The 64,670-nt window shown below is 40.2% G+C and overlaps 2 protein-coding genes across 3 annotated transcripts; one reads left to right on the forward strand and one right to left on the reverse strand.

Annotated features, from left to right (window-relative positions):
- The first annotated feature begins 13,006 nt into the window (after window positions 1-13,006).
- LOC118587542 (acrosomal protein SP-10-like) lies at window positions 13,007-18,805 on the forward strand. The gene is made up of 4 exons (XM_036193583.1): window positions 13,007-13,055; window positions 14,019-14,519; window positions 16,235-16,354; window positions 18,681-18,805. Exons 1-4 carry the CDS (start codon window positions 13,007-13,009, stop codon window positions 18,803-18,805), a joined length of 795 nt encoding a protein of 264 aa, XP_036049476.1.
- Window positions 18,806-32,849: 14,044 nt separating this feature from the next.
- On the reverse strand, window positions 32,850-58,853 carry Chek1 (checkpoint kinase 1). Of its 2 annotated transcripts, XM_036193077.1 has the most exons (13): window positions 58,798-58,853; window positions 58,115-58,196; window positions 55,746-55,969; window positions 54,472-54,536; window positions 54,317-54,386; window positions 43,985-44,173; window positions 42,591-42,695; window positions 40,692-40,787; window positions 38,556-38,664; window positions 37,829-38,009; window positions 37,465-37,596; window positions 36,270-36,371; window positions 32,850-34,393 (listed from the first exon to the last, which is right to left on the reverse strand). In XM_036193077.1, exons 2-13 carry the CDS (start codon window positions 58,177-58,179, stop codon window positions 34,298-34,300), a joined length of 1,434 nt encoding a protein of 477 aa, XP_036048970.1. In that variant the 5' UTR covers window positions 58,180-58,196; window positions 58,798-58,853; the 3' UTR covers window positions 32,850-34,297. The 2 variants fall into 2 exon arrangements, with proteins under 2 accessions (XP_036048970.1, XP_036048969.1); XM_036193076.1 differs by lacking the exon at window positions 58,798-58,853 and having other exon boundaries at window positions 58,115-58,600.
- Window positions 58,854-64,670: the final 5,817 nt, after the last annotated feature.

Below are 64,670 nucleotides of genomic sequence, written 5' to 3' on the forward strand. Positions count from 1 at the left end.
AGAGGGATGAGAGATAGATCTGTGGTTGGTATATAAAATGATTTCTTAATAAAAAAAAGTGAAACACCTGATACATACATACCTGGGCACTCTGAACATCTTAAAATCTATTAGAGTGGTGTCTTTGGTTCTACTAACTAGTCCATAAAGATCTTAAAATGCTAATTGTTTATATAAGCAATATTCATTAGTCATAAGATAAAGATTTTTATTAAGCTATACAATTTTGTGTTTTACATGTTTTATATCTTTAAATGTATATATATATATATATATATGTAAAGATTTCCTTCTAAAACAGGTTCTAAATAAGCATATTAATTATATTATTTCACTTGTATAATAGTCATGGGAAACATAAAAATCATGTGATTTCATTGACAAAATATTCCAGCTCATGAAAATGCCAATTTATTTGAAAGGGGAGAACTTTAGCAGAGAATGCCACTGACAAGGTTCTGATCAAAACCAGCCACTGCTTAAGAAACTATTTGCCTGGGTTCACCACACCTAAGTTGATGCAACTGTGGTCCAAGGAGCCAGTCCAGACTTCATCCTGAGCTGGCAGCACAATGTGGCAGTGCCATCCACGTGGGGCTGGTTCTGCAGGCACAAATGAAAGACTGAGGGGGTTGTGCAGCCTTGCACCACAGTTCCAGATGGCCATCAAGACTAGGTAATGCGCGATAGGTTCAAAGCTCCTGCAAAGAGGCCCTGAGAGGATACTATGTGGAGCTGTGAAGGTAAAGCCTAAATTTCAATGGAGACCCCAGTTTGTTTGAGGTTCCAGACCATGTGACAGCTGCTGAGGAAATCTGCAGATATGTAGTGCAGTTGGCCCAAGAACACATAAAGAGCTGTGTGCTCCGGGTACCAGAGTTAAGTCCTTTGCAGTCCAGAATTCCATCATGAGTCCCAGATGCCAGACACAACAGCTGCCGGAGTTGGTTTTTCCCATGCTGGGTTTCAGTTTTGCTTTGATCAGATGTCTTCTTGCTGTGACCACATTCCTGCTTTCTGCCATGAAAATGTTGACACCGTGGTATGTTTGAGGAATGTAACTTGCTTTTTAATGTTATAGGGGCTCGCAGTGAAAAGACTGCCTAAGTCTCAAAAGAGATTGCATTTGCTCTTTTGAAGTATTGGAACCATTCAAGACTATGAGGACTTTGAAGTTTAACTGAACACATTCTGATTTTGTGAAATGGCCAGGAGTTTACAGCAACAAGGGGTGGAAGGTTGTGACTTTAAAAAGTGATGTTTGCATGTCAAACTGACAAGGGATAGCCTTGTCATGGCTAATACTGATTGTTAACATGGTAGGATCTAGAATCAAATAGGAAATATTTGGGCATGTCTTTGAGGGAGTTTCGGAAATTTTTTGAAGTGGGAAGACCCAACCCTAAAAATGGGTGGTACCATCCTATGAGCTAGGTACCTAGACTGAGTAAAAAGGAGGAAACAAGCATTCATCTGTTTCTTGACAGTGGATGCAATATGAAGAACAATTTCACGTTTTTGCAGCCATGCTTCCCCTGCAATGAAAGACTGAATGGTCAAAGTGTGAACCCAAACAAAACCTTCCTTAAATCGTTTTTTATTTATCACAAGAAAAGAAACTGATACACTTAGATTCCTTCAGATACATGCTCAGGAGTTGTAGTAAAGCTTATCATATGGTAATTCTATGTGTTATTAACACAGTACAGGTTTTCATAGTGAGTATGTTGATTTATATTCACACCAAGAATGTATGAGGATTCCCTGGGCCCGGCTACTTACTGGTCAGTGTTCACTGTTGCTTGTTTCCTTGGTGACCACCACTTTGACTTAAGTGAGATGGAATTTCAACACACTTTTAATCAGTATTTCCACTATGGCCAAAGATAATGGACTTTTTTTTCATGTACTTCTGGAAATCTGTTCAATAAATTTCCTCACTTATTGATTGGAAAATTTGTTGTTTTGGTGGTTACTATTTTGAGCTCTTTATAGGTTCTAGACTTTAATCCCTGATCAGATGAATAGCTAGCCCAGACTTTCTCCCATTCTGTCAGTTGTCTCTTTGCTGTTGTTTCCTTTGCTGTATAAAAAGTTTTTTATTTCATGTCATAATTCTACTTGTCAATTAAGTGCTACTGTTTTCTGAGTTTCCTAGAAAGTTTTTGTTGTTCTTAAACCTTGAGATATTTTCCATATTCTTCTCTAGGAGTTTTAAAATTTCAGGTTGTTGACTCATTTGTAGTTGATTTTTCTACAGGATGGTAGGGATCTAGTTTAATCTCTCTACATGTGTATATCCAGCCTTCCCAGAAACGGGTGATGGTGGCACAAGCCTTTAATCCCAGCACTTGGAACAAAAGCAGGAGGATCTCTGAGTTTGAGGCCAGCCTGGTCTACACAGCAAGTGTGTGTGTGTGTGTGTGTGTGTGTGTGTGTGTGTGTGTGTGTGTGTGTGTGTTTATGCGTGCATGGGTATGTGTGCCACAGCCCATGTATGGAAGTCAGAAGACAATTTGTAGGAATCAATGCCTGCAATCTGTGTACCACATGCATGCAGTGCCCATGGATGCCATAAGAGGGCATAGAGGGCATTAGATCCCATGGAACTGGAGTTACAGATAGTAGTTAGCTATCCGGTGTTGAATTCAAACAGTTGGGTCATCTGCAAGAACAGCAAATATTCTTAACTGCTGAGCCATCTCTCCAACACCCTGAAATTCCTTTTGTCAGAATATTGTTTTTATTACAGCAACAGGAAAAGAAATTAAAACAATGACCTCTATTTCTTTTGACTGATTTTGTCTTGAAGTCCACTTTGACTGATAGAAATATCCTGCTTGTTTAGATTTCAACTATTTGATGTATCATTTTCCATCCTTTCACTTTGTGTCAGGAGGTCAGTTTCTTGCAGATGGTTTACATCTTGAGACCATTTTAAACTTAGGATTATTGCTGAGATGTATTTGCTGATTCTGTAATTCTTTTCCTTGTTGAGTTTAGTATTTCTTTCTTTACTCATCTTAAGAGTTTGCTGGTTTAATGAGTTGAACGTGTTAGATTGTACTGACTGGTTTTGTGTCAACTTGACACAAGCTAGAGTCATCAGAGAAGAAGAAGCCTTCATTGAGGAAATGCCTCCATGAGATCCAGCTGTAAGCCATTTTCTCAATTAGTGATCAATGGAGGAGAACCCAGCCTATTGTCAGTGGTACTGGTGGTTCCGGGTTCTATAAGAAAGTAGACTGAAGGCCAGGCGGTAGTGGCGTCCGCCTTTAATCCCAGCACTTGGGAGGCAGAGGCAGGCAGATCTCTGTGAGTTTGAGGCCAGCCTGGTCTACAGAGTGAGATCCAGAACAGGCTCCAAAGCTACAGAGAAACCCTGTCTCGAGAAAAAAAAAAAAAAAAGAAAGAAAGAGAGAGAGAGAGAGAGAGAGAGAGAGAGAAAGAAAGAAAGAAAGAAAGAAAGAAAGAAAGAAAGAAAGAAAGAAAAAGAAAACAGACTGAGCAAGCGAGGGGAAGTAATTCAGCCCAAGGGGCCAGCTCCCAGAACTGCTCCAGAGTAGCAAGAAGAAATGCCAGCAGAGTAGAGGGACTTAGGAGGACTCATCTATCCAAGGGTCTTTAGGAAAAAACTCACACATTCTGAAGATAACTTTCCTTATTACTACATCTTGAAAAAAAAAATCCTTTCACAGGAAAACTCTAGACAATATATTGAAGGTCATAGTGTATTTCCTGAGTAAATAATAGAGACAGAGCCATTCTATTAACACATAAGAAATCACACGTTTTTTTTCTCTCAGGCTTGAAAAAGGTCACATCAACTGTAACCATAGCAATACTTGGCTGTCAGCCAGGTTCCCTGATGTACAGTCTGCAAAGCAAGAAGGAAGGCCCATAGCAAGAGACAGTGACCTAGAAAGTGTCCCAAATCTTAAGATATATTCTTCTATCCTGCATAAACAGTTAGTTGGTTGAACCTTGAATTTTGTAACATAAAAATGAGGTTAGAAGTACATGCAATGAGCTGGCTTTTTGGAGCCCACTACCTATGGTGGGACACCTTGCACAGCCTTGATGCAGGAAGAGGGGCTTGGATCTGCCTCAACTGAATGTACCATGCTCTGCTGACTCCCCATGGGAGTCCTTACCTTGTTGGAAGAGGGGATGGGGGATGGGTTGGGGAGACAAGGCCAGGGAGTGGGAGGAGGGAAGAGAGGGGGATCTGTGTTTGGCATGCAAAATGAAAAAATTTTCTTAATAAAAAAATAACACACACACAAAGAAGTACATGCAGAAAGTCGGTTAGTGCAGGGGGTTGTGTCTTTAATGTTATCAACCAGGCTTTTGGGAAAAACTGGCACTAAAACTCATGCCTGACCTTGGGTCTACAAAAAAAAACACCTGGGAACTTGTCCTAGAGCAAGTCATCTCCAGGGGCAACTAGTCTATTTTGGATTTGCTCTGAGGTCTGTAATTGTCTTGAAGCCATGAAATAAAGACCTGGCTAAGAAAGTATATTTTATTCACCAAAATTACACAGTATGAGAAGTCATCCTTCTGACAAATCATAGACATAATTATGCCCCAAAAGGGCAAAACACGCCACCTGCCTGTGGAAAGAAGCCCACAGCCTGTTCTTTTTAGGGAGGAATTGTGGAAGCACATGAGAGAATTACAGAGAGAAACAATCAGTTTCCACAGCCAGTGACCCCACGGACTTTGCCTAGTGGGGCTTCCCATCAGAGAGTTATTCGTCTGCTGGGTCAACCTGTTGAATATTAGCTGTCATCTGCTGTATCTTGTTAGTGGCCTCTGGGAGGGAAGCAGGCCAGTAAGCAGCACCCCTCCATGGCCCCTGCATCAGCTCCTGCCCTGTTTGAGGTCCAATCCAGACTTCCTTCCACTTGAAAACCAATGTTGAAGTGTAAGCCAAATAAACCCTTTCCTCCCCAACTTGCTTTTTGGTCATGGTGTTGGTTACAGCAATAGAAATCCTAACTAAGACGTAGATTATTTCTAATTTTTATTTATCTATTTTTCTCATGAAATGTACTCCTTCCTGAGCTTGCAGTTGTCTTCCTCCCTCCAAGTAGGATTCCTGTACACGGCTCCTTTAATGCTGGTGCAGTAGGCAGGAATTGCTGTTGGTGAAAGTTTATCAATTCTCCAATTGTAAATGATAGCTCTGCTGGACACAGTGACCTTGGTTGGCACTTATTTATTCTCAAGGACTTAATCCATGTTTTCCCTGGCTTTAGGATTTCTGCAGAAAGGTCAGCTATAGTTCCAGTGAGCTTGCTTTTTTCTAAGCTATATTTTTCTCTTGCAGCTTTCAATGTCCCTTGGGTCTGTACCCTTGGCATCTGAACTATGATGTAGCATGGAGAGGCTTTTTGTATGGTCATGTCTATCTGGAGTTCTGAAAGCTTCAAGCATTTACCTGTTCATATTCTTTCTTGTGTTGGGAAATTTCCTGCTATAATTTCATTAAGTATGTCTTTGATGCCTTTTTGTATCCCACGTCCTTCCACTCCATGATTCTTAGGTTTGGTTTCTTGATCATGTCTCACAGTTGTGGAATTTGCTTATGATTGCTTTTCTTTATTATCATTAGTATTAGTACTAAGCAGGGTCTTTAGACCAGGATGGTCTCCATCTCCCTATGTACCAGAGGATGACCTTGTACTTCTGATCCTCCTGTCTCCACTTCTCAAGTGCATGTGATTACAGGCATGCTTTATTGCTGTCTGAATGCAACATTTCCTTAACCCTGCCTTCAATATCCAGCATAGTCTTTCTTCTGAGATAAACTACTAGTGATGATTTCCACTGTACTTTTAATTGACTTACTGAATTTTCACTTGTATTTCTATTTGGGTTTTTGTTGTTATTTCCCCAGAATCTCAGTTTGCTTAGTGAATTTCTCATTTATTTCCTGATTTTTTTTTTTTTTAATCCAGGACTTGAACCAAGTTCTTTACTTCATATGTGTGCTTGCTTAAGTCCTCACTGAGGTTGCTATTCACTTTTAAAACTAGACTTTTAAATTCTACTTTGTTTTTGAGACAGTGAATTATGTATCTCAGGCTGGTGCTGAGGATGACTTGGCTCTGACCCTATTGTGCCTACCTATACTCATTGCTGGGATTAGAGGTATATGACGACATGCTCAGTTTTTATGTGGTCCTGGGATTGAACCCAAAGCTTTGTGCATGCTAGACAAGCACTTACCAACTAAGCTTCACCCCCAGTCTGTCTCATGGTTCTCCACAAATTGTAAAATGGTCAAAGGCATAAGATGCCAGAAAATGAACTCCCTCCCCAACCATCCTCTCCTTTAGCCAAACTGTAAATAAATCCATTTTCTTTACCAGTTTCTATTTCCTAACTCCTTAAGAATATAGGAAAGCCAAGGCTGTGAGCTTTTGAACCTAAGTGCTCAATAACAAGGGGACCACAACTGGGTGCCCACTCATGCCAGCAGTGCTCTGCCCAAGCAACTGCTTTCCACCAACTTCACCTGGCCTGCTGATAGCATACAAAGCAGGTAAACCAAAGCAATCTGCAGCAGCAGGTCAAGGCACAGGGCTTTTGATAATCCTGTGTGTCCTGACCATGCAGCCCTCTGTTATAGTATCTGCATTTGTATGCAAATAGTTTCTCTCCTTTCACAGAGCTGGGGCTGCAACTCCCTAAGTGAGCTTCTTCTGAAATGGAACTTACATTTCCCACATAAGAAGTTCAGTCTCTATAAATGTGAATTCAAGTGACACACATCCTGATTCCCAAATTCAGTGATTTTTGGGTGATAGCTCACTAAGCCATTGAAGAATTGGAGGCCTTTTAGGGTTTAGGAACATAATAATGTTAACAGAACAAAAAACTTACAAAGAGAAACAAAAAAGAATTATAAAGAAACATCCAGGAATAACCAGGATGGGAAAACCCCTTTCCTTTCCTGGGCTCTGTAAACAAAGGCAAACTCTTCTTCCTCCTGTCTGCCTCATCTTCTATAAAAACCCATCCTTTCCCATGGTTCCCCACCTTCCAAGGAGACGTTCAGTGACACTCCTTCCTCCTTTTATCAACCACTTTTTCAGTTGCAAAATTGACAGTGTTTATGGGGACCAAACGTGAGGATTTTAAAGGAAGGAGACCAGACTTTAGAAGACAGTCTACAGTTGAGTCAACACGTAGAATGACACAGGGTCCCTTCGGCAATGGCCCATTGTCACAATGTTTTCCTTAGCAAGAGTTCTAAGTCATTGTCCCACTCTCATCTCTTGAGGCTACCTCACTCTGGGCTCTGACACATTCTTTACAAAACTACGTTCTGTATGATTTGTCTGAATCCACTTGTCGGAGACCACAGGGGCGGCAAGAGCAAAATCTCAGTAACATTGAGGAGCACACAGGGCTTAACTAAAAAAGAAATAAAAACAAGAAAATACCTTAGGCCCTGATTTTGTATATAGTTTCACAGCTATCCCTCATTCACTTTGTAATTCTGGACAGGATAACTAATCTCTTATCCTTCATTTACTAAAGGGGAATAAAATATTAAAATGAAGATAAGTAATCAATCACTTAGAACATCATCCTATAGAAACTGATAAATGAACAGGGCTTGAACATCAAGGCCTCCTCATGCTCCAGGAAGATGTTACTCATCCCTGAGATCTCTTCTGAAACCAAAGCTTGTGAGGGACGGGTGTGTGGCCTCAGGCAGTTAATTTTCTGGTCATTTGCCCAGGTGCTGTGTCCCTGGACATCTTCATCTTGGCTTCACAGCCAGTAAGCAGAAAATCTAGTCAAGCTTGATGACCTGCAGAGCTGTGAGATAACTGGGCATTATCTGAAGTGGGTAAATTTGTGATTCATGATTACACAGCAATAGAAAACCTGGACTCCTGTGGATGTGATGTCTGAGGCCATGCTGCCACCTGTTGACTACAAACAAGAACATGAATTTCACACTCTTGCTTTTAGACATTCAGGCTTGACAGTAACTGCCTATCCTCAGGCTAGCTAGATGAGTAAACAAACCCTATCCTTTGAAAGCAAGCAGGCTGTGTCTCTCTTAAAACACAAACCCATTTGTTTTGAGACTGTTTTTCTAAAAAGATCACTATTCTCTTTTCCAATGAAATTGACTAAAGAAACTTGGTTTAAAATTTTCCCAAACATTTCTAAAAGCTATTCCCTGCCTATTTTCCTATGTTGCTTTTGAGAAGTGTAATGCTATTACTCCACCACCACCACCACCCCCAGCTGAGGATCGAACCCAGGGCTTTGTGCTTGCTAGGCAGGCGCTCTACCACTGAGCTAAATCCCTAACCCCTCCTTCGCCCACCCCTGATCTTTTCTGTAAACTTTTCAGGGCCTCTTTTAGTCTCTTGTGGTTAGAAATCATGCTGAGAACTTAGTATTTGAAGACCTTTTCACCTGTTTGTCATGATTCTGTGTTTTGCATTCTTTTATGTTGGAGAATCTTAATTATGTATTGATCCTCAGCTGGGGGTGGGATGGGGTGGTGATCAAGCTTCATATTAGGCTAACAAGCAGAATGGGCAAATGACTCATTCTAGAGTTTAGTCATACATATATCAAATTCTAAAGGATTTTTCCTCTGGAACAACTCAATCTCTCAAAAGATGTGCGTTGGTATGGCTGACCCATTAGTATTCAAGAAGTTGGGAAGTGAAGAAAACTGGAATGGTCCCAATTCAATATTAAAATACATGCAATCTTCCAGATGTCAATATGTTTCATATTACTTCTGACCCCATCCTAGTGCTCCTGCGTGACAAACCTCTCTTTTAAGGGAGAGGGGTCAGGTCATTAGCTAGATGCAGGAAATGGGAGGAATTGCAGGAAATACCTAATAACAGTTGTTTGGGTCTGATGGGTAGGCTGAGAAGTCACACTTTTAAGCAGTGTTTTGTTTGTAGAAACCCACATATTCTGATTAGCTATAGGGTACATCTGCTTGATTTGTCACTTATGCCCAAGCACAGAGATTTGACCTACATGCTAAATCAGACTGCTCTCACTTACTCCTTTCATGCATCACACTGGAGAGTTGAGGAGCTTGGGGCTCAGGGGTAGACTACTTGTTAGGTATGCTCAAGGCTCTGGGCTTTAACCTCAAGACCAGGAAAAAAATGAATAAATGTAGCTTCACAACACTACTAAATGTATATCCAGTCTGTTCTTCCCTTCCTAAGATTGATTTTATATTGATGTCTGTAACCCCAGCATTAGAGTGGCTGAGGCAAATAAAAAGTGAGTTTGAGGCCATCTTGAGCTATATGAGACAGTATCTCAAAAATACTGAAAAACAAAAGCACACCAAAAATAAATTATAGCTAATCCACAACACAGGGTAAATCAATATCTATTCATTTCTATAGATACTTATCACATGCCAGTCTGTGTGAATAATTGTGAGCATGCATTTATCTGTTTCTCCTTCAAGACCATTGCAAGCTTTGGTCTTTCATTTACCAGTCAGATCAACCACTGAGAAGCAGCATTAGATTCACTTTCAACCACAAAGGACTCCAGTGTCCTCTGTGTACAAAATTTTCTTTTTTTTTTTTAATTAATTTGTTTATTATATATACAGTGTTCTGCCTGCATGTGTCCCTGCAGGCCAGAAGAGGGCACCAGATCTCATTACAGTTGGTAGTGAGCCATGTGGTTGCTGGGAACCAGCCCCAAAATATTCTTTTGTTTTGTTTTTTGATACAGGTTTTCTGTGTAACATGTTGTTTCTTACAAGATTCTGAGGCTTCTAGCACATTTCCAACCAATAGTTGATCAATTTCATCATTACCTTGTGCTAAAGGGCCTGGTAGACCTGTTTGGGATTTGATATGTGTTATATACAAGTGATTTCTATTTCTGATTACTTGTTGTAGTTGAATAATTAACAAAGTTAATTCTAAATCACCTGGATTAAGTTCAGCATTTTCAATACGTAAAACAACTCTTTTTACATATTGAGAGTCAGTAACTATATTAAGAAGTTCTGGAAAATCTAATAATACCCTGACAATAGCATATAACTTTGACTTTTGAACAGAATCATAAGGGCTTTGAGCCACTTTACTTTCCTGACTTATATAACCTGCCTTTCCTGATTTGTTTGCATCAGTATAGAATGTAGGGGCTCCGGAAATTGGTGTTCCTCGGACAAAATTATAGGTATTAGAACAGCTGGTACAGGAGCACCTAAATGCTCAACATAATGAAGAATTGACCAGTCCTTGGAATTTTCCTATATACTGCCATTAAAAAGAAATCTGGAAAATGGAGAACAGTAACAGATCTAAGAGTTATTAATACGGTATCCAGTCAATGGGCTCTTTATAGCCTGGATCCAATTAGTTCTCTTTATAAACTGAAGTCTTTTGCTTTGGGGATATTTGTTGCTAATCTCTCCCAAAAAATTACTGCAAGCTCTTTGTCAAGGTTTATTTCCTATCTTGGAACCCTTTGTAGACCAAGCTGACATCGATCTCACAGAGATCTTGCTGTCTCTGCCAACCAAGTGCTGGGATCAAAGGTGTGCACTGGCAAAACACTCATACATAAATAAATTTTAGTTTTGTAAACACTTTCAGCAGCAGCAATAAATAAATAAATGTTCTGATGAGAAAAACTATTGTTACCAAGGGGAAAGAAGAAAGATGGAAACGTGAACCTGAATGGTGTTGGTGAAAGAGGGGAGCTACAGTCTGTCATCATTACAAGAACACAAATGGCTGATCTATTATTTTTCACCCATTTAGGGACATTAGAAACTAGAACATCAGCTTATCTGCTGTGGGATGTTGTTCTCTATGCTATGCATATGTTTTATTGCCACTGGTTAATAAAGTTGCTTTGGCTTATAGCAAGGCAGGATATGGCCAGGCAGAAAATCCAAGCAGAGGTACAGGAAGAAGAGGGTAGAGTTGGGGAGGCACCAGCAAGCTGCCCAAGAAGCAAGATGTGAAAGCAGCAGTAAGCCACTGGCTGCAGGGTGATACATAAATAGAAATAGGTTAATTTAAGATGTAAGAACTAACTAATAATAAGCCTGAGCCATAAGCCAAACAGTTTGTAATTAATATCACACCTCTGAATGATAATTTTTAAGCTGCTGAGGGACAAAGAAAGGGCTCAGGCTACACTTATCAGTATGAAATGGGGCTGGTGAGGGAAGGAGTCAGGACCTAGAACACCTCTGGATGTCTAAGTTGAAACTTCAAAGTGAATTCTTCATCATGATGTGTCTTCCCTTATACACAGTATGCCCAGATACTCAGGTTTGGTTCTAAAGCACCAGGCTGCTAGGCACAGGGAAAAACTGTCCAAGGTGGAGGCTAGGGAAAACCAATCTGAAGGACATTGACATTGGTCAATCAGGAAAGGGTGAGGTAAAGGATGTCCTAGAGATTCTGATAACTACCAAAGAGCAGTGCTGACAATTTTAAACTGATGGATATAGTGCTAACAGCACCCTTCACTAATTTCTAGTTTCTATTAATAAAAGTGGCCTATCCCCATGAAGTAATGAAGCTATTGATACCTTCTTTCTCACCTTTCTCTAAAAGAGTCCAGTCTGAAGGTCAAAAACCCTAATTTAGACTTCCAGCTCAAGTGAGGTAGGGCATGGTAAGCCTAAATGGCCATTCCACTCAACTCTCCATATGTCATTACTTCCATAGAGTTGGAACAAAGACAAATGATGAGATAGAACATGCCTCCTTGGTTTACCTTAGAAATGGTTTGACCCCAGAATGATCATTTTCTTCAGATGATCCAGGTATGAACTGCCTATCTAGGAGTTCTCTGGAGATTGTCCTCTGTGAAGCAAAGGATGATCCAGAAAAGCTAAGTCATTCATTCTTCCACTCAGAAAATGTACTATTATGTAACAAGCATGCTGCCAGGTACTAGGACAACAATGTTGAAGGAGACAGACAGATCCCTACTTTCAGAGGGCTTAAAGTCCAGTGGGGAAAAGAAAATTGTAACAGAAATAGACAGACCCACTTTTAGGTCCAACATTCAGTGGTACCTGGAACAAAGTGGCTCCAAAAAGTGAAGCAGCGAAGGGCATGAAATAGTGAACAGAGGATCTCTGCCACCCTGAGTTGTAATTTTACAGCAAAGAGATGTCTCACCACATCCCTTCAGCTTGACTAGATCCTGGATAAAGTCACAGGTCAAGGTACCACTCTCAATGATCCCTTGATTATTACACTCTTCTGTATAAACTCATGTTACCATTTGAATTGGCCATGTAATGCCTATAAACATATGAGAAGACTATTCTCAGAAGTATACGGTATGACAGAACATTTAAAAAGGACAGTTGGTGTAGATTTTAGAAGCTGGAAGTCATTATTATCCCTAAATTGAAAAAAGAAAGAAAACATGTTACTATGGCCTAGTCAAAGTTGGGGGTCACAGAAGAAAGGATACCCAAGACCTCTAAGGTGTAAAGACTCAGCCTGTGGCAACTTCTGCCCTCCAATCTTATGACTAACCTCAGTCAGAAGTCAAACCCACCGATACTCAGCTAATCTCAGCAGAGATCAGTCTTCCAGAATATAGACCAGAGCCATGAAATGCTTAGAGAGCCAAACAGAAACTGACCAGGTCACTACAATTCATTGATGACAACACTCTAAAAGTGCTACCTTTTAAACTAGCTTTACTAAGAGAGCATTGTGTATTCTGGTAACATTTTTTTGTTTGTTTTTTAAGCTATCACTAACACTATCCTCCACATAGAAAATACTTATTACCCTTCACTAGTGGCATCACCATGGGTTACAGACCAGCCTACCTGAATAGGACATAAGACTAACAACCCATTGTGAGGACACATGAGTTGTTGTTTCTCAAGTTCTAGAATTCTCAAGGGTTCTGATTCAACACTCTGTCAGTTTCTTCTCAGCTCTTGAGTGTGCCACACTAGAGATCTCTCTTTTCCTAAATCAAAATGAAGGAATTAATCTTCCTGAGTCTTTATCTACTTGTATCTGCCAGAGGTAAGTGTTCTCTTTAAACACAAACCCTGGGTGGATATCAAAGGGGGGCTTCTTTTGAGGTATTTCTGACTCCTTCAAGAAAGACCAGACCAACATGCCTTGGAATCAAGAGTTAACTGAGTAAGAGCAATTCTGAGCACTCCTATTCCAACTGATCTCTCTTGGTTACGGATGTACAGGTAAAAGAGCCCACTGGCCTAATGTGTTCCTACTTCAACATTTGTGACTGGCGAGGTAACACTTTACCAATACAACTCAAATCCCATCTGGTAATTTTTGTAGATTAATTCTGTGCTATCATCTCCTAAAGTTTGCCCTACCCAAAGATTAAAGTTCTCTACTGTTGAGTGAAACACTGAGTCCTAGCACCAGCACCACAAACAGACCTAACCTCAATTTAGGGTGAACTCACTCAGCCTTGAAAGCTACTGGTGTCAGCCAGCAGTGGCACCTATAACTCCAGCACTTGAGAAGCAGAATTGAGAGAATCTCTGCAGTTTGAAGCCAGTGAGGATCTCACCCAGACACTGTTGTGGGGGAAAAGGACTATTTGCCTTCTCAATCCCTCTCTATTTCTAGTCTTCTTGTCTTTCACCCCCCAGAGGAGTTGGAGGAAGAGTTGGTGGCTGACTTCTGATGACATGAGGGAGGGTTCTTTGATTTTTGATTCCGGTTTGTTAGGTAGGGACATTCATTTCCATTCAGATGCTTTTCATGCTTAGGTGAGCGGATCCCACATGTACTTCCTTTGTCTTTAAGTCTCAGAAGTGATCTCCAAACTTTTATTTAAACACTTTTGTCTTTCCTGGTCTCCTGGAGTAGTTAGATGACTCCCCCCAACATCTAAACTATCTTTGGGTCTCATCTAGACCTGCGGAAACCTAGCAGTCCCACTTGTCTGGCTCCACAGGAAATCAGTCTTGACCCCATGCTTTCATCTTCACCATTCTATTTCTTCTCTAGGAGCACCCCCAGGTCAGCCTGATGAGCTTCTGAACTCTGTAGACCACCAAGCTTCTGTTCAGCAACTTTCCAGTGAGTACTTCTCACTGGCAAACCCTTCGGATGTCGAGGCTTTGTATGAAACTCCTTCAGGTGAGAAAGGTCTGACTGATCATAGTTCAAGTGAACATGAATCAAGTGAGCATGCTGCAAGCGAACACGTTTCAGGTGAACATACTTCAGAAGAACACTCTTCAGAACACAGCGCAGGTGAGCATATCACAGGAGAGCACATTACGGGAGAGCACACTTCGGGTGAGCACACTTCAGTAGAGCACACTTCAAGTGATCACACTTCAGGCGAACCTGCAGATCAGTCAAGTGAACAGACTTCAGAAGTGGCTTCAGCTGAACAAGTTACAGGTGAAAAGGCTGAAGAGTCGGGCGAACAGACTTCTGAGGTAACTTCAAGTGAAAAAAATGAACAAATTATAAGTACGCCATTTCCAAGCACATCTGCAGGTAAGCCACAATGGAAGGCTATTAGTCTTTGACTAGAGGTTGAGGCCAACCTGGGCTATGGAGTTCAATGAAAGCCTAAGCAACCAAGCAACACTCTGTCCCCATAGGAAAGAGGAGAGAGATGGACAGAGGAAGGGGAGGAAGAGTAAGGTAGCTGAGAGGTAGAACACATTAGGAACTCAATTTTAGAGAAGCAATGTAAAAGAATAATATGTCACAAACGGCTCTGTCGAAGTCTGCTTCTTCACAATATCAGGAAGCATTTCCCAGGTTCCATGGGGCCCTAAATTTAACACAATTTGGAGAACGCTCTTTTAAGAAAAATATCACCAATATAAAATGCTACTAGACTCTCCAACTCCACTGTTCATAAGAACTTACGAAGGAAGGATCAGCAAGATGGCTCATTGGTAGCATCTATGGTCAAGCTTGACAACCTGAATTCAAGAGCCATTGTGGAAGAAGGGACCTGACTCCCACTTGTCCTCTGACCTCCATACATGCCCCATTCACAGTAGAAAAATAAGAAAAATCTAAAGTTTGATGTCTCAAATTACTATCAGATGCAAGTATTTCATTTCACCCAATTAACATTAATTATTCTAAATTTTTAGATGAGTAACGTAAGGTGAAACTATTAGACCAATGTCAGTCACAATTCTAGAAAGTAGTAAATTAAACTTAGGTCTGCTTAAAGCTCCTGCTTTGTCTTTGCTCTGCTTCTTCATGCTTTTTGCTAGGGGCTTAGCACTAGAAATAGCATAAGGATGCAGAAACAATAAGGATCAGAACGTTGACAATGATCTTCAAGCTAAATCTGAAAACAGAAACTGCCTGATGTGGCTCTTGTCTTATTTCAGTACTTGGGAAGCTCAGGCAGGACTTTGAGGTCAGACTGGGCTAAATACTCAAACCTCCCTTCCCCTTCCTCTCCCCTCCCCCCTCCCCTCTCTCCCTCCCCCCTCTCTCTCTCTCTCTCTCTCTCTCTCTCTCTCTCTCTCTCTCTCTCTCTCTCTCACACACACACACACACACACACACACACACACACACACACACACAAAGGAAGGAAGGAAGGAAGGAAGGAAGGAAGGAAGGAAGGGAAGGTGGGAATGGGGAGGGAAGGAGGAAGGGAGAGGAAAAAATGCACTCTTTCCAGGGCTGGCAACATTCTAGCATTCTAGTATTGCTTACTTATTAGTTAAATTGGCCCCAAGTGTGTTTGTCTTGGGGCATGAGAAATTTATGACAGAGGCTCAGTTACTTAACAGTTTTCTCTTGTGAAGTAAAACATGACAGAAGGGCAATTACTCATAAATTCAAGAAGCCAATGAGATATAGACTAGAATAAAAGTCACTCATAAATTTAGTATTCATCAGTAATAGAGGTTACAAAGAAGTAAAAGTACTTCTGATTCAGAACAGAACACAGTAGTCCACACTTGTAATCCCATCACTGGACAATTAAGCAAGACCTTGTCTGGAATAACCAAAAGCAGAGAAAGGAGTTAAGTGGGGGAGGAGAGGGACTGGGGTTGTAGCTCAAAGGCAGAGCATTTGCCTAAGGCCCTGGAAGTTCAATCCCCAGTACTGCCTAAAGAACTAAGAAATGTGTTAACTTTTTGCAGCCCTCACTCTCCATATGTGTGACTCACCTAAGTCATCTGTCAGGAAATTTCATCAGTTTTTTTTTTTTTTTTTTTTTCAAATTTCAGGCGTAGCAATAAATTGTCACGCATGTGCTTATATGAATGATGATGGAAAATGTCTTCGTGGTGAAGGAGTATGCACCACTCAAAATTCCCAGCAGTGCATGTTAAAGAAGATCTTTGAAGGTAGGAGGAACTACCTGGGATAAACTTGCCAGAGAGCACCATTTGACCATCTTTTAAATAAAAATGGTAGCACACTGGGGGCGCAGGGGTTGGGGGTGGGGGATCAATGAACTTGGGGATTCAGAAGAAGTTCATTCCTTCAAGGATTGAGCAGAATTCTACGTACTGACAGGCCTAAGGCTCTTATGGGAGGAAAAAGAAAAATGAAAAGAAATTGAAAAGAGGCTTTCTTCATAATAACGAAACCTTTAAGTTGTTCATTAAGCTACTTACAGAATGACTCTACTCAGAACTGTCTAGTTTGTTCATGACTGTATCTTCCTAGGACACAGCACAATGTATAACAAATGGTAGGCATTTAGTAGATACTGAATAAACTATCCAACAACTGTCTACAGACCTATGTGCAGAGAGGGTAACAAAACTGACTGTATATTCTCACACCTCTCAACCCTTACAACACATAATATCCATCTCCAAAACAAGGGATTTTTGGCTACTTCCATTCTATGAACCATACTGCCTAGCTCTGGTTTATCTAACTCCTTGATAGAAATATCCTCCCTCTATTTCTATAATCATACATTTAACCATCACTAAATAAACATCAACCACTCATACCATGAGCTTTTCAGAAAGATGCATCAAATACGAAGTGTAGAGCAAGGCGGTGGTGGCACACGCCTTTAATCCCAGCACTTGGGAGACAGAGGCAGGCGGATCTCTGTGAGTTCAAGGCCAGCCTGGGCTACCAAGTGAGTTCCAGAAAAGGTGCAAAGCTACACAGAGAAACCCTGTCTCAAAAAACCAAAAAAACAAAAAAAAAAAAAAAAAAAAAAAACAAAGTGTACAGAAAGACTGTGGTCTAACATAAGAAATATTAGAGAAAAGTAGCGAGGTGATATGCATCTTTTCCCCATATTTGGGGGGCTAAGGTAGGAGTATTAAGCTCAGCACACCAGCCTGGGTGACAGCAAAACCATGTCTACAGAAAAGAAAGAGGGCAAAGCACACAGAGCACTGGAAGGGAAAGAGAAGCAGGAGAAAGGGGAGGGTCTTCAAAAGGAATGCAAAAAATCCAGTAGTACCCAGTCTGGGCTACACATTAGAATCACCTGAGTAGCTTTTTTAAAATCCTAATGCTCCGAACCTGCAAGATAGCTCAGTGAGTAAAGGTGCTTGCCCACCAAGCCTAATGACCCAAGCTGTACCACAACTGACATGGCAGGAGAGGACCAACTCTTACAAGTTGTCCTCTGACCTTCATACACACATGACCACACACATATACATGCAGAATAATGTTAAAAATATTAATAAAATAAAAATTCTCTGCCAGGTGGTGGTGGCTCACGTCTTTAATCCCAGCACTTGGGAGGCAGAGCCAGGTGGATCTCTGTGAGTTCCAGGAAAGGCGCAAAGCTACACAGAGAAACCCTGTCTCAAAAAAAAAAAAAATTCTCATGTTCATCTTGTAGCAATGAAATACCAGAAATGAAGAGAACTACTGATTCAGTCATTCTGCAGAGACATGCCAAAAACAAACACCAAAGCCAAATCAGGAATTTAAGATGTAGACAGGAAACACAGCAAAGTTCTTTTGGGTTTGGCAAGTAGAGTAGAAGAAAATACATTAGGAAATGTTGATTGGTCAAAGCAAAATCATCCAAGACTCTCAAAGGCAGAGTAAGGTTAATCAGGAAAGCAAATAGGTGCAGGGATGATGGTAGAGTTCCATTTGAGACAGGTAAATTTTAGTTGTATTATCTGCATGGAGATGATCATGTAAGTGGAAAGGGGATTTGACTTGGGTCAGTAGAGATAACTGAACTCAGAGAAATAGAAGACAGAAAGTTGGGGGAAACTTTAATAGTAGAGTGTCAAGAAAGGGGTAAACAGTATCAAGTTCATGCACAAATGGTAGGGATGAGGGGAGGCATGGAAAATGGCTAAAAATTGATTAATTGAATTGTTCTAGTGCATCTTTGAGAGAAGTTTAGCACCTGGGGTTCAGATATGAATGAGAAGGAAGTTAAAGGCTAGCCAGCTTGCTAGAGGTTTGGAGGGAAGGCTAATGGTGGGAGAGTAGCATGGTCCAGAGAAAATAATGAGCTTGGTGAAACTTGACCATGAGAGGGAGAGAATGAAGAAATAAAAAAGAGAAGCGGGAAGCTTAGAAAAAGAGCAGACAAAAGGAAGGGGACAGGAAAACACACACACAGAAGTACTGGTCATCCCTGCATGGGAACACCAGGAACCATGGATAAAGGATAAGGTTGAGACAAACAGCTTTCTGTTAATGCCAGTCCGATTCTTCCCCTTCCAGGTGGAAAACTCCAGTTCATGGTTCAAGGGTGTGAGAACATGTGTCCATCTATGAACCTCTTCTCTCATGGGACAAGAATGCAAATTATGTGCTGTCGGAACGAACCTCTCTGCAACAAGACCTAGAAGCCTATGCCCCACTTCTTGCTCTGATTCAGGCAGCTTCACCACTCTACATGGCTCAATTTATAGTCATGTTCAACTAACCACATCTGTCTCCGCCTGATCAGACAAGAAGCTGGACCCTTATCTTTATTAAAACCCCATTGCCTATGTCCTCTGCCTTCCTTGCTCCTTCTCCTTCTTTTTTGCAATGAATTCCTACTGTTAAAGAACAAAGGCTACAGTCAGATTGTTTTTCATCAGTCTAGTTGCAGACTTGTTTCTTTCCATGACCAAATAAAGGGAATGTTTTGCACAATCATTTATGAAAGCTGAAGAGGTCTCCTGGGCTAGATACAACAGGGAATATAAAGTACACATTAATCTTTCATGGATCATAAGCAATAATGCAGGTCTGTCCCTACACCCTTCTACTTGTAGTACACACAAGTCAGTGCTTTTATTTTTGAGCTTTTCAGTCTTCAATGGTTCACTATTAACACAATGGAAACAAAATACTCCTTTTCATTTAAGCAATCCATAATACTTAAATCATGTTCAGAGGATCATCTCCTCAGTCACAGAGGAGCAGGTGGAATACTGAACAGTCCTTCACCTCAAGGTGTTCTCACATGTATTGTTGCTCCTTATTCTCAGGAAAGAGCCAGGGGGTAGAGTTAGGAAAGACAGCATCGTGCTTACTCTACAAATAAGGAAATGTGACACATACGATTGTTTGTTTAGACTCCACATCATTACAAACTGACTAAGGTTACAGAACTAGGGAGACCCACAGCTGGATTCCAAAACCAAATATGCATGACTTTAAAGTTGAGTCTTCACATTAAATATCATCGAGCCAGTCACTTCTACATGATTGAAGGCTCAAGGTTAGCTGCTGGTCTTGGATGTACATTGCAAAGCAACAGACTTTAATTTCAACAAAATAATTTACCACTTTTTAAATATTAAAGCTTTTTGTGTCATAACTTCTTCTTTTTTTTTGGGGGGGGGGGGGGAATGTTACTCTGTAGTCCAGACTAGCTTATTATAATTTATTGTATAGCTCCAGGCTGGTCTCAAATTTGTAGCAATACTCCTGGCTCAGCCTCCCACATTCAGGGATCATAAATATAAGCTACCATACATAAGAACTCCTATACATCATAAAACAGTATCAGATATAGAACATGGAAATACACACATACACAACCCAACACACAGACTTCTAACTCCTACAAATGGCACTTCTCAAAAACCATCTGGGAGACCAGCCCCCAGCTCCCATCCTGCCCCTGAGTTCCCATCTGGACAGGATACAGAGATACCAGCCACTTCCTGAGACTCAAAGACCAGCCCCCAGCTCCCATCCACCCCGGAATTCCCATCTGGACCAGAGGTGAGTGCCTGGGGTCACACCCAGAGAGGCCTGCCCCTAGGTCGTAGCCCTAGGCACCAGCCATTCCAGGGAAGACCTGCCCAACTTGGCCCCAGGTTTGGGCCATAGGGAAGGACCACCCCCACCCCACCCTGAAGGTTACCCTTCTCCAAGACCTCTGGCAGACCTTAAGACCCCGGCCATTTCCTGATACTCAAGAGACCAGCCCCCAGCTCCCATCCCACCCTGGAGCTCCCATCTGGACAAGATACAGAGATCCCAGCCACTTCCTGAGACTCAAAGACCAGCCCCCAGCTCCCATCTGCCCCGGAACTCCCATCTGTACCAGAGGTGAGTGCCTGGGGTCACCCCATAGAGGCCTGCCCCTAGGTCCCAGCCCTGGGCACCAGCCATTCAGGGGAAGACCTGCCCAACTTGGCCATAGGTTCAGGCCATAGGGCAGGACCCTGACACCCACCAAGGAAGGTTCCCCTTCTCCAAGACCCCCAGCGGACCCTACAATCTCCACACCCTGCCCCCACACCATCTGCCCGAGACCCCAGCCATCTCCTGAGACTTAGAAACCAGCCCTCAGCTTGCTCCGGAACTCCCATCTGGACTAGAGGTGAGTGCCTGGGGTCATACCCAGAAGGGCTCGCCACTAGGTCCCAACCCTGGGCACCAGCCATCCTGGGGAAGACCTGCCCAACTTGGCCCCAGTTTCTGGCCATATGGCGGGCCCCACGGGAAGGTTCCCTTTTTCCAAGACTGCAGGCAGACCCTGCAATCTCCACACCCTGCCCCCACACCCATCTGCCCGAGACCCCAGCCACTTCCTGAGACTCAGAGACCAGCCCCCAGCTCCCATCTGGCAAGCACTCCTATCTGGACCAGAACTCTCATCCGGCCCAGAGCTTCCATCTAGACCAGAGAGAGGCTCCCTAAATCTGTCAACTCTCTCTGGACCAAGTACACTGATAAGACCAAGAATGAATCCACAAGATGGGCAGACGTCAAGGCAGAAGTACATACAACAAAATAAAGAGCAATACACCATCACCAGAACCTAGCCCTTCTCCAACAGCTAGACCTGAACATCACAGAATGGAAGAAGCAGAAGAAAACAACCTTATGAATACTACCATGAAGAGGCTAGAGCCTTATATAGAAGAAATAAAAAATGAGGTGGAGGAACAAACAAACAAAAAATGGGGAGAATGCTATAAAAAAAAAAACTAGAGGAAAGGACAAATAAACCAGAAGAAAACAGTAAGTCCCTGAAAGAAAATCATGAAAGAGCAATGAAACAGATAAGGGAAACAGTCCAAGACCTGAAAAGGAGAATAGAAAAAAATGAAGAAGACACAAGCAGAGGGAATGCTGGAAATAGAAAATCTGAGTAAACGAATAGGAATTCCAGATGCAAGTATAACCAACAGAATGCAAGAGATGGAAGAGAGGATCTCTGGTGTTGAAGATAGGGTAGAAGAAATAGATTCATCAGTCAAAGAAAACAACAAAGTCATGACTCAAAATGTCCAAGAAATTTGGGACACCATGAAAAGACCAAACCTATGAATAATAGGGATAGAGGAAGGAGAAGAATACCAACTCAAAGGCACAGAAAATATATTTAACAAGATCATAGAAGAAAACTTACCCAACTTAAAGAAAATGCCTATGAAGATATAAGAAGCCTATAGAACACTAAACAGACTAAACCCCCCAAAAAAGTCCCCTCACCACATAATAAGTAAACAACTAAACATAGAGAATAAAGAAAGAATATTAGGAGCAGCAAAAGAAAAAGGCTAAGTGACATATAAAGGCAAACCCAAGAGAATAACACCTGATTTCTCAATGGATCCTTTGAAAGCCAGAAGGACCTGAACAGATGTAATGCAGACACTAAGAGACCATGGATGCCAGCCTAGACTAATATACACAGCAAAACTTTCAATCATCATAGATGTAGTGAACAAGACATTCCAAGACAAAGCCAGATTTAAACAATACTTATCCACAAACCCAGCCCTACAGGAGGAAAATTCCAACCTAAGGAAGTCAGATATACCCGCAAAAACACAGGTAATAGATAATACCACAGCACACTACCACCACCACCAAAAAAAACAGGAATGAACAATCACTGGTCATTAATATCCCCTAATATCAATGGACTTAATTTACCTATAAAAAGACACAGACTAACAGAATGAATATGAAAGTAGGACCCATCTTTCTGCTGCATATAAGAAACACACCTCAAATTCAAAGATAGACACTACCTAAGAATAAAAGGCTGGGAAAAGACTTTCCAATCAAATGGTCTTAAGAAGCAAGTGGGTGTAGCCATCCTAATATCCAGCAAAATAGACTTCAAACTAAAATCAATCAAAAGAGATCAAGAAGGACATACTCATTGCAGGAAAGATCCACCAAGATAAAGTTTCAATTCTGAACATTTATGCCCCAAACACAAGGGCACCCACATATGTAAAAGAAACATCACTGAAGCTTAAATCACATATAAAACCCCACACATTAATAGTGGGAGACTTCAACACCCCACTTTCACCTCTGGACAGATCGGCCAAATTGAAACTTAACAGAGAAAGACTTAACTGATGTTAGTTATGACTCAAATGGACATAATTGATATCTACAGAACATTCCATCCAAACAAAAAGAATATACCTTCTTCTCAGCACGCCATGGAACCTTCTCTAAAATCAACCACATACTTGGCCACAAAGCAAATCTCAACAGATACAAAACAATTGGAATGACCTCCTGTATTCTATCAGACCACCATGGTCTAAGGTTAGATTTCAACAACAACAAAAACTACAGAAAACCTACAATCTCATGGAAACTGAATAATGCTCAACTGAATCACCAATGGGTTAAGGAAGAAATAAGAAAGAAATTAAAGACTTCCTAGAGATCAATGAAAATGAATACACCACATACCCAAACTTATGGGACACTATGAAAGCAGTGCTAACAGGGAAATTCACAACAGTAAATGACCACATAAAGAAGTTGGAGAAATCTCACACTAGTGACTTAACAGCACACCTGAAAGCTCTAGAACAAGAAGAAGCAAAGTCTCCCAGGAGGAACAGATGCCAGGAAATTATCAAATTGAAAGCTGAAATCAATAAAATAGAAAAAAAGAGAATACAAAAAATTAATGAAACAAATAGTTCTTTGAGAAAAATCAACAAGATAGACAAGCCCTTATCCAAACTAACCAAAAGACAGAGAGAGAGCATCCAAATTAACAAAATCAGAAATGAAAAGGGGGACATAACAACAGACAATGAGGAAATCCAAAGAATCATCGGGTCATAGTTCAAAAACCTCTACTCCACAAAACTGGAAAATCTAAAAGAAATGGATAATTTTCTGGATAGGTACCACATACCTAAGTTAAATCAAGACAAGATAAACCATTTAAATAGTCAAATAACCCCTAAGGAAATAGAATCAGTCATTAAAAGTCTCCCAACCAAAGAAAGCCCAGGACCACATGGTTTCAGCATAGAATTCTACCAGATCTTCAAAGAAGACTTAATACCAATACTCTTTAAATTGTTCCACACAATAGAAGGAGAAGAAATATTACCAAACTCCTTCTATGAGGCTACAATTACCCTGATTCCTAAACCAAACAAAGATGCAACAAAGAAAGAGAACTACAACCGGTCTCCCTCATGAACATTGATGCAAAAATACTCAATAAAATACTGGCAAACAGACTCTAAGAACACATCAAAACAATTATCCACCATGATCAAGTAGGCTTCATCCCAGGGATGCAAGGGTGGTTCAACATACAAAAGTCCATCAATGTAATACATCATATAAACAAACTCAAAGAAAAAAACCACATGATCATCTCTCTAGATGCAGAAAAGGCATTTGACAATATCCAACACCCTCTCATGATAAAGGTCTTGGAGCAATCAGGAATACAGGGAACATACCTAAACATAATAAAGGCAACTTACAGCAAGCCAACAGCCAACATCAAATTAAATGGAGAGAAACTCATCAAAGCAATACCACTAAAATCAGGAACAAGGAAAAAAAAAATCAGGAACAAGGCAAGGCTGTACACTCTGCCCATACTTATTCAATATAGTACTTGAAGTTCTAGCCAGAGCTATAAGACAACTTAAAGAGATTAAGGGGATACAAATTGGAAAGGAAGAAGTCAAGCTTTCCCTATTTGCAGATAACATGATAGTATACATGAGTGACCCCCAATTTTCAACCAAGGAACTGATACAGCTTATAAACACCTTCAGCAACATAGCAGGATACAAGATCAACTCAAAAAAAATCAGTAGCCCTCCTATATACAATACACAAACAGGCTGAGAAGGAAATCAGAGATACATCACCCTTTACAATAGCCATAAATGATATAAAATACCTTGGGGTAACTCTAAGCAAGTGAAGGACCTATATGACAAGAACTTTAAGCCCCTGAAAAAGGAAATTGAAGATGTCAGAAAATGGAAAGATCTCCCATGCTCATGGATAGGCAGGATTAACATTGTAAAAATGGCAATCTTACCAAAAGCAATCTACAGATTCAATGCAATCCTCATCAAAATACCAACACAATTCTTCACAGACCTGGAAAGAATAATACTCAACTTCATATGGGAAAACAAAAAACCCAGGATAGCCAAAAGAATCCTGTACAATAAAACAACCTCTGGAGGCATCACGATCCCCGACCTCAAGCTCTACTATAGAGCTACAGTAATAAAAACAGCTTGGTACTGGCATAAAAAACTGACATGTGGACCAATGGAATCAAATTGAAGACCCTGACATTAATCCGCACACCTACAAACATATAATTTTTGACAAAGAAGCCAAAACTATACAATGTAAAAAAGAAAGCATCTTCAACAAATGGTGCTGGCATAACTGGATGTCAATGTGTGTAGAAGGCTGCAAATAGATCCATATCTGTCACCATGCACAAAACTTAAGTCCAAGTGGACCAAAGACTTCAACATAAATCCAGCTACTTTGAACCTGATAGAAGAGAAAGTAGGAAGTACTCTTGAACGCACTGGCACAGGAGACCACCTCCTATATATAACACCAGTAGCACAGACACTGAGAGAAACAATCAATCAATGGGACCTGTTGAAACTGAGAAGCTTTTGTAGAGCAAAGGACATAGTCAACAAGACAAAGTGACAGCCTACAGAATGGGAAAAGGTCTTCACCAACCCCACATCTGACAGAGGGCTGATATCCAGAATATATAAAGAACTCAAGAAATTAGACATCAAAATGCTTAACAGTCCAATTAAGAAATGGGCTATAGACCTAAACAGAATTCTCAACAGAGAAAGCTCAAATGGCTGAAAGACATTTAAGGAATTGCTCACCATCCCTAATTATCTGGGAAATCCAAATCAAAACCACTCTGAGATACCACCTTACACCTATCAGAATGGCTAAGATCAAAAACACACAAGACAGCTTATGCTGGAGAGATGTGGAGCAAGGGGAACTCTTCTCCACTCTTGGTGGGAATGCAAGCTTGTATAGCCACTTTGGAAATCAATATGGCACTTCCTTAGAAAATTGGGAATACATCTCCCTCAAGACCCAGCTATACCACACTTGGGCATATACCCAAGGAATGCTCAATCATACCACAAGGGCATTTGCTCAGCTATGTTCATAGCAGCATACTTTGTAATAGTCAGAACCTGGAAACAACCTAGATGCCCTTCAACTGAAGAATGGATAAAGAAAATGTGGTACATATACACAATGGAGTACTACTCAGCAGAAAAAAAAAAAATGACATCATGAGGTTTGCAGGCAAATGGATGGATCTAGAAAAAATCATCCTGAGTGAGGTAGCCCAGACTCAGAAGGACAAACATGGTATGTACTCACTAATAGGAGGATACTAGATGTAAAACAAAGATGACTAGACTGCTACTCACAATTCCAGGGAGGCTACCTAGAAAACAGGACCCTAAGAAAGACACAGGGATCGCCCAATGACAGAGAAATGGAAGAGATCTACATGAACTACTTGGATGTGAGTCGGGGTAATGAAGGGCAAGGTTTGAGGAAAAGAAAGCTTAGGGAAGCAGGAGATCCCAGCTGGAGCAAGAACAGAAAGGGAGAACAAGGAATAACAGACCATGATAAATGATGACCACATGAAAACAGGAAGAAGCAAAGTGCTAGAGAGGTCCCCAGAAATCCACAATGATACATCCTCTGTAGACTACTGGCAATGGTCAAGAGAAAGCCTGATCTGACCTAGTCTGGTGATCAGATGGCCAAGCACCCTAACGGTCGTGTTGGAACTCTCGTCCAATAACTGATGGAAGTGGATGCAGAGATCCTCGGCCAGGCCCCAGGTGGAGCTCCAGGAGTCCAACTGTCAAGAAAGAGGAGGGACTCTAACAGTGTGAATTGTTGAGACCAAAATTGGAAAAACACAGGGACAAATAGCCAAACGAATGGAAACACATGAATTATGAACCAAAAGCTGTGGAGCCCCCAACTGGATCAGGGCCTCTGGATAAGTGAGATAATTGAATATCTTGAACTGTTTGGGAGGCACCCAGGAAGTGGGACCCAGACCTGTCCTTAGTGCATGAGCTGGCTGTTTGGAACCTGGGGCTTATGCAGGGACACTTTGCTCAGCCTAGAAGGAGGGGACTGGAACAGCCTGAACTGAATTTACCAGGTTGAGCTGAATCCCCAGGGGAGTCTCTGCCCTGGAGGAGATGGGAAGGGGGTGGGGGGCTGGAGAGAAGGCGGGAGCAGGAGGGGGGAGGACAGAGGAACTCATGGCTGATATGTAAAATTAAATTTAAAAAAATAAAATTCTTTGGGGGAAAAAAATCTGAATAACAGGTTCCACTGACAACAATTCTAGCCTGAAAGAAATTTGAACATATAATCTTATCTTTTGATCAAATAGAATTAAAAAATTATGGCTTGAAACTAAAATCCAGAATTCTCAATTTGCCATATGGTTGACAAGGAGGAGCAAGAAGAAAAGCAAACCCTGTTAACAGGGTTGATACAACTGGCTCCTCTGAGGGGAGGGGATAAAGATCTACTAGCTATAGGCACTGGGAAAATAAATATTCAAGTGTGTTATTAAAAGCTAAGAGTAAGAGTTCTGGCTTTCACTTGGAGACCTAACCTATCACAATTACACATTACATACTCAATCAGAAACAAAAAGTAAAAAAAAACTTCCAAAATTCTCCTGAAATAGAGAAGTCACTACAAACAAAAGCAGCCCTGAGTGAGATGTGTGGCCTTCTGCATGGTTAACTTTCAACCCACACCTTACAGGATAACAAAAGCCCACAGTCAGTGGTCAGAGGCTTCAGGGAATACTGGCTAGGGCTGGCCAAGCAGCTGTAATTGGGATAATGCCTGGAGAAAAGAGCCAGAGGAGAGAAACGCAATTGAGGATCTACTCTGACCAAATTCTTGGCTATCTCAATTCCAAGATGCCCAGTAACAGTAGTATCTGAAAGCTGAGAGACAGAGCAGAAGTCTGCTGTGCAGTGCAAGCCTCCAGGCTAATGTTCCACTAAAGCAAAGACCAGCACTCTTCACGGCGTCCAGAATCTCTACAATTCAGCATCTACTATTACCTAGTAACTTACTAGGAACAGGAAAAGAAAGGCAAGGAATTATATAACCAGTAGCCAAGGGAGAAAAAGGCAGTGAGTGAGTCAAGAAAGTTCATGAGCCTAAAGAAGAAAAAAACAAAAAACCTTAAAAAGACTGAAACAAAATAAACAAACAGCTGAGTACAATAAATGGAAAAAAAAAAAAAAATCACTGGATGATTGTAACAGGGTATTGGGCCCAGATAAGACATCACTCAATGTGAAGATAAAGCAGTAAGTATCCAGTTGGAAAAAAGGAACAAAGCTTCAACAAGTAATAAATTGTTACCAAACACTTTAGCACTTAAATAACAGAATTTACCCACGCTGGATGAAGAATAAACTTACACATCCACAGCAAGATAAATAGAAAACTGAAGGCACACAATAGTCAAACTACTTAGAGAGGAAGAGAATAAAACACCAATGTTGGCATTACTGGCTTCTGCTCCACTCTCTAAGCAGCAAGCCATACTTAGGAACAATAAATAGCCCAGTTGTCAAACCTGTTCTCCAACTGTGGGAACAGACCTCATTTGCAACCTTCTAGCCCTTTGGGTGATGACTGATAGACAAGTCTATTTCTTCTAATTTAAGCGTTTACTCAGGAACAAACAAAACTGCTGGGATCTCAAGTTGGGAAAAACTAGGGGAAACAATGGATAAAGCTACACAGGGACTAAAGACAGGCACAGACCTGGACATGAGGTTATGGCCAGAGGAATACAACAGAATATGCAAACTCCAGCTTGGCATGATAGAAACACTTCTAACCCCAATACTTAAGAGATGAAGGCAAGCCAATCAGTTCTAGGCCAATCTAGGCTACAGGAGAAACTGTCTTCTGAGACTGGTAAAGCATCTGCCCTTCAAGCAGAAGGACCTGAATTCAATACCCAGAATCCATGAAAAATGCCAGCCCTGTGTATGCCTGTAGCCCACATAACATACACAAATGGACATACACATGTGAACACATTAAAAAATAAAAATAAACAGGTAAGCAAAGCAAGCAGCTATATCCACAAAGGAATTGAGAAAAGGTACACAAAGGCAAGATGAATAAGGAGCGACCCAGCCCTTCACAGCAGCTTGTGAGCTGAAGACTTGAACCATGCCTTGTTGTTATAAGGTGGTCTATTTTGGACAAAGCAACTTTAAGAGAAGTGTTTGTTTTTCAAGCAAAAAGCAAATTTTAAAGATTTATTATTTTGTAATTATGTGTGTAGGTGTGTATGGGTGAGTATGCGCACTTGAATACAATTGCCCACAGAGTCCAGAAGAGTGTGTTGGATCCCCTGGAGCAGGCTATAGTATAGGTAGGTAGGTGGCTGTGAGCTGCCCTATATGAGTGCTGGGAATTGGATTTGCATGCTCTGCAAGAGCAGCAAACTCTGAACCACTAAGGCCTTGAGTGCCAAACTTTCAACAAAGATTTTGTAAGACATGCAAATCAAGAAGACTGACAGTACTGAAACAGTCTCTAAAGAAGCAGAGATTCAGTCAGGCGGTGGTGGCGTACACTTTTAATCCCAACACTTGGGAGCTAGAAGCAGGCAGATCCGATCCCTGAGTTCAAGGCCAAGCCTGGTCTACAGAGCAAGATCCAGGAAAGGCAAAAAGCTACACAAAGAAACCCTGTCTCGAAAAACAAAATACAAAACAAAACAGGTTTCAGTCAAAGAACTGCGAGTAATCAGAAAACAGTATGTAAAGAGACAGTATCAGTGCTAGAAGAGTCCAACAGCGGATTTAAATTAATCAGCAACTTCTTTCTTAAATTCTGGGGATTAAAGAAGAGATCGTATATCTATTTTTGATCTGCACTCACTGGTCCAATGTCAGCCTTTGCCACATCTTCTACATAATCCAGGAGGTGGTTGGGGTCTCCTGTTTAGGCTATTCCTAGAAGGAGTATTACTTCTAGGATTACCCCATGTACAGTTATTACTTATATGACCTGGTGAACCACATTTAAAATATTTGGTACCACGGGGCCTTCTTTCACCTCTAGGATTTGTCTCTCCTATCCAAGCCTCATTACTGTAGTTAAGAGACTCAACATCATTAGTATACTGAATCCATTCTTCCAAAGGAGCTGAGCTGATCTTTAATGGTGTAAGTATTCTTTTGCATTCTGCATTAGTATTGTTGAAGGCCAAGGACTCAGTTAATACTTTTCTTAATTTTTTATCTGACACAGCTTTTGTTAGAGCTGTGTTCAGCCTTTGTAAAAAATCAGTGAAGGGTTCATGCGGTCCCTGAAATATCTTTGTGTATACCTCAGTTGCTTTTCCAGGTTCTGAAATTTTTTCCCAAGCATTTAGAGCTGCTGTACGGCATAAGGATATCATTATGCTCATCATAAGTGGCTTGTACATTCCTGTCAGCGAAACATCCCTCATCAAGTATTTGATCTTGGGAGATCTCAAAACCTCTGAGTTTACCTTGTTGTTCTAAATTTCTTGCCTCTTCTCTCAACCAGCTTTTCCACTGTAATTGCTGGCTATATTCTAGAACAGCCAAAATTAACTGATGCCAGTCATCTGGAATGATTCTATGTGAGGTAGACCACAAATTTAACATCTGTTTTATGTATGTGGAGTGTATCCCATATGTAACTACTGCTTCCTTTATACTTTTAAAGTTCCTTTGTTGAAATTGGTTGTAATGTATATGTCGTATATGGCTCAGGGTGTGTGTCATCTGCTGGCTTCTCATGGATAACAGGATAAGCCATTGTATGAGAGCCATTTGGAGATGTTACAACCTGTATGGTCTTGCCCTTCTGCTTATTAGGTCCCTTGTCATGTTTATTGAGAGTTTCTTCCAGGGCTTGTAAACGAGCACCTAGGGTCTGTTCCAGGGAGTAAACCTCCTCTCTTGTAAGGGATTCCAGATTTCTCATGGAATCATGGAAGTTTTTATGTTTTTCTGAAACACATGATTCCATGGACCTTATCTTATCAATTAATGATAATTTTTCTTCCTTATATAGTATCTGAGTAGCTACAACTTCACTCTGGAGAGTTAGTGTTCTATCCATTAAATATTCATATTTTTTATCAATAAAATCAATTTTGGGTACAAGCCTGTTTTGTAAATCCTGGTTAGCAGATTCCAGAAAAAGAATCTTTTATTGTAAGCCTTCAGTGCTATCTTTTAAAGCCTGTAAATCCTGGTTAGCAGATTCCAGAAAGAGAATCTTTTTCTGAAAGCCTTCATTGCTATCTTTTAAAGCCTCTATCAGTCCCAATAATGACTCATCTTTGTTCTTATTATTAAACCAGTGTTTGAACACTATGTGAATTATTATGATGAATGCCAAAATAGTACAGGCCAGATATGCCTTAGGGAGATCATATATTTCCAGGAAAATGTCATTCATCATACAGGCAAAAAGGTTTTTAAATTCTTGTAAGGTAATATTGTCAGCCATATTACAAGAATTACTCAAAATTTGTTAGTCAGTTTTAAGGTATAAAATTATCAAGTACTTTTACTTGAAATAAGCTTACCTTTCCGTGGTTTGGGAGGGTACAGTAGCACTTTTCAGCCAGCAGGTGGCATTGGTATAGCTTCAAAGCAGGGCCTGCTGGCGGCAGCTGAAGGCAGGAGCCAAGATGGGGGAGCCAGCACTCAGGGAGGAGTGGGAAGGCCTCACTCACAGAGTTTTCACTGGTCTGGGGACTAAGCTAGGGAACTGAGACTGGACTTGCTGCTCCCTTTTTTCGGGAATGGAACCTTGTAGGCGTCCCCTGGTTAAATGGAATTTGCAGGTGAGTTTAGGTACCCGCCAGCCAGGGAGGAGGCTGAGGGTGGGAGCTGCCTAGGCCTTTGGAATTTGCCCCACGTGAGCCCCAGATATTGGTGAAATTATTAAGGCCACTCCACATAGTTTAAAGGGAGGTTTATTTTGTGGGGTAACTTACAAATGAAGGGATAGGTTGCAGGGTCTGGCAAAGGTATGGCACAGTCCACCGGTATTCTCTGGAGAATTCTGCTCAGTCTACCTCCAGCGTCCAGGGTCCAAGCGAGGCCTCTCCTCTTTATCCTGGGTCTTCAGCGTCCTCCCTCAGCCCCGCCTTATAGGGGTGACCATTACTGAAGCCTCAATGGGGGTTGGAACTTCCAGGCCAAGGCTGGAATGGCTACCCACTACACAGGAGGGGAAAAGAGCCAACCTGAGACAGATAGTGAGTTCAAAGGCCAGTCTGGACTACAAAGTGAGACCCTGTCTCTTAAAATAAAAAAACAAAATAAAATAAAGTAACAACAAAAAACCCCTAGCTGTTATTAATCTTAAATAGATGGTCAGGTGGTGGTGGCCCACGCCTTTGAATCCAGCCCTGGGAGGCAGAGGCAGGCAGATCTTTGAGTTCAAGGCCAACATGGTCTACAGGGCGAGTCCCAGGACAGCCAGGACTATTATATAGAGAAACCTTGTCTCAGAAAACAAAAAGAAAAAAAAAAGTTTAAATAGATTGTTTTACTTTACAAGAAAAGACATCAAGAATAAAAGTAACATAGCTATTATAGCAAACAATATTACAGTGCCTGAAAATATTAAAAACACAATTATCACATGACCTATCAATTCTACCTCTGGGTATACACAAAAGAATTAAAAACAGAGACTTGAGCAGATATTTATATATCCATGTTCACATGAGGATCATTTACAGTAGACAAAAAAAAGGTGGCATCAATCCAAACATACATGATCGTATGAAAAAGTAACTGTGGGGGCTGGAGAGATGGCTCAGAGGTTAAGAGCACCGACTGCTTTTCCCAAGGTCCTGATTTCAATTCCCAGCACCCACATGGTGGCTCACAACCATCTGTAATGAGATCTGGTACCCTCTTCTGTGTACATAATAAATAAATCTTTAAAAAAAAAAAAAAAGTAAGTGCATGTGTATCCATCCACGCACTCATGTGCGACTGTGGAATCACAAAAAGAAGCAAGTAGGAAATAAGCCAAACACAAAGAAACAAATATACAATTCTATTTATGTAGAATACAGGAGTATTCAAATTCATGGAGACAAAAGGCAAAATGGTGGGTGTGAAGGGCTGGCAGGAAATCAGTGAGTCAAATTAGAAACAGGCTCTGGAGACAGTACTACATCCTATCAGATGAAAAAGACAGTCACCTAGAACTACACAGCTCAGACCAAACTTGGAATTTTAACTATGATGAAAGTTGTAACTATTGGGAGTAGGGCAGGGGTCTGAATTACACTTTAGAAGGATCATTCTGACAACTTTTCTAGAAAATAAACTACCAAGGAATAAGTAACAATCTTTTAAAAAACGACTGATTTTAACCAGTGGTACTACAATGTGAAAAACAAGAGACCGACTATAAGGTTCAGGTTTACTTCTGAGTACAGGAGAGATAAGTATGGCAGCATACACCAACATGTAATAAACTTCAGCCATAAAATGGTAAGTGTTCTTAGCTTCAGACTAATTAACATTGTAATTTGTCTACAAAAAGGAATACACGACCCCAATCATATAATTCATATTTTAGTATAAATTTTATGAACAAAACAAGGTTTTAGTGAGTGTAAAAGGCAAGGAACAAGAATCAGGTCTATTCTTGTGTTTCCTTACCCACTCCTCCCCACCCCCTTTTAGTCAGTGTTATCTAGAAACTTGATGGCCAATAAGTTCACTGTTAGGGATTGATTTTAAAAATAGAATTTATTTCTAGAGTTAAAATATGACTGTGAATGTAAAAAAGTATTCAAGTGTGTAATTTAAAGTAAGATAAGCACAAAAGCTTACGTTCAACTTCTTCAAAGACCAACCAGTACTTTATATTTGACACCAGGAACACACACATACACACAAAAAAGCTTGTCATTTTAATCATTACAACTCAAGAACAGTTTTCTAGAACTGGTTGAGCCCTTGTGCAGCGCACACACCCAAACTGAAAATACAGCACATATCTTGGGACACAGTCTTTGTAGCAGGCTCACTTCATGAATCAATCAGCTGTACATAGTCTTTGTTTATTTATCCTTACAATTAAATAGCAGATGAGAAATATGTTTTCTTAGAATGAAATAAAATGTTCTCATTTTTTTTTTCAGAAGTCATACTACATTGGTATAAAAGCTTGCAAACTCACATATCCCAAAAGTTGGTTTCTACCAGATAGGTTTCAAATTCAGACCATTTAAACACAGCTGGAGAAATACCTAATGAATTTGATCCATTCTTTCCCCAAAGTATTACATGCAATTAAAGTACAGTATTATTTGTATGCAAAACATACTCAGAATTGGAAGATGTTTGGATAACAGGAAGAGAACTCTTCAAAAACTATTGTTTGCAGTTTGCAGAACAGGGTAATCTTCTCTAGGAAGAATAATGTCAACATAGCAGCACTATAGTCACCAGGAGTCTCCAGAGCTGACAGCTTCATCATGTAACAGGAAACCAAACCTTCTGGCTGCTAACAACATCACTGAGCTTCCCTTTAATCTTCAGGAAGTGTCTCTTGAACTCTAATCCATCGCCCTATTTTAGGAATAATATTTTAAAAATATAAAAAAAGATTGTGTCAAAAGGTCATATTATCATTCCTGGTCAGTAGAAACAAAGATTCTTAGATATGTCCAGTTATGGCATCCCTCAGGTCTTTTTTTTCCCTCCCCTCTGTTCTTCTGAGAAACTGAACTGCAGGAATGTACCACTCCAGTTAGTTTTCATTCCATATAAATCTTTAGCACTTTGACTTATTTGAGCAGGCTATTATAACATCTTATGGGTTCTTCATTAATAATTTATTAAATGCAACCTGAGTCCAGTCCACTTGTGAAGACCAAATATTCTGGAGGAAATGGCTACATAAGTAATTCTCACCTGATCATGTGTTCTTCAGTTTCTCACCACATTGAGCAGAGAAAGCAGAATAATAGCATTTTTTGTTTGTTTCAAGTGTTAGTACCTTTGGACCTACACCAATTGTTTTCCATAAGCAGCAAGAATTTGTGAACTAAAAACAAGCCACACTGAAGTTTTATCACAAAAAAGTCCACTAAACTCTGTTATGACAACAGTTTCAATAGAGGAGAAGCCTTCATAATTTAATTAGACACCAAGAATCTAGAAAAGAATACTGCAACTAATCTCCAATATAAAAAATGTGAATTACTCCTCAACCATCTCTAGAGCCACATATAAACTCTCAGGAAATAGATATTATACTGGTTTGGTTTTATACAGAATAGGCTTGAAAAATAAAAAATAGTTGAGTAGAATCATAATATTAATCACAAAAAGGAGGTCATTACATTATAATGTGAAAGCTTTTTAATGTCATAATTTTTATTAAACAGACAAATGTTATATGAATCAAAATTTGAGTATTCCAAAGTACTACAAATGATAACTAACTGTTGGGAAGTATACTTTAAAATTATTTTTATTCTTTTACTCTCTACTTCTCTGTATGTTACAAAAAGAGAAAAAAAACAAAAACAATTTTTTAGGGGGAACAAGGTCCCACAAAGGGCTGGCCTCAAACTAGCTATGAGGCCTCAGATGGCACCGAATTCCTGATCCTCCTCCCTACTATACAGGCACACACTGCCACACCTGCTTTTATCTGGTGCTGGGGATCCAATCCAGAGCTTTGTGCACGCTAAGCTAGCACTCTATAAATTCCAGTGCATCCCCAGCCCATCAAAATTTTTATACTGAGAAGGTCTCCAGAAAAAAAAAAAAAAGAAAAACAACCAAAAAATTTTCTGAAAAGTAGATGATGACAAAAGTCAAAGTTTGTAACACTAAATGAAAATAAACAAGTTACAGTGTATTTACATATTCATGTGGCTATACTCCAAAACATTCTGTAAGGGTCTGAAACCACATAGGATGGAACATTACATGGTCTATATACCATGTGCATTCCTATGTATACATGGCTATGATACAGTTTAATCTATAAATATGGCATAGTAAAAGGAACACAATTAGAGTACAACAGAACAATGGTTATCAATATTCTAGACTAAAATTGCCAGCATGACTACCCTTAGACTTTGGAGCCACTACTAAGTAACTGCTGCAACAAAACAAGAAGCACGAGATACTCTGACAGTCAATATGAAAGCCAAAACTAGTCATCAACAAGGAACAGATATAACCTGAACAAAGATATATGCATAAGATATTTACTCCAAGCAAAGAGAAAATTTAGGTCCTAGTTGGGAAACAGTGTAAGATAGCATAAGGACTCATCATGCTAATTGGAACTGTGCTCGACCTAAAAGACTCCAAGCAGTAGTGCAGAGGGGTGAACTACAGTATATAACACATAAAACCATTTAAAAATTCACACAGAAATATTCCCATGGAAAAAATCCTATAAATAAAATACTTTTAAAAATACCTTAGAAAGCCGAAAGTCAACCAGTATCTTTTCATCCATTTCTACCAAATTTATTTTGAAAATCAACTTATTGTTTCTTCTATCAGTTGTTGATACAGTGACCTAAGGCAATAAAAATAAGGTCAAGACACAAACACACATGAATAGAAAACACTTTTTTTTTTTTTTTAAATTATGTATACAGTGAACTGCCTGCATGTATGTTTCCAGGCCAGAGGAGGGCGCCAGGTCCCATTATCGATGTTGTGAGCCACCATGTGGTTGCCAGGAATTGAACTCAGGCCCTCTGGAAGAGCAGCCAGTGCTCTTAACCTCTGAGCCATCTCTCCAGCCCCTAGAAAATACTCTTAACAAAAACCTCTGTCTCAACGGGTCAATAATACTTTTGGGATAAAAATGTATACTACAATCCTTGCACAACAGGAGCGGCATGCACTTTAAATTACAGGGCTAGAGATAGCTCAGGTTAAGAGCACTTGACACCCACTCTTCCAGAGGACCTGAGTCCCATTCCCAGCACCCATGTCAGGAGGCTCCCAATCACCTATAATTCTACCTCCTAAGTGTAAAAACAAATCTTAAAAAAAAAAAAAAAAAAAAAAAAAAACAGACTGCTCTCTCTCTCCACTGGGCAAGTCTGCATCCAATCTAAACCAAGCTGTAAGGAGAACTCTAGGTGAACTTTTAGTAACAAAAGAAGACATTTTATAGCAAAGCAGAATTGAAAAAACAATCAAAAGAAATAAGAATGTAATGAAGACTGGGGATGTAGCTTGGTGGCACAGCACCTACCCAACATGGACATGGCCTGAGTTTAATCCCCAATACTGTCTGTAGTCAATCTATCACTCCCATATATGAAAAAGAAAACAAAAGTATTACAAGAAAGAAAACGAGAAGCTGTATCTATGGCTGAAAAGCTGCAATACCAGTGCAATAATAGTGAAGGTTTGGAGAGGTCTCACAACTCCCACTTCAGTCTCCATCCCTGTTCACTTTGGGTTTTTTAAAATATTACCACAAAAGGACTGGCGTAAAGAAAAGTCACAGCCAAGAGCCGGAACACAACCCAAACACATTGTCGACTGCAGTCTAATTGCTTGTATTTTCAAAGCACTCACTGACTATTGATGTTTTGTTCAAATATTTAATTTTCTATGGTTAAAAAAAAATACTGAAAACTAATAAAACATACCTGATTCATACAACTCTTCTTCCACTGATAGCCCAACTTCTCAAAGGTCTCTTTCAGGCACTGGTAAGATTTGTCTGCATCCAATTTGGTGAAGAAGCGTGTCATTCTTTTGACCAAGCGCTGCCAGGGGTTCTACAAAACAAAGAAGAAAGCTGAATCAATCCAGTGTGACCAGTTTACAGCAACAGTCTGAAATTCTTTTCCTTGACTTAGGATTCCCAACCATAAATGCCTCCTCTAATTATTTCTTCCTTATCCAAACAATATGTGCCAACTACAAGTAGTAATCACATATACCCTAAGATTTTTAAGACAACAAAAATAAAAGGCAACAATTATTTATCTGAAAAATTCAATCCCGTACCTGTGAGGACCCAGGGGTCCCAAGTAACTGACTGCTTACAAGCATGTGATCAGGACACGTAGGCTGTGAAAAGCTGATGCCTTGTACCAGTTTGTCAACAGAGGAGGAGCCACCAGTGTCCCACAAGGACAGCCCTGTCCGGGGCTCTGGCTGGGAACTAGAGAACTTCACATTTTCTTCACTAAGACATTAAAACAAAAGGAAAAAAGTGCCTTTAAGATGTTTCATTCTTATTAACTATTTATTTTGTGTTTCTTTTCCTTTACTTTTTTGAGACAAGATTGCATCTTGCTGCCTAGATTGTCCTGGAACTATCCATCCTCCTGCTTCAACCTCCAATTAGCAGTTACCTGTGACTAGAAATATGTGTGCTACAGTGTTAGACTAAAAATGTCTTAAATAAAACCCACCAGGCCTTATATTACACAATCGTTCTCATTTTGGTGAAATTATTTGCATTATTAAGTAAAATATATACATTTTATTCTTTATGGGGAATAATTACATTTTAAAAAGACAACTTGATCTGCCAATGCATGGTGGTATACACCTGAAATCCCAACACTCAGGAAGCAGACCCAAGAGGATTAGTACAAATTCAAGACCAGTTTGGGCTACCAAGTTCCAGTTCAGTCAAGGTTACGTAGTAAGACCTTTCCTCAAAAAAAGAGAGAGAAAGGAAGAGAGAAAGAAAGAAGGAAAAAGAAAAAATTATTCTAATTCGTACCTGGAAGCACTATTTACGGGAGAAAAGTCCAAATTGGAATGAATGTGCTTAGAGAATCCACTAGAAGACTCTGACATACCACCTGAAGTGGCTCGGGGCCTCTTTGCACCTAAAAAGGAACAAATACAAATCTTCTATGAAAGTATTAACTAATCTAACTGGCAATTTGAAAAAGCAGAGCCACATCTAAATCCATTTATTGAACATAAAATAATATAAAATGAAGCTTTTTTTAATTTTATAAGAAATGTTACATTACTGCTTCACTAAGACCACAATTTTAATGATACCTTTTATGGGTAACATGATGATCAACAAAAGACTAGCTAAATAACTCAAACTTTTAAAATTTTTAAATAACTCATGATTATGACAGTGAGCACTGAATATGTTCTGTCTAATACTGTTCCCTTAAAGAAGCTTTACCAAGAATAGTCAGGATATAGAAAATGAAGCCATTTTAAACTTTCATTCCTCAGCTAGACTGCAACAGTCCATGTCACCTGTCACCTCATACTTCCTCACAAGGGGTTATTTCAAAACTTCTATTCTCTTCTCTTCTGAAATTATCAATACCATCCTCCATTCCATCACTATTTAGTATGATATACTATTCTACTTTTAGAAAAAATAATACCAACGGACCTGAACTAACTCTGCATGTCACTACCAAATTTGCAAATATACTTGCTTATGCCTCTCTTCCTCCTTGTATTCTCCCCTCAAAGGTCAAGGCTGATACTTGTATTATGGACCCATTACTACTTCCTCAACGCGCGCGCGCGCACACACACACACACACACACACACACACACCCTCAGAAACCCTGGAAACCCTGATCCTGATGTTCTGTTACTCATTCCCCTTTTCTTAAGTTTCAGCCTCTTCTCCCAGCAGGAGAGTCCAGCCCACAGCCAGTTTCAGCCAAGAATAGATACAGATATAGTCCAATACAAAACCATAAAGTAACTTAAATCATTTAACTCTTGTATAGTTCCTGACTATAAACAATGGATCATAATAGCAAAAGGCTGAACACACCAACATCTATTAGACCTGTCCCCAAAGCCATTTAACAATGCTTAGTGTTAAAACAATATTTTTTATATTTCTATTTTTTATTATTTTTATTTTATAATTTTTAATCCACTTACTAAAATGCTTTATTAGGGTTATGTAATACCAGACATTACCCTAGTACTAGGTATTCAATAGTGAACAAAATTGACAAAAAACACTGGCTCCTAAATCTTTTTACACCATTTTCCTTTATGTGAATATGTATTTTATCTAAATGTCTGTGCACCACACAAATGCATGCCCTCAGAGGCCAGAGAGTATCAGACCTCCTGGGGTTTGAGTTATAGATGCTTGTGGGCCCCCATGTAGGTACTGGAATCAAACTCAGGTCCTCTGGAAGAAGAGCCAGCATCTTCTCACATCTAAACACTATTGTAGAAGCCCACATTACTTAATCTCTTTCTATTCATTGAAAATAATGAAGGAGTATTCAGAAAGATTTAAAATCAAACACATCAACTTGTCATTTTCTTGCTTTTGAAGCCCCTCAAACTTGGCCTAATGGTGGTAAGCTCCAGGATAAATCCTGAAGTGTAGCTCATATAGCCCTCCTATAACTGAGCTATCTGCCTTTCCTGAATCAGCTCAAACCTCTCACTCTCCCAATTCTCTACCCACTCACTCAGCAAACAGTTACTGCGTACCTATGACACACCAATTACCATGTTGACCACTGGTTAGTGATGCACACGGAACACAAGGTCCATGTCATAGTGAGCTGACCTTCAAGTTCTTCAAATATACTCAATGTACAAAATCTATTTGTCCTAAAGCTGCTGCTTCTGCACAGAAGCAAACATACCTCGCCTGCTAGCTCCTTTTAATCTTCAAAATTTAGATTTCCTGTCATGTCTTCATGAGGAAAAATCTTCCTCGTTTCATTAGACCGCATCAAAACATTGAAATTATAGCACTCTTTTTAGTTATTAATAAACAATATTAATTTCAAATTAGTTTTTCCTACTAGATATTAAAATCTTCATTTGGGTAAACCAGAGTTATAACATGGGTTTGTGGTATTTCACAGAGTTAAATGAGTGTGCTTTCTTTTTTACCTCTGTTAAATGATTTGTTGTACCATCTATCTTTTTTAATGTCTGGGATGGTAATCCTTGCTGATGGATTCTCAACTAGAATTTTATGAAGCAAAGCTGAAAACAAAACAAGACAGTATTTGTAAAGTTAAGCAGATTAGATAAAACTTAAAAGACACAAAAGCCAGGCACATGACACACTTGAGAGGCACAGGCAGGATGTTTAAGAATGAGGCTAGCCTGGGACATATATATTAGTTGTAAAAAGAACTCATATAATTCTCAACATCAAAAATGTAAACTAGAACTGAAAAGTGACTCAAGCTTGTGGTCCCAGCACTCAGGAGGGTGAAAGGATTGCCACAGTCAGGTTCTGCCTGAGTTTTAGGCCAGCATGGACTAACAGACCTTGTCTCCAAAAACAAACAAGCCAAGCACCTTAGCATCTGAACACCAGTCTCTGGAGGTAGAGACTGGAGAATAAGGCCATCCTCTATTACAGTTGAGCTTAGGGATCTGCTTAGGCTAAATGAGACTGTTGCAAAATCAAAGCCAACAACAATAAAACGTAAAAACTAAACCATGGAAACACTAAATGAGAACACATACACACACACACCAAAAAAAAAAAAAAAAAAAACTTTAAAAAGTAAATGACAAATTCTAGGAAATACCATAACAAACACAATAAATAATATGAATACATTTTTGGAAAAGCCCCCAAAGGATTAAGAAAAACTATAAATTTCATTGCCAAAAGTAAGCAAAACTGAAAAAGCTAGTAAGTTACATAAGGGGGTAGGCAACTCACTCAATATTAAGTCTAAAATAAATTGAAAAAAGCAGTATCAGTTACAGACTTATTGGTTAAAAAAATTTTTTTTTGGCCAGGCATGGTAACATATACATTTAATCCCAGTATTCAGCAGGCAGAGGTAGACTAATCTCTCTGAATATGAAAATCAGCCTGGTCTACATAGTGAGTTCCAGGCCAGTCACGGATACATAGTGAAACCCAGTATTTCAAAATATAACCAAAAAAAAAAAAAAAAAAAAACGTTAAATAAATGATGAAATGGTACAAACTTTTAAAAAAGCAAATTTGTAAAATAAGCCCATAAAACTTAAAAAGATACATACTCTTTTAACTCTCCAGTTTTGCTTGTGAGAGAAGAAAAATTTTTTAAGCAAATAATTAAAGGATATACACAAGCATCAAGAAACAAAGATGCTTATCATATCTCTTCACTAAAAGTAAAATTAAAGGAAAAAACCTAAATCTTAAACTTGATGAGTAAGACATATCCATATAATGAATACCACCAGTCTTTAAAAGTATGATCCAGACCAGTAATTATAGATTTGGGAAAATGCTGAGCATCAAAACTAAAATGAGTTATGAAATACAAAGTACTAGGGTTTAATTTTTGCAAAAGTATATACTTATATATATGTAGTATACATTTGCTGTATATTTTTTACATGAAAGCATAGGCACATATATCAGAATACCTTTAAAAGGCTATTTCCAAATGCCACAATTATAGCTGTTTCCTTCCCACTCTCTTTCTTGAGATGAGGTCTCACTATGTAGTCCTGGCTGGCCTGGAACTCCCTATGTAGGCCAGGCAGGCTCAGAGATCCACCTGCCTCTGCTTCCTGCTGGGTGCTGGGATTAAAGACAAGTGCCACTACATCCAACCATTGTTTAATTTTTACGTATATTTTCTAAGTTAGCTAAAAGTACTATGGGTTACTTACATTTAAAAAAAAAAAAAAAAGGAGGAAGAAGAAAGAAAGAAAGAAAGAAAGAAAGAAAGAAAGAAAGAAAGGGAGGGAAGGAGGAAAGGAGGGAAAAACCAGCTAACATGAGACTTTATTACCCACAAAATCAACACTTTCAATCTAACAACCAGTTACCCAGAGGAGCAGAATCAATTTTTTTCCAAGGATTGAGATAGGTTTTTTTTTCTTTCCAATCAGAATATTCCTGACAGCTGTCACTGGGCTGGTCCCACGGCAACTCTAAAAATGAAACAGGTGTTGGTTTTCTGAGTGTTCACAAAATTATGTAATAAAAATGTCAAGGAAAAACCACACAATAGAATAAGTGAACAATACATAAAAAGAACGCAAGTTTCCTCCATAGTAATTCAATTTGGTTTTCATACTAAATTTCATTGAAATCCACTCTTTCACATGAAGGCTAGAGATATTGCTTAGTGACAGAGTGCTTGCCTGGTAGGTATTAAGCCCTGGGTTCAATCTCCAGCAACCCCAAAAGAAGTATTGAGATTTTCATTTAATAGATACATTTCATGTAAATGAATCTCTCTCTGGGTTATAAGTTTCAAGGTAGTGAGAAATAAGATGTTCATTTTATTTATTTATTTATTTGCTTGTTTACTTGTTTATTTATTTATTTATTTATATTTTGTTTTTTGAGGCAGGGTTTCTCTGTGCAACAGCCCTGGCTGTCCTGGAACTCGCTTTGTAGACCAGGCTGGCCTCAAACTCAATGAGATCAGCCTGCCTCTGCTTCCCAAGTGCTAGGATTAAAGGCGTGTGCCACCACCACCCAGCCTATAAGATGTTAATTATAATGGGTTAAATGTTTGCTTCCCCTCTAAACTTTATACTGAAATCCTAACCCTAAGATAATGAACATGAGAAATTGACTAGAGGTTCTAACAGGGGACTGTAGCTACTTGTATACACTTGACTGAAGGCTGACCCTCCTATTCAGGGAAAGTGGTCCTCTTCAAGCCAGCCCACAACTTCAGGAGAGAAAGGCAACACCAGCCTCGCCAGCCAGATCAACCAAATCATTCCAGCCATCAACGAAGGGAAAGATGCCGCAGCCAGATCACTCACTCCCATGTTCCCATTGTGACGATTCTGGAGATGGATGACGAGGTCAGAGGTAGGAAAGCCCTCAAAAGTGGGATTTGGGTTCTTATGAAGACCCTGAAGAGTCTGCCTCTCTTCTCAGTAAGATGGTCAACTACAAGGCAGGAAGAGGGGCCTCCAAATATGGCCATGTTTGCACCTTCATCACCCAGACTTGAGGCCTTCATAATTTGTACGAAATGGATAAATATCTACTGTTTATAGTGCACTCACAATATGGTACTTTGTTATTGCAGCCCAAAGCAATCAGTTAAACACTAACAAAACTACTACAGAACTGGAGAGGTGGCTCACAACCTTTCTATTACAGAATTAGATTTCCTTAGGTTATTTCATTTTTATTTTGGTATAAGAAATATGATTTTTCAGAGAAAATAAGTTTTCTCATAACTATACAGCCTTACCTCCAGCCAACATTGCAGTAAGTACTATTCCACAGGACCAAACATCAACTGGTTCTGCATGAAATTCTTTTCTCTTTAGAAGCTCTGGAGCAACATAAGGTAAAGTACCACACATCTTGTTTAGTAAGCGTTCACGATTATTATGCCGAAATACTGTCGCCAAGCCAAAGTCAGAGATTTTGAGGTTATCTAAGCCAAAACAAAAAAAGACCAGCACCAGATTAAAAAGATTTTTTTTTCTTCCTCCCTCAAAAGGATTTTTAAATACATATAGGAATTACTAAATAACATTAGTTTTCCTTAAGACTTGAATTTCTCTACCTGAAAATCAGCAAAAGAAATCTATGTATGTGTAATGAAGAAAAATTAAAAGGCACCATCATTTATACTAAACTAAACTTAGCAAAGACCCCAATTTCTTATTAACTAAAACAATATATAAGCAACACAAAAACCAGCTTATACCAGGTCAAATAAAGATGCTGTAGACACCCTCCTGGAAAACAAACCTGGGAAGACAGTAGAGCAAAAGCCTTCACTGAGAACTGTGGAGGGTAAGAAGTCATCACCAAAGCTTTCTCAATGGCAAACAATGTCAGTTGGCAAAAAAGAAACATATAAGGATGTATCAAACTAAACTATAAGCTGTGAAGCCACAAGAACTCATCACAGCAGCAAATGTGAGAAAAGAAGCAGAAATTCCATGCCAAAACAAGCCAGAAGAACAAACTTCCACTCTGCTCTCCCTTCTTCATCACATACAAACTGCATGAAGAACTTTCTGTTTCAACATACCACGTGCAAGTAATAGGCACTGCGTTAGCCAATGCAGGTCGTAGATAAAATCAGCGAGAAAGGCTGACAATAAACCATGGTTATACGGGATACGAAAATACAGACATTATAGGATGCCCCAGCAAAGGGAAACTAAGGAGTTAGGAAAACCCTATTACCAGAGATCCTCATAGGTACAACCTTTTGAAAGCAGTGTGGCCAAGGTGTCAAACTGTGAGATTATCCACTCTTTAACAATTCTCACTTCAACTATGGAAGCAGTTAACAAGATATATGCATTCATCCGAAATCAGATATTATACAAGAAAAACGCTAGTAGCACGAACAAATCTTGTTATAAGTATTATAAATATAAATATGTATTTTTTGTTTTAGGTAATTATTGTTCTATTTTAAGTTAGAAACAAATGTTCACACCCCATAAGCCAGTGTATTTGTTACCTGTATTTAACTTTGAGAGATACAGGGTGCAATTACATCTTTTTAAAGCACTGAGATCACAACTTCAAACTACTTCTAAGCAGCAGTCTCTTTGAGTACTAACGGTTTACCATAGTGTCTTTTGGGTTTGGCTGCTTCATCATGTGTGTAACATAATATGGTTAAGTTAGAGAACTACAGGTATGAATTTAACATTTAGAGATGTAATTTAGAGATAAATGTGTCCGGGAAGGAAGGAAGGGAAGAATTTAGATATTGGTGGGATTTTGTTTCTTTAGCTTACTAACAAAAACTAAATGAAAACTAAATAAATACACAAGAATAACAGTGTAATCAAGATGCACTTACCAGATATTCAGCTTAACATTTTTGTGAATTTCTTTTTTTTTTTATTAAATATGTTTATTTCTTAAAATTTTTTTCCATTTTACATACCAACCCCAGTTCCCCCTCCCTCCCTTTCTCCCGCCTCCTCACCACCCTCCCACTCTACCCCCATCCACTCCTCAGAGTGGGTAAGGCCTCCCATGGTAGTCAACAAAGTCTGGCATACCAAGTTGAAGGAGAGCCTAGCCCCTCTCCATTTTATCAAAGCTGAGCAGGTATCCCACCACAGGGAATGGGCTTCAAAAAGCCAGTTCATGCACCTGGGATAAGTCCTGGTCCTGCTGCCAGGGATCCCACAAACAGATCAAGCCACACAACTGTCACCCACATTCAGCAGTCCTAGTTCAGTCCCATGCAGGTTCCTGAGCTGTCAGTCCAGAGTCAGTGAGCTTCAACTAGCACCGGTCAGGGGTCTCTGTGGGTTTCCCACCATGTTCTTGACCCCCTCTTCTGTTTTTGTTTTTTGGGTTTTTTTTTAATGCAGAATGCTGTTTATTGAAGGAGGGAGGAGGTCTTAAATACAGGCTTACAGCACAATGGGGGAACCAGGTGGCAGAAGTTCGCTTCTTTTTTTTTTTAGCTGAGGATCTAACCCCGGGCCTTGTGCTTGCTAGGCAAGCGCTCTACCATTGAGCTAAATCCCCACCACCACCCCCACCACCCCAACCCCCACTCCTGATGTTTTACAATCTTGCATCTAAGATGTTAACGCCCAATATGCTGGATACACAGACAAGGAACTTTCCTTAAGCATTCAGGAAGGTGGAATCTCGCAGGGAATTAGCATAGGGAGGACATCAAGGTCAAGGTCAGCAAGAAAGGCAACAGTTACCCAAAACAGGGCCAGGGTCCTGCAGGTCCCCCCCACTTTTACTAAAAAATGAGCTTCTGATTTAGGTTGCATGGGACATCAGCAGGTCACCTTACCCGTTATGGAGACACCTGTCCAGGCCACACAGGTGTTCTGTCTTAGGTTGGTGAGCGCCCCCCAGGCATTACCCGTCTCTGAATACTCATTATCATACAGGCTCAGTCATGTGAGAGCTGCAGAGTTAACTGTTGCCAAAGATCTCTAAGTGGCGCTGGGCTTGCCATCTGTGTGTTCGACACAGAAAAGACCAACAGAAGTCTTAATCCACCCAATCAAGATGCACTTACCAGACATTCAGCTTAACATTTTTGTGAATTTCTTAAATTAAAACTATATTTTAAAAAAAAGCTGGGTAGTGCTGAATCCAAGCACTTGGGAGACAGAAGCAGATAGAGCTGTTCATTCAAGGCCAGTCTGATCTACTGAGCAAGTTCCAGGACAGCCAGGGATACTACACAGAAAACTGTCTCAAATATTCAAAATAAATAAAGAAAAATAAAGAAAAGAGCAGGGCTAGATGGTTCAGTGGTTAAAGAATACTGACTGCTCTTCCAAAGAACCCTAATTCAAATCCCAGCATCCATATGGCAACTAACAACTGTCTGTAACTCCAGTTCTAAGAGGATTCAGTACTTCTTCTGGTCTCCACCAACACTGCAGGCACATGGTGCACAGACATACTGTAGGCAAAACACCCATACACACACTCCCTTGCCTTTCAGAGCTGCCTACCATTCAGTTTTCTTTCTACTTGTGCTACCGTTACAAGTTTCTAATCCTAAACAATAATTTCGGTTTTGGACTTCATAAAAACAGATAATGTATGAGTTTGGGGTTTTGTTGTGCTTTTGTTTTTGTTTTTATTTCTACATCATTTTATTCCTGAAATTCATCTGCCATTGCTTGTCACTATAAATTATACATTTCATAATTTATCTATCTTACAGTTGATACATATTTGGGTTGTTTTGAGACTTCTACAAACAAACAATACTATGAGCATTTTTAGATGTGAATGTTGATATTTTTACTGTCAGGTGCAAAGATAGGATTTACAATATGTATAAAATTTTTGTGTGCTAAGTTTTTTATGTATTTCTTATTCTAAGCTAGAAAACAAAGTGAATATACCTCAACATAATAGAAGCTGTATATAAGCCTATAGCCAACAACATCCTATATGGAGAAAAATTTGGAAGCAATACCACTGATGTCAGAAATGAGATAGGGATGTCCACTATCCCTACTCCTTTGTAAAACACTGTGCCTGAAACACTAAGTGGAACAATAGGCAAAAGGAAATAAAGGGATACAATAGGGAGCCAAAATATCCCTACTTGCAGAAGGCATGATACAGTAGATATCTCAGAAATTCTACCAGAAAACCTCTAGAAATAATGAACAAATTCAGCAGTGTGGTAGGATACAGAATTAACTTGGGCAAATCAATAACTTTTCTATACAACAACAAACATACAAAGAAAGAGAGAATGGACATACTCCTATTCACACTCTAAATCTGGGCCACTGCCTCCGGTGGCAGCCCATATAACAGAACATGGAAGAAGGAAGCTTTGTTTTCTGTCTGCTTGCCCTCATTTTCACTAGCAATAGCAAGTTCATCTATACTAACTCATTCTTTGGCTGGTGTTAAAACCTATTCTTCAGGATTCCAACATGAACTGAAAGCTGGTAGCTATCTAGAATCTCCCTGGAACTCTAGCACCAAACTGGGACTGCTAAGACATCAAGTCTTGTGGGTTAGACAACTATTGGATATTATTCTGTCAGGAGACAGCCATTGTTGGACTACTTGACCACAGGCAGTGTCTAATAATACTCTAATAAATCCCTCACCAATATACAAATATATATTAGTTCATTCTATCATTCTGTTTCTTAGAGAACCCCAACTAATATACCAAGGAAGTGAAAGACTTCTATAATAAAATCTTTAAACCTCTAAAAAGACTAGATAAAGACTAGAAAATGGAAAGACATCCCATGCTCATGGATTGGTAAAATATTATGGAAATGACCATTTTACCAAAAGCTATTTAGATTCAATCAATGCAATTACAATCTCAGCCCCCATTTCATTCTTCACAGAAATAGAAAAACTATCCTAAAACTCATATGGAATTATAAAAAACCCTGAGTAGTCAAAACAATCCTGAGCAAAAAGAATGCTGGAGAGATTACAACTACAGATCTCAAGATATATTACAGAGCTGTAGTGATAAAAACATTATAGTACTCACTCAAAAACAGACATGTAGACCAATATGACAAAATCCAAGACCTAAACAAAAGTACACATAACTTCAGTCACTTAGTATTTGACAAGATGCCAAAAACATACACTGGAAAAAAGAACGGATCGCCAACAAATGGTGCTGGGAAAACTAGATGTTCACATGCAGAAGAATGGAATTAGACCTGTATCTATCATCTTGCACAAAAAACTAACTCAAATAGATCAAAAACCTAAATGTGAAACCCAAAACACTGAAACTGCTAGAAAAAAACATAGGCAGTACCTACCCTTGCGATACAGATGTAGGAAAGGGCTTTCTGAATCGATCTCCACTTACCCAAGAATTAAGGCCAATAATTTAAAAGTGGAACTTCACAAAACTAAAAAGCTTCTGCAGAAGTAAAGAAACAGTCAACTGGGTGAAGAGGAAGCCCACACACAGAATGGGAAAGAGATAAATGTAGGAAGGGGAAGAGGGTTAAATAACAGTATGGATGTCTGAAAATGTCATAAAGAATCATACTCAACAGAGAATCAATATCCAGAATATGCTTTTTTTTAAAAAAAACTCAGAAAACAAATACTGAGGAAAAAAAAAAAAAGTGGGCCTGGGACCTTAATAGAGTTGGGGGGGGGGGGGGGACTAAGAAATGTCTCAAAAAATGTTCACTGTCTCTAGCAAGTAAGAAAATGCAAATGAAAACAGCTCTGAGATTTCATCTCACCCCACTCAAAGGGTAAAGAACGGACAACAAATGCTGGAGGGAATGTGCAGAAAGGGAGCTTCATTCACTGTTGGTGGAATAATGAACTGGTCACTCCGGAAATCAGTGTAGAGAACTTTCAAAAAGCTACAAATAAATCTACCATATGTCTGACGCAGCTATCTCATCCCGTGGCAAATGGCCAAAGGACTTGGTACTCTACTCCACAGATATTCGATAAGCCATGTTCACTGCTGCTCTATTCACAGTAGCTAGGAAACGGAAACAACCAACAATCTGATAATGGAAATGTGGCGCATAGACACTATGGAATACTATTCGAGTATAATGAAAAATGAAATCAAGAACTCTGCAGGCAAATGGATGGACCAGGAATGATACTATTGAGTGAAATAACCCAGACCTCAAAAGACAAACATCACATATTCTCTATCATCTGAGGCTCCAATCTTCAGATGTGAGTACATATCCTGGAATAACTACAGAAACTAGGGAAGTGAAAAGGGACCATTGTTGGGTTGGGGAAAATGGAGGAGCAATAGAGAGGTGAATACAAGAGCACAAATGATCTGATGAGAAATGAAAACTGGGGTGAGGGCTCTAACTAGGGGAGAGGAGCAATGCAAAAGAAGGAGGAAAGAGGTTTAATAACAGCAAGGATTTCTGAAAATACTGGAATCATACTACTAACTATCTACCTAAAGGTTAACTAATAGTAAACATAAGTCAGTGTGTAAACATACTCAGTCAAAATAAAATCTTCTCCTCTAGGCTAACAGTTCTCCTTCTAGGAGCCAAAGACCACCTAACAAAAACTCCACCACCAAGCCTGAGAAGCCCTCTTTTGAGTTTTGTTAGTCAGGGTTGTCCAAGAGACTTCCAAAACACCACAGGCTACTGCTACTGACCTTGGATGCTCCTCAAAGGTAGAAGATAAGTAAGGCCTTGTTGCTAAATACACCAGACAAAGGGCCAGAGGCCCCTTGAGCTGGAACTGACCTGCAAGCCTCCTCCCTGTGGACTAGCTTTCTTGGTACCAGAAGGCACCATGCAAGTTTCCAGAGGGAAGCAACCAACAGTCCTACCCAGCTATGATGCCTATGAACTCCAACAACCACCAGCATGGCACAACAATGCCATAATGTACAGTAACAGTATAAACACCTTGACTCTCAGGTTGGACGTAAGACCCACTCAACAAAGCAGAAATCATGCCTAGTAGCGGAAACCTTGTCAACTACACAGGGCTAGTGAAACTATGGGTATTGGAGAAGACCTTACAACTTCCGCTTTCCTAAATCAACATAATCCCTAGCTACGTCCTAAATATATGTTCTTCTACCCAAAGGTAAGTGTGTCCTCATACCTCATCAAGGAAATTTCCTTATACAACAGAATGAGGCCATTACAGAAAACCAAAAAGCAGAGTTGTCCCAATGGATACATCTATAATACAACTCATGGACCTAAGGCTCAGGGGTCATTGCACAAGAAGGCAGCAGAAAGATGTAAGAGCCAGAGGATCAAGGAGTCTGCTGTGAGACTGGATCTTAGGAATGTCAGAAGTTACATGGATCTTGGAGCCCCTACAACTATAAAGTCTCACCAACGTGACAGCCTAAACATGAGATACTAAAGCCAATAAGCAACATGCCAACGTGGACAGGGGAAAGCCCTGGAGGCCTCAACCCTACACGAAGAAGCTGAGATTAGGAGAAATAGTCTTCCCCAGGGAAGAATACCACTTAGTTATTCAATACCAAATGGTCAGCCCTGAAAACATGCATACACATAAGACTATAAAGACCACGCAGGCAGTACTTACATATTTAGGAATACACACACATATACATATACAGATATGTATGTTATAATACATACGTACATACATATGAAAAAGAGGGACCATGAACCTAAAAGAGAACAAGGAGAGGTATAAGGTCTGGAAGGAGAAAAGGGAAGGGGGAATTATGTAATTATGTGGTGGTATTGTGTTCCCCAAAATATTGAGCACCCTAATAAATTTATCTGGGGTCATAGAACAGACAGCCACTAGATACAGAGCCAAAAATGGTGGCTAGAAAATGGGTCAGAGCAAGCCATAGCAGAAGTTGGGTGGTGGTGGTGGTGCATGCCTTTAATCCCAGCACTTGGGTGGCAGAGCTAGGTAGATCTCTGTGTGTTCAAGGACACAGCCAGCATGGCAGACACACGCTTTTTTTCAGGGAGTGAGGCAGAAAGAGAAAGATATATAAGGCATGAAGACCAGAATCTAGAAGCATTTGGTTGGTAAAGCTTTTAGGCTTTGGAGCAGCACAGTTCAGCTGAGATTCATGTGGATGAGGACTCAGAAGCTTGCAGTCTGAGGAAACAAGACCAGCTGAGGAACTGGGAAGGTGAGGAAGCTGTGGCTTGTTCTGTGTCTCTGATCTTCCAGCATTCACCCCAATACCTAGCTCCAGGTTTGTTCTTATTAAAAAAAAAAACACTACAATGAAGGCTTTAAGACACTGAAAAAAGACATGGAAGAGGGTACTAGAAGACTGGAAGCCCACAATACAAATGTAAAAATATTTGTATTGCTAGGAGTGATTTATAGATTCAGTCATCAATGGCATTCTTCTCAGGACTACCAAAGCCACCCTAGGCAGCATCATGATACCTGATCTCAATCACACTAAAAAGCCACAGTAAATGCATCATGACAAAGGCAGAAAAACAGACATGTAAATAGTGGAGTAGAACAGAGGAGACAGAAATAAACTCATACAGCTACAGCCACCTTAAGAAAAATTTCTTCCTTCATTTTTGTTTTGCTTTGTTTTTCTGGCTGTCCTGGAACTCATTATGTAGACCAGGCTGGCTTAGAACCTGCCTCTGCCTGCCAAGTGCTGGGATTAGAGGTGAGCATCACGGGGCTTTTTTTTTTTTTTTTTTTTTTTTAATGTGTATGGGTGTTTTGCCTACACTTATGTCTGTGCACCATGGAGGTCAGATCCTCTGGCACTGGAGTTACAGACAGGTGTGAGCTGCCACCTTAGGTGCTGGGAACTGGAACCCAGGGTTCTCTGGAAGAGCAGCCAGTGCTCTTATCCTCTGATGCACCTCTCCAGCCCCTAACCACAGCCACCTAACTGGAAAAGGTCAGCACCATGAACACAATGATGCTGGAAAAGTTAGATAATCATATAGGAAAGGATGACATTAAATCCATCTCTCATACTTCATACAAAACCCTGTTCAAAATAAATCAAAGCCCTTAAGCTGAGATCTTAAACTCTGAATGAACTGCTAGAGAAAAACAAGCAACTGCAAGATGCAGAGAGGCACACGCAAGGGCTTCCCAAGAACCAACAAGTGGGACTGTGAGACATTAAAGAGCTTCCACACAGCAAACAACCAGGAAGGTAGGATACAGCCGACAGGATGACAGAGCATCTTTTCCAATTATATATCTCACATTAGTTCACTATCTGCAACGTCTTCAGAATTCCAAAACTTAAGCCAAAACATGAAGCATCCAATCAACAAAGGGGTGGATGAGGTTAACAGATAGTTCTCTAATGACACACACACACACAAAAAAAAACTTTTAAAAAAGGCCAACAAATATTGGGAAAAAATGTTCAACATCCTCAGCCATCAGAGAAACACACACTAAAAAGGCAATGAGATCTCATCTCACTCAAAGCAAAACAAAATCACTGCTTCATATAACCGACACTTGTCATCTTTTTGATCAGGGTTCTAACACTTTTGCTATTCTTCTTTCTCAATTTTATGACATCTACAGAACAAAAGTAGAGCCATCATGGGTACACACACCTGTATGCTCAGCAGAATAGGGCAAGCCCCGGGCCATCCCTAGCTACGGAAGCAATTCAACAGCCTAAGATATACATCAAGCTTTTCTGAGGGACAGACATGAGGAAGTATCTCCCTAATTTGGGAGACCTCAAACTCAATATGTAGCTAAAGATGGCCTTGAATTTCCAATCTGCCTCCATCTCCCAAGTGTTGGGAATAGAGGAGTGTTAACTATCTCAATAAAAAACAGAAAGGTGGGAGCTTGAGAGATGGCTCAGTGGTTAAGAGCACTGACTGCTCTTCTAGAGGATGCAGGTTCAATTCCCAGCACCCACATGGCAGCTCACATCTGTCTGTAACTCCAGATCTGACACCCCAACACAGACAAACATGCAGGTAAAATAACAATGCACATAAAATGAAAATAAACAAGTAAGTTATTTTAAAAAACAAAACAACAGTGAGACTGCTCAGCAGGTAAACGCACTTTCTACCAAGTCTGACAACCTGAGTTTGACCTCTAAGACTAAGGCATAGGATATTTCAATAAAAGCGTGGCACATTAATTCTTTAAAGAACTTTTAAATTTTCTTGTAGGGCTGGAGCAGTGGCTCAGCAGTTAAAAGTGCATACCATTCTTCCAGAGGGCTGGAGTTTTATTACCAACAACCACATCATGCAGCTGACCAAGTAGATCCAAGGGATCCCCTACTTTTTCTGGCCTCCCTGGGTACCCCCACAGGTATCACACACACAAACACAAACTTTAAAAAATAAACAAATGAATTTAAAATTAAATAAATAAAATTAATAAGTATTCTATTTACTCATCCAGTGAGGTACATCCATTCATTGTTCCAGGCATTTGTCTACCTTCATCTACAAACTATATCATTAAAGACTTAGAAGTCAAAATACAGTATCCGAAATTTCCATAAATTCTTAGACTTTTGAACCTCTTTTTTTTTTTGGTCCCAGGATTTCAGTAATGTGAAACCCTTGATCGGATCTATATGACTAGCCAAAACATTAACAAAATGGAATCTTACCCCTTTCATCCAAGAGGAGGTTTTCTGGTTTAATATCCCTGTGAGTTATTCCAATTCCATGCAGATAAACCTAAGTGGGGGTAGAAACAATAGAATTTAGCAACTCACCTACTGGTGCTAATTTTCAGCACAGTTTAAGAAGCTATGGTACCTACCACCCCTGCCATAAGTTGATGGAAGAACCTCTGAGCATCTTGTTCAGGCATGCCTATGTCTGGCTCTGTAAGAAATAAGTATTGATAGTCTACTGATAAAAATAGAACTAGGCATCCACCATATAGGCTCTTACTCCATATCTCAATTTCTGTTTGTACTAAAGCAAACAGAAACGTATACTAACAAAAGACACAAGTCTAATAACAAATATATTACTAAATGTCTCACATCTGCCTAGCTGCTAAATAGTAAAAATAAACTAACATCGTAGGAAAATAATAAAAGCATCAAAGTATTTTAATCTTATACTAATTCCAATGGCCTTGGTTTCCTTCACATTTCCCTCTACTTCTTTTAAACACACAACTCAGGGCTGGAGAGATGGCTTAGCAGTTTAGAGTACTGGCTACTCTTCCAGCGGACCAGGATTTGATTCTCAGCACCAACATGGCTCACAATCATCTGTAACTCCAGGTCCAGGGGATCCAGTGCCCTCTTCAGGCCTCTTACAGAACCAGGCATGCCTCCATAGACATCAGACATGCACACAGTACACAGAATATAAAGCACCCAAAGATAAATAAATAAATTTTAAACAGTGCCTGGTTTTCCTCAATATTCTAGTATGACTGCCAACAGGAAAATCTAGTACAATTTCACTACTCAACAGATTTAAGTCATAAAATTTTCACATTACAAAGTCAAGAGTGCCTGATCTTTTACTCCAACTTTACTGTTGCATAACTAACTCTGATATAAAACTGATCAAACAGCTATCTAACACTAAAACAGTTAGGCAGTGGTAGCACACGCCTTTAATCCCAGCACTCAGGAGGCAAAAGAATGTGGATCTCAGAGGTCAAGGCCAGCCTGGTCTCCAGAGTGACTTCCAAGACAGCCAGGACTACAGAAAAACCCTGTCTTGAAAAACACCCTCTAAAAAATACAACTGAGGGCTGGAGAGAAGGCTCAGCAGTTAAGAGCACTGGCTGCTCTTCCAGAGGGCCCAGGTTCAATTCCCAGCACTGGTGTGGCAGCTCACACCTTTCTGTAACTCCAGTTTCAGGGGATCTGACACCCTCACATAGACAACAGACAGGTGAGACACCAATGCACACAGAATAACATTAAATCTTGGATAGATAGATAGATAGATAGATAGATAAATGAAATGCAACTAAGAATGTAGCTTAGTAACAGATCACTTGGAAGACCTTAGGTAGCAATTTATAAGCTTGTACAGTAAAAGAATTATCTTAAATCTTTTCCATACCTATTCTATCAAAAAGCTCTCCTCCACTACAGTACTCCAGAAAGAGATACTGGATATTGCCTTCCCTCCTGTGGCCATAGAATTTCACTACATTCTCATGATTTAACATTTTATTGATGCAGATCTCTTTCTTAATATTTTCTGGACAGTCTATGGCCCGCTTCATGTCTACAATCTTCACTGCAACAGCTTCTTCAGTTATTCTATTCACAGCAAGTTGAACTCTTAAAAAAGAGAGAGAGAAAATTAAAACATTTTCACATCAGAATTCTACTTCTCCTAAAACTTCAAAAGATTAGTGATGCATGCCTGTAATTCCAGCATTCCAAGTTCAAGGCCAGCCTGAGCTACAAAGAAACTCTCTAAGCAAACAAACAAAAAACCCAAGCAAGCAGGATATTGGTAGCACATCTTCGATCTTTGAGAAGCAGAGACAGGCAGAGCTCTTGAAGTTTGAGGCAGCCAGCTACATAATGAGACACTGTCTGTTATGCCCAGATCACGGGGACCTCCAAAAGACCACCACGGAGACTGAATCTGGCATGAAAAAGCAAAGAGCCTTTATTTCAAGCTCCAGAGCTTGGTCCCTCTGTCTGTCCGACACAGCAGTGATAGCAGAGAGCCCTGAGCTCAGGTGGGGCAGAGTTTTTATCATAGCAGAGATTGGGGTGAGGGGATTTCCAGGGTTCAGGACCCTGATTGGCTGACAATTGTCTAGGGGTATCTGTAAAACAAAATAAATGTGTGCTAGACTCTAGGACATCTGGCCACCTTATCTAATGGTTGGAGTGTTTGGGATGTCAGATACTTCCTCACCCCTGGATGGATCCCTGGATGGTATCAGCTTAAGGCTTTTCCTGGATCTGGGTGTTGCCTGCCAATAAGCCTGTCATGGCTGCTGTGTAGTCAAGCTATTTTGGGGGCCCCTTCACAGTCTCTGCAAACAAAACAGAGGTGGGGGGGGCAGAAAAAGGGCACCAGGCTGGAGTACAGTTCCTAGTACCCACATCGTAGCTCATAACCATCTGTAATTCCAGTTGCGGAGGATCCTACCTTCTTCTGGACTGTCAGCACTGTACACATGTAGTATACTAACATGTAGGCAAACACTCATACATATAAAAACATATAAATCTTAAATATTTAACACTTCCCAAAATATTTTTCCTTCACTATTTTCTTCGTCAAGGAAGATGAGATGGCTCTGCCATGTTCTCAAAAGAAATGAAAGGAAATGTGAAGTACTACAGTTAAGCTCCAAGAAAGTCATTGCCTAGTGCATGCTGGGTAGGTACTATTAGTTCTATCTGCAGATGAGGAAATAGAGGCACACAAAGATTGCTCAAGAGTACTGAACACAACCAGACCTGCTAAGTGTGAGGATCTGAAATAAGGCAGGGTGCCTCTCGGGACTTTTCATTATCTCATTTAAATTCTAAGACACACAACTTGGTAGGGAAAAAAAAAACTAATTCTCTTATAATCCTTGGGAAAAGAAAAGTTTTTAAAAAGATGGGCCCACTAATGCAGGCTTGTAATACCTACCTGAGAGGGTACAGTGAACCACAAATTCAAGGCCAACCTAGCAACCTAACAAGATTTCGATCTGAACAAAAACAAACAAAAGCTGGGCAGTGGTGGCGCCAGCCCTTAATCCCAGCACTCCCAGCACTCCGGAGGCAGAGTGGATCTCTGTGAGTTTGAGGCCAGCCTGATCTACAAGGCCAGGACAGGCTCCAAAGCTACAGAGAAACCAAAAGCCGCGGGCTGTCTCCAAAAAAACAAACAAACAAAAGAAATCTTGGGTTTGTTTGTTGTTGGTTTTTAAGGCCTAGGGCTGTAGCTCAGTGACAGAGCATTTACCTAGCATGTGTGACCCCCTAGGTTCAATCCCCAGTACTACAAAAAAGGAGTGGGTGTGGATATGTGACCTCACTTGCTAAGAGCCTTGATTTACAAATGCAAATATCCATTCTCTTTGCCACTTTAAATAAAGGATTTTTTTTAATGTGTATTCAAACAGCAGATGAAAAACTAAAGCAAGCACACCGGCAAGGTAAAATTTAAATTAGGGAGTCCAGAAAGATGGCTAAGCAGGTAAAGCCACTTGCTGTCAAGCTTGATGATCTAAGTTCAATTCTCCCAACCCTCAAGAGAACTCCTACAAGTTGTCCTCTGACCTCCATATGCTCACCATGGCAGCACACACGCACGCATGTACACACACACACACACACACACGCACACACGCATGTACACACACACACACACACACACACACGCACACGCACACACGCACGCACGCACCCGCGCGCGCAAACATGCACTACTAAATGTAATAAAAAATTTAAATGAGGGCTCAAACTTACTCTCCGTAGGCACCTTCTCCCAGAGTTTGCACCAAGTCCCAGTCTTCCACAAAAGGCACTGCCATGACTCCAAGCGCAGCGGCTGTAAAATGCAGGATCCCAGAAAATACCGGGGATGAGTGTAAACTCTCATCGCTCGCAGTGCCACTGATTCCGCACGACGGTGGTTTCCCCTTACATCTCATCCCTATTTACCCAAGTCACAATCTTAAATTTAGGCATTTTGTCCTATATATCACGATCCCTGTTCAGCCACGTTTTGTCCTCCGCATTTATGCAAGTCTGAACACTTGCTTGGATCGGAGGCTGGGAGACAAAGGCTTCCCGGTGAATGACCGGGAGGAGTAGGAGTTGCGGGCAGGGAGACCCGGGGTTGGGGGGTCGGGGGGAGTAGCAGGACAGGTGTGAGTAACTACCGTAATTACTACCAGAGCAGCCCCTCCTCCCACCCGCTCACTTCCAATTCCCACCCCAACGGCACGTGTCCCCAGGGCCCGGAGGGAAGGGGGCGGGGCCAGGCTGTTGAGAGAAGCGGAAGGCAGGGACCCCTAGAGCCGGAAGTGTGCGAACCCCGAAGGCTCAACAGCTCTGATCCCTTTACGCTGGAAAGCCGCGGGCCACCAGCTCCAGCCCGCACTCCGGCAGGTCCTCCCATCTCTCGGTCGTCACGACCGCTCCCTCACCGTGCCCGTCCGCACTAATCAAGACCTCTGAGTTCTTCGCTGGAGTCCTGTCCCACCGTTCGGGACGCTCCTCTCACCAAGCAGTCCTTTGCCCCCTGCCACAGGAATCCAAATGCAGAGCTTTTCCCGCCAAAACTTACTTGCGTCATGCTGTCGCAAACGCGCACACCTTTGCCGTAAAGCGGGCCGGCGCGCGTTGTCCTATCCCGGGCTGATAGCAACTTCAGCCCACTGACCCGGAAGGGGCTCCTCCTCCTAGCACTGGCCCTTCCCGGCCAGGCTGGAGTTGTGATGTGAGGTGCCCGCAGACGGGATTTGGTATTGACGACCTCCTTGGTAAGAATTGATCTGTGAGTCTCAGGGTGGAATGGCATCGGGTGTGTGCCCCGCTAGACGCCTCACGTTGCTCAGAGGCGCGGAAGCCTCCATCCAGACCGAGCGTCACTTGGGCCCAGGGCAAGCACTGGGTTCCTTGCTGCTCTGAGCCTGCAAGGGCTGCACCGTTAACTACGTAAACCGACCAGCTCGTGACCCCGGCGCTCCTGCTAGGAAGAGCTTGTGAGGCTTAAACTGAGCGCTACAAAGTGTTCTGGAAACGCTAGGCTGTGGTACCCTTGGTATTCGAGCTTAGAAGCTAGCAACTGCTGTTAGAATTGATCCGGGGGCGGGGTTGGAAAGCCAGGTGTGGTGGTGTATAACTTCGAATTTGGAAGGCGTATGCAAGAAAATAGCGAGTTCAAGGCCAGCCCGGGTTATACGGGCTTAATCTCAAATAAAAAACGAAATAGTTCTAAATGTGACCACGCGATGTCGGGTACGAGGGGGCAGGACGAAAATAGTATTTGTTTACAGTCCAGTCAGGATCACCAATTTTGCCTGCACAGGCTCCAAAACTAGTTCAGGCCGGGCGGTGATGGCACACGCCTTTAATCCCAGCACTGGGAGGCAGAGGCAGGCGGATATCTGTGAGTTCGAGGCCAGCCTGGGCTACCAAGTGAGTTCCAGGAAAGGCGCAAAACTACACAGAGAAATCCTGTCTCAAAAAAACAAAACAACAACAAAAAAAGTAAAAAACAAAACAAAAACAAATTGCATTTGGGTTGGGGATTTAGCTCAGTGGTAGAGCGCTTAAGGCACTGGGTTCGATCGTCATATCCAAAAAAAAAAAAAAAAAAAAAACCTAGTTCAGCCTAACCTGTTTGGAGGAAGACCATTTGCCTAGCTTAGTCTTATTAGCTCTCTAATTCTTAAATGAACATAGTGGGCCACACCTATACCACACTCTAGAGCTGTCAAGAAATACTCAGCCAGGTGCTCTTTCAAACAAACAAAAAACAAACAGCAAGCTACACGTGGTGGTGACTCGCCTGTAATCTCAGCCAAGGAAGGCTGAGGCAGGGGAATATGACCCTGTCTTAAAAAGGAGGTGGGTAGAGTAACAATAAATAATAAATAAATAAATAGAGTAACTGGGCTAGACATGTGGCATAGTGAGTGGCAGAGTACTTGCCAAGCATGCAGAAAGTCAGAATAAAGTGAGAAATGTCAATCCTCAAGGAAAGGACTTAAGTACAAACTTTGTGCTTGCCTTGCCACGCCACTGACCTACAGCTCCATCTCTACAAATCTGTCAAAAGTGAAAAGGTGAAACACTCACAAATGTTTATATATGAAGTTTTAAACCATGACATTAGTTATAGGATTCATATGATGAAAACAAATTTTTAGATCTTTCCAATTTCTTTGTAATTTCCTGTGTTCTGAAATTAAAGAATCTAAAGACCCATGAGGTTCCTATATCCCTGAATGGAATGTCATCACCTGGAAAAAATAGATTCAGGCAGAGTATCAGCGCTCATATGTGTGTGTATGTGTGCTTTTATATATGTATATGACCTTATACCAGCCACAAGGGAGGTAGAGGCAGATCAGGTCAGGATCACATTGGTCATATAGAAAATTCAAGGACAACCTGGGCTAAATGAAATACCACCTCAATAAACTTAATGTGTCTAAACAGATTAAAAATTGCTACAAGAGTAAACAGATTTACACACACACACCAAAACCATGATAAAACTTCCTAAAATAGTTATAAAGGAATAGTAGTAAGAAGAAAGGTTTCATAACACTTGCCTATAATCACAGTGCCTTGGGGACAGATGCAGGAGGGTCAGGAGTTCAAAGCCACCCTTAGCTACACTAAGCTTGAAGCCACATAATGGCTATATAAGAGTCTTTTAAAGGGAGTGGGGCATAAGCAATAGCCTCTATTCCTCTCTGAGCATGAGAAAATTTTGGAAAAGTGAAAGTCTACTGCAGATAAAAGATAACAAATATAAAATAAAGATTAATCCCAAAATACAGAAAAGTGATTTGAACTGCATTATGGGAAACCCAGAAGACTCAAGTTGAAATGATACCAGGTAACTCTAAATATGGAGGTCAAAGTGGGGTAGTCACAAGACTACCTATGAAGCAGAGACCTCTACACTCTCCTCTGTAACCAAAGAACAGCTCTCCCCCAAAGCTGGTAGTAAGATTTGAGAGAGTAAATAAATGGAAGGTGGCTTGTACAGTAAGCACAGTAAAAGGTGTGGCTATCCTACTTAAAACAGCAATTAAATTTAAGTATATGTACTTAAGAGTTGAACCCATAAGCTTTCTTTTCCTACCCTGCTCCAGAAAGGTTACAGACAGCCTAGCCTGGCCAATATCCTTGAATAAGGGCACATACAAACCTTGAATCTTATATATGGAAGAAAAAGGAAACCTAACAGCAGTATCAATGACTTCTCAGTGGACCAGCCTAGCCTGATCACAGTATATTGAAAAGAACAAGCATACATACTCTTTCCAACACTTAAAAAGCAGTCAGCCAAGAATTTGGAAAAGTCTTTAATTGGAAAGGCAGCAAAACAATGGGATAGTCAGACATCAGAGCTCTTAAGACTTTAGAAATGGAAAGTGGAAAAGAAAAAATAAAATGTTTGAAAACATGGTTGAAGATGGAAATGTAGCTCATTGACAGTGACCCCAGGTTTGACTCAATACAGAAAGGAGGCGGGGGAGGAGTGAGAAGAGAGAAAATACAGCTGAGGAAATCTCCCAGAAGATGAAAAATAAAACAACTATGAAAATTTTAGGAAATTTGAGCCGGGCATGGTGGCGCACGGCTTTAATCCCGGCACTGGGAGGCAGAGGCAGGCGGATCTCTGTGAGTTCAAGGCCAGCCTGGGCTACAGAGTGAGTTCCAGGACAGGTGCAAAGCTACACAGAGAAACTGTCTAGGGGAAAGAAAAAGAAAATTTTAGGAAATTGACTCAGGAAGCCCCACATTCAAATAACTATACCAGGGCTGGGGAGTTGATTCAACAGTTAAGACCACTGACAGCTCTTCCAAATGACCTGGGTTCAATTCCCAGCACCCACATGGCAGCTCACAATTGTCTGTAACTTCAGTTCTAGAAATCTGATGCCCTCTTATGGATTCTGTGGGCACCAGACAGGCATAAGCAGGCAAAACAACCAAACACATAAAATAAAAGTAAATGTTTAAAGTGTCATATTGTGTTGCCTAACATTTAAATTTTTTTAATTAACTATATCAGAAAAACAGTTGGAGAAATCTACATATAGAGTGTTTAAAAAAAAAAAAAAAAAAAACAACTTGACTATGCACACATGAAAATCCAGAGTGCCTAGCACAGTGGATACCCACAATAAAGATGCAACTAAGAGGTCTGGGGCGAAGAACAGACAATACTCATTGGAATAACTGCATTTCTTAACATTAGGAAAGTAGAGAACAATGAGCTAGTTTCTTTATAATGCAAAATAGTGGCAGTCTGGAATTCTTTACCCTGCTATGCATTGAGTATGAATAGAAGAGCTCCAGAAATTTATTCCCCCTACACCCTTTCAAAAGAAGATACGTAGAAATGGCAAATCAATAAAAAAGACAAAAGATTAACAAATACAACAGTGAAATAATACAACTCAACAAACTTGGAGAGTTAACCAATTCAAGCTGAAAAATAAAAGACATTCTTAAAAGTAAACAATGTGATCAGGTGTGTTAGCATATACCTATAATCCCAATAGACGCAGGAGAATCAGGAATTCAAAGTCAGCCCCTGCTACAAAAACCCAGTCTCAAAAAAGCCAAACTTGGTTAATGAATGTATTTCATCACATTAAGAGAAAATAGGCACAAAGGAAAGAGAATTGGCTAGGGAGTGAGGGAGTAGGAGTGATTTATAATAGGTACTAAAAACTAAAAGAAGTGATAGAGGAAAAATAGTAATGACTGGCTGTAGTGGCCCACACCTGTAATCTCAACACCTGGGAGGTAGAGGCAGGACAATCACAAGTTCAAATCCAGCCTAAGTACATGGAACTGTCTTAAAAACAACCACCATCAAAAAGTAACAGTATATAACACATCTTAACTGAGAATAACCAAAAGGTAAAAGGTTCTCAGCTATAACAGATGATAGTAAAAATATGTCACAAAATATAAGGCAGTGGTTCTCAACCTTCTTATTTGGAGACCCTTTAAAAATACAGTTGTTTTTGTTTCTATTTCTAACTGTAATTTTGCTACTTAGAATCATAAAGTAAATATTTTTGGAGACATAGGTTTGCCAAGGGGTCCCAACCCACGAGTTAAGAACCACTGATATGGGTTGGGGATTTAGCTCAGTGGTAGAGCAAGGCCCTGGGTTCGATCCTCAGCTCAAAAAAAAAAAAAAAAGAATCACTAATATAAGGGATGGTGAAAAGGTACTAATTCCTGTTCCCACCCAAATCAATGCTACCTCAAACTACAATAGCAAAACATAACAAAGCAAGTTACTAATGGTCAGGCAGGGGGCAATAATGGGAGGTCAGCATAGCTGAATGTGGATGAATGGGTGCGTGGGAAGGGATATGTGTGAAAGTGTATTGTTTTTTAGCTGGATTTTTTTTTAACATTAAGTGGGCTATAACTGAAAATTAAAGCAATCTTTAAAAAAATCTGTGCAAACTAGAAAATATCAAAATCCCAGGAGTTAAAATGGTATGAAAAAGGGTTATCCCATTTATACTATAGAGAAAGCTTACTAATAATCTGTAATATAATCATATTGATAAATCTCAGATTAACCTTTCCCAGTAGGCAGTGATTATATATATATATAAATCAAGTAATATATTTACATATAGGAAATCAAATCTTCTGTTAAATCTAAATTTCAACCACAGTTAAAGTACATGGTACATAAACTGGCTTGAAGGTGAAGTCCTTAGGTATACGAGTATACCTAAGCATATATGCACAGAGTACTAATGTGACTATCTAAAAGTAATATAATTCCTCCTGTTTTCTTAAACAGGTATAACTAATTTTTTAAGACAGTTTATATACATCAGTGATTATGTTGTAAAATACATGAAATGTCTGTCCTATTGTACTGAACAGAAAGCTGCTTATCTTGGCATAAAATAACTATGAGACCTCTGTGCTTTGCACTTAAAACGTTTTTGAGTCTCTTTTCTTACAGTCACACTGGCAGTGATCTCTAGGTACCTGCTAGTAGCAACACTTCCTACTTCCTAGTTATATATTTAGCAAGGGCTTCAAAACCAGGTAATCAAGCCTGAAGTGGTATATGAACACAGCAGATTGACACTAAGAAAAACAGAAGCTCATGGTGGAAAACCCCAAGAGATTTAGTGCAGTCTACAGGACATGAGCAAAGAGCCATTTACTGTGTTTTAGATTTAGTGAAGTACTGAAAAGCTAAATGTCATATAAAGGTACATATAACTATATCTGATTCCAGAAACATCTACTGACCATCAACCTCTTTTTGTGATGTTAGAGGAGT

The sequence above is a fragment of the Onychomys torridus genome, chromosome 7 (genome assembly GCF_903995425.1).
Source record: "Onychomys torridus chromosome 7, mOncTor1.1, whole genome shotgun sequence".
Taxonomy (NCBI): Eukaryota; Metazoa; Chordata; class Mammalia; order Rodentia; family Cricetidae; genus Onychomys; species Onychomys torridus.

Coding starts and splice junctions, on each gene's coding strand:
- LOC118587542 (XM_036193583.1), top strand. CDS start 13,007: ATGAAGGAATTAATCTTCCTGAGTCTTTATCTACTTGTATCTGCCAGA. Junction 13,056..14,018: donor TCTACTTGTATCTGCCAGAG/GTAAGTGTTCTC, acceptor TTTCTTCTCTAG/GAGCACCCCCAGGTCAGCCT. Junction 16,355..18,680: donor GTTAAAGAAGATCTTTGAAG/GTAGGAGGAACT, acceptor TTCCCCTTCCAG/GTGGAAAACTCCAGTTCATG.
- Chek1 (XM_036193076.1), bottom strand. CDS start 58,299: ATGAGATGTAAGGGGAAACCACCGTCGTGCGGAATCAGTGGCACTGCG. Junction 40,788..42,590: donor AATTGATTCTGCTCCTCTGG/GTAACTGGTTGT, acceptor TTTTGTTTTCAG/CTTTGCTTCATAAAATTCTA. Junction 36,372..37,464: donor AGAAGAGTTGTATGAATCAG/GTATGTTTTATT, acceptor TTATTGCCTTAG/GTCACTGTATCAACAACTGA.